At 42.2% G+C, this 72,089-nt stretch overlaps 3 protein-coding genes across 6 annotated transcripts in view; all 3 read right to left on the bottom strand.

Annotated features, from left to right (window-relative positions):
- Positions 1-1,333, bottom strand: part of crlf2 (cytokine receptor like factor 2) — a 9,780-nt gene extending 8,447 nt beyond the window's left edge. Inside the window, exon 1 of the mRNA XM_045707669.2 lies at positions 896-1,333. Coding sequence (XP_045563625.1) covers positions 896-1,025 — 130 coding nt within the window. The 5' untranslated portion in view covers positions 1,026-1,333. The remainder of the gene's footprint in view (positions 1-895) is intronic.
- Positions 1,334-17,951: 16,618 nt separating this feature from the next.
- asmtl (acetylserotonin O-methyltransferase like) lies at positions 17,952-28,313 on the bottom strand. The gene is made up of 15 exons (XM_014172806.3): positions 28,196-28,313; positions 26,730-26,835; positions 26,348-26,479; positions 26,170-26,217; positions 26,012-26,076; positions 25,837-25,901; positions 25,537-25,645; positions 24,664-24,961; positions 24,242-24,481; positions 22,263-22,431; positions 21,920-22,104; positions 20,941-21,073; positions 20,573-20,713; positions 20,263-20,385; positions 17,952-19,412 (listed from the first exon to the last, which is right to left on the bottom strand). Exons 1-15 carry the CDS (start codon positions 28,255-28,257, stop codon positions 19,207-19,209), a joined length of 2,082 nt encoding a protein of 693 aa, XP_014028281.1. The 5' UTR covers positions 28,258-28,313; the 3' UTR covers positions 17,952-19,206.
- Positions 28,314-28,706: 393 nt separating this feature from the next.
- LOC106586023 (regulator of nonsense transcripts 3A) lies at positions 28,707-55,418 on the bottom strand. Of its 4 annotated transcripts, none has more exons than XM_045707405.2 (11): positions 55,197-55,418; positions 53,576-53,682; positions 53,108-53,190; positions 48,917-49,015; positions 48,370-48,477; positions 48,236-48,291; positions 45,108-45,266; positions 41,384-41,517; positions 38,087-38,384; positions 33,086-33,163; positions 28,707-30,505 (listed from the first exon to the last, which is right to left on the bottom strand). In XM_045707405.2, exons 1-11 carry the CDS (start codon positions 55,335-55,337, stop codon positions 30,338-30,340), a joined length of 1,431 nt encoding a protein of 476 aa, XP_045563361.1. In that variant the 5' UTR covers positions 55,338-55,418; the 3' UTR covers positions 28,707-30,337. The 4 variants fall into 4 exon arrangements, with proteins under 4 accessions (XP_045563361.1, XP_014028284.1, XP_014028285.1 ...); XM_014172809.3 differs by having other exon boundaries at positions 53,108-53,214; positions 55,197-55,416; XM_014172810.3 differs by having other exon boundaries at positions 33,086-33,178; positions 38,159-38,384; positions 53,108-53,214; positions 55,197-55,415.
- Positions 55,419-72,089: the final 16,671 nt, after the last annotated feature.

Genomic DNA, 72,089 nt, shown 5'->3' with positions numbered 1-72,089 from the left:
TATTTTTCAGAAGGATAATGCCCCATGCCAAAAGGCTAGGATTGTCCAGGAATAGTTCCACGAACATGACAGTGAATTCAGCTTACTGCAGTGGCCTGCCAGGTCACCAGATCTCAATCTAATTTATCATCTGTGGGATGAGATGGAACAAGCTATTCAGAGTAGAGCCACAACCACTAACGTAAGGGAATTGGGGATTTTTTTCACCCAACTTTTAACCAAAATCTAAAGACATGGTGACATTGTTTTGTTGATTTCATATTGAATTCATGTTAGTTGACAACTCAACCAAATGTAAATCAAAACTAGACATTGAAATGATGTCTGTGCCCAGTGGGTTGTCACTTTGTAATCATGAACGTTTAATAAATAACCTTTTTCATTGTACATACCTGTCTTTTGGCTGTGTTTGACGTGGGATCCTAGCTATCTGCTTTTGACATACATTTCCGATAAGTGCAAATATTATTTGTTTTCTTTCAAATACTTTGAGTGTTTTGAGCCTTGCACTTTTGGGACTATTACATTGATTCTATTGCACCAGGCAAGCTCAATCAAACACAGCAAAGATACAGTATTTCAAAGAAAATATATGCTATTTGAGCCCAGGTATGCAATCTGCGATCATTTACGAGAGGGGGAAAGGAACGCGTGAAGAGTTTTGGAAAACAGACTCATGTATTTTGTTTGGAGATGGTTTGCTGTGGCAACCTGATATATTTTGCAGTTAACTAATTTTGTGTTAACTACTGTGCACCAAATTCCTAAAGACCATAGTTGATTCTTACCATGGCACAGTATAGAGTGGCACCAATGTGTGAATATTTACATGTAATTACATCAAAATGCTATTCATGAATGGTAACCTGATCATTTACAGTAAAGCCCCTCTTACCTTCTCTAATGGACTTTTGATGATCTAATGGTATTCTTATTTCTTTGGTCTTCTTTGGATGGTCTTTCCTGGCTTCGGAGCAGAGCACCAGTATAGACAAGAGCCAAGCGAAGAGAGCACTGGTACACATGGCATACTACCCTAAAACATCTCCCTACACATACACAACACTCCACACACACACCTGCCCCCCTTACTCTGCAGATACACACTCCTGACCCCTCTGTAAGCAGGCACAAACACGTGAACGCACCTGCCCTCTACTCCTAGAAAAACTCTCTGTATCCTAACCGTTAGATTCACAAACACACACTCTCATAATCTGAGCTACTGTCACTAGCCACCACAGAAGGACACAGTTTCAGCTACTGAAGTCAGTGTCAACCACATCAAGACACCTCCACCTTACTCAGAGGTGGCTCATATTCTGACGTGTGATGCCTCACCAGGCAAGTGTCATATTTCATCTTTCCTCATGCCTCCCACTGCCTTCCTGCAGTACCCATGATGCTACAGTGTATTCCTGCTCTTCTGCCTATAAAAGGGCATCCGTACCCACACACAGGGGACTCCCCAGATACTAGATGCCCACCTTGTTACCCCCCACCAAAGGCTGGTAGTAGGGGGGAAAAATGTGTTAGAGGTAAACAAAGGCACAATAACCTTGCAGTGATTCGATGTGTGACGAGGCTCTCTTCTTCGATCACAAATACCAGTATTAGGGGAAAAATGTCCCCTCAAAATTAGGGGTCAACGGGATAGGACACAAACCATTTTGATTTTATATTGAAGCTTTGTTGTATCAAAGCTCCCCTAACTTCTGCTCTCAAGATTTTCAATCACATAGCTGAATGGCGAAGGTGTAGATACTTTCTGAGTTTGGTGTACAGAATATTATAATAAATGTATCTGCTCCCATTAATGTGATTCTTGGGTCGTCTTGCGTAAATTCAACTCAATATGAATTTTCTTGACAAAAATGTATGCTTGTATTCTTATCTCGTATGAGACAGTGTGGTGTGTGTGTGTGTGTGTGTGTGTGTGTGTATCTTTATCTGTTAGATGTGGTCCAGTAATCTGCCTGACCGGAACAGACTGGACAGTCTGCGAGTGAAAAGTTTGCTCTCCATCGCAGCACCACTGATATGAGAGATACCGCTCCATAGCTCTAAACCACACATATGCTAACCTCGTTTCTAGGCTATTGCGCACAGGGCATATTAGCCTGGTACATCAACCATTCTAAGTTGGCCTCAGTGGGAGTGACCATAGAATGTTATGGGAGGGAACCTACTGAGTAAAGTATTTGTTATCATTTACTTTTGCGAATCAAACGACTGCAAGGCTTGGTTCAGAAACCAATTCCTATTATGGCAGGAGTTTCACACGTCTTTCTTATTGGCTAACAAAGGCCAAATCTGACGCATTGGTCCATCAGTTTCTCCTCGCAATTGGGGCGGAAGTGAGTCTGGGAACAAGATTACAGATATGCTAAGATTACATTTTTGTACAACCTCATATACATACAGTTTGAGTAAATCTTGTTTTTTGGGGGTATTTCAGATAGATGTTAACACAAGCTGATAGTGTGATTTAAAAAAAATCTGGTTAGACAAAATACTGAGACCGCAGAAACAAACATTAGCCGTGTCTGAATACCCATACTTGAGTCCTAAATAGTAGGCCGTTTGAGGAAAAAAATATAGTTTTATAGTATGTGAAATTTAGAAAAGCAAGTATACATGAAATGAAATGCCAGGATGTCATACTAAATTAGTTTTTTCATCTAATAGAATTCGATGCACACTATTGAGGAAGAGAATTGTTCTTTCTTTATGTCCGACAACAGCTGATAATTAGAATAGGGGATGCACTCTACAGAAATGTATGAATGGTGGGGAACAACAGTGTTTCTATCACCGTCCTGACCATAGAGAGCTCTTATTTTCTATGGTAGAGTAGGTCAGGGTGTGACTGGGGGGGGGGGGGGGGGGAGTTATCTAGTTCATTTTCTCTATGTTGTTTGGTTCTAGTTTCTGTTTTTCTATGTTGGGGTTTTTGGATGATCCCCAATTAGAGGCAGCTGGTCATCGTTGTCTCTAATTGGGGATCATATTTAAGTAGTTGTTTTTCCCACCTTTGTTTGTGGGAGATTATTTTGAGTTAGTGCATGTTGCACCTCTTTGTCACGGTTTGTTGTTTTGTATTAGTTTATTGTATGTCTTGCACAGTTTCACATATAAATATAGATGTGGAACGATACGCACGCTGCGCCTTGGTCTCCTTCATACGACGAACATGACAGCTTCATTTTGTAAATTGGGAGGTGTCGGATCAGAAAGTGAGCGCAAGAGAGGGGTGACCTGGGGAACGCTGAGGTACCGGAACACATGAAGGGGAAAGAAATCACTTTTATAATAAGGCATTGCATGCATATCAACGCATTGGCATAGTCCGGGAAAAATGTGGCTTTTTATGAATGCATTTCATGCAATTGTATGTAATTTGACATAACTGGAGACTTTGGCAGAATCTTTTTAAAACCACACAAATGATCGAATTCACAGCTAGGCAATTTTTTAAGAAGCTATTGATCCTCTGTGGCTAATTAGAGGCATTTTCATGGAGTAGGCTATTCTAAATTATTTCATTTGTTTCTGAACAGACAGCAGTAGCTCTATAACTTTAGCAAATTTATTTCAATTTATCACGGGTGCTGCAGCTCCAGAACCCTTCACGCGGCTATGATTCTATAAGGAAATAAATGATGAAGTGCAATGCTGTAGAGATGAGTTGTAGGCTCACGTCTATCACAGCATAGAGAGATCATAAAAAGTGAATCTCAAATAGGTTCTGGAAAGAAACAGTCCAAAATGGAGAGGTGCAGGATCCAGCTCAAATTAAGCACTGGGAACAAGTGCGATTGCACATTCAGGTGACACCTTCTCAGTATGGATGACTAGTATGTTAGTATTTGTTGCTCATTGCATACGTTTTTACTAAGCAGTATGTTCTAAATAGTATGTAGTACGATTAGTATACAGTATGCAGTTTAAATAAGTAGTAGGCAAGACAGATTTCGGACACCACCACTGTGATATGGCTGCACAAGCAGATGCTACCTACAATTGTGCTCAAAGCTGTAAAATCACTAAGGCATTTTTATCCTAATGAGTATGATACTAATCATACATCGAGATAAAAATCATCCTTATCCTCTTCAAAAAGTCCTTCTTAAATGTTTTCAATTATGATTTTTTGTTCGATGACTGATAACACAATGCATGTTCACCCTGGCCATCCCATTCTCAATCAAACCATCAACACACTGATGGAAACCAAACCATTCCAAAGGCGCTCGTGATCAAATCAACAACAGGACAACAATGGAAATACCTTTTTAAATGTTTTTGTGTTATCCTCAAGGATTTTTAAATGCATTGCATGTGTTTTAATTTTTTTGTCAAATAAAAACATTTCCCCACAGTTTCCACAGCCACTAACTACAGTCGACTCTGTGACATGCTGGAGGCTGAGTGTGAACCGTTTATCTCCACGGCCCATCAGACAGTTCTGTGAACATCTCACCTCAGCCAGACAACAACATTACTTAGAAGCTGTCCCCAGTATTAGGAGGAGGAAGAGGGGGGAAGACAGAGATGATAGCCAAGCTCTCTTTCTCTCTCTCTCTCTCTCTCTCTGTAGGATGGGGGCTAGAGGTCTGTCGCAGTGCTCTAGTCATATCAATCGTGATATTTTAATTTGGTCTGGAAATGTGGCAGTTGTGTTAATGCATGTACGTAGCATTTGACTTCTGTGCATTTGACTTCTGTTTGGTAGTGTTGAGGATATGTTGATCTGTGTTGCTGTAACAGAAACCACTACATGGTATTGCGAATTTTCTAATTTGACTTCTCTGGGGTCATCTATGGGAATTGCCTTTTTGGGCTAGACAGCTAAACTGCAATACTGGAGCTAGCCTGTAGATGCAGTGGAAAGCGTGCTTCAAGACCGGAACCCTGGGGCCTTCCTTGCACGCTGCACTTTCTATTACACACTCACTGGCTACTCTTAGTTTCCACACTGGACTGTGAATCCAAACCAAAACTAAAACAGTAGCCTATACAAACAATTGTGACAATTTAAAATACCAAACTTTTTTTTCCAGTTCAGCACACCTGTCTTAAATAATAAACTAATCATAATCGTCCAAAAAGATCTCAATCAAGTTGAAAACAATTAAGAGCTAGGCTGGAACAAAAGCCTGCACACCAGGGCTGCAGTTCCTCAGCCTTGATTCTCTACTCATGGTACTCCTGGGCTGGGCTGTGGTTTCGGGATGAGAGGTGTCAGACACTCACAGACAGAACAGGTCAATGTGGGGAGGGGGAAGGAAAGCAAAGAGTCAAAGAAAGAAACCGGAGAGGATAGGCAAAGTCTTTGAATCCCGCAGAATTCCTCTCCTCCTCCACTGCATGCATCCTCTGGGAAGAGATTGGAGCCTGTGGTGAGAGCAAGGTAAGACAGGGCCTGTCAGGAACAAAGCTCCAAATTCACATGATATGTTTAGCTAAAAGGGTGAAAGATAAAATGAATCAAAGCTTTGGCAGGATAAGTGACAACGGAACAATAAAGTCAAGGCATTTGCCGTGGGACCAGCAGGAGACAAACATCATTTATAAGTTGTTCTCTGGGTGGGGTGGGGGTTAAGAATAGTATGAGGGTTAAGAGCAGGGGTCAGCGTTTCACAGCGAGAGAGAGCTACTGCCTCGTCTGTTTTAACCAGCAACAATCTGTTATCAGTGGCTGAGGGCCACCAACTTCAATTGCACTTGCACAAAAATAGATTCATGGTGCACTTCGTAGCCAACATAAATATCTACTCAACACAAACCACACAGGCTAAGTTGTCTATTTGTTTTGTGGTATAAAGTGACACAGGGTTACGAATGTTCTCGTGAACTGTTTGAAAATGAAATCACATCCTGCCAGATGTAGTAAAACAATGCTGTTTATACATGTAACTATAGATTTGAAAAGCAGAATATTGTTGCCTATTGATGTAGTTCTCTGCATACACAGTAAAATTCACCATCTTTGATAGAGATCAGATTATACTCATTGTCATGGGAACAGTGACGTCATGACAACTTGTGTTTAGTGTAATAGTTCCCCAGGTGTCAACCACAACCCAGACCACAGGTTCCTCTCAGCAGACAAGACGGAGCTCGAGTTACAATACACGTCAAAAAAAAAAAAAAAAAAGGCCTAGAGCAAGTATAAAAACAAGTCATATCTGTTGCTGTGTTTCCTTCCGTTATTGGGGGAGGACTTACATTTTTGGCAAAATATTCAGAAAAAAGACTAATGATACAGTGCCTTCAGAAAGTATTCATACCGCTTAACATTTCTGACCAATCTCCACACAATATTGCATAATGACAAAGTGAAAACATGTTTTCAGAAAGGTTAACAAATGAATTGAAAATTAAATACAGAAATATCTCATTTACATAAGTATTCTTTGTGGGCAATACTCGGCCTTGTCTCAGGATGGTAAGTTGGTGGTTGAAGATATCCCTCTAGTGGTGTGGGGGCTTTGGCAAATTGGGTGGGGTTATATCCTGCCTGTTTGGCCCTGTCCGGGGGTATCATCAGATGGGGCCACAGTGTCTCCTGAGCCCTCCTGTCTCAGCCTCCAGTATTTATGCTGCAGTAGTTTTTGTGTCGGGGGGCTAGGGTCAGTCTGTCATATCTGGAGTATTTCTCCTGTCTTATCTGGTGTCCTGTGTGAATTTAAGTATGCTCTCTCCAATTCTCTCTTTCTCTCTTTCTTTCTCTCTCTCGGAGGACCTGAGCCTAGGACCATGCCTCAGGACTACCTGGCATGATGACTCCTTGTTGTCCCCAGTACACCTGGCCATGCTGCTGCTCCAGTTTCAACTGTTCTGCTATGGAACCCTGACCTGTTCACTATGATTACTATTATTTGACCATGCTGGTCATTTATGAACATTTGAACATCTTGGCCATGTTCTGTTATAATCTCCACTCGGCACAGCCAGAAGAGGACTGGCCACCCCTCATAGCCTGGTTCCTCTCTAGGTTTCTTCCTAGGTTTTGGCCTTTCTAGGGAGTTCTTCCTAGCCACCGTGCTTCGACACCTGCATTGCTTGCTGTTTGTGGTTTTAGGCTGGGTTTCTGTACAGCACTTTGATATATCAGCTGATGAAAGAAGGGCTATATAAATACATTTGATTTGATATTCACACTGCATTGCTATTGATCCTTCTTGAGATGTCACTACAACATGATTGGAGTCAACCTGTGGCCAATTCAATTGTTTGGACATGATTTACAGTATAATTGGCTCATTCATCCCCCTCCGCTCCCCTGTAACTGTTCCCCAGGTCGTTGCTGTAAATGAGAATGTGTTCTCAGTCAACTTACCTGATAAAATAACGGTACAATAAAATAAAAATACAATTTGGAAAGAAACACACCTGTCTATATAAGGTCCCACAGTTGACAGTGCATGTCAGAGCAGAAACTATACTATGACGTCCAAGGAACTGTCCGTAGATCTCCAAGACAGAATTGAGATAAGGCATATATCTGGGGAAGGGTATGAAACCATTTCAAGTGGGTTGAAAGTTTCCAAGAACACAGTGGTCTCATCATTTAAAAAATATGAAACTACCCAGACTGCCTAGAGCGGACCATCTGACCAAACTGAACAACTGGGCAAGAAGGACCTTGGTCAGGGTGACCAAGAACCCAATTAACTCTCTGACAGAACTACAGAGTTCCTTGGTGAGATTGGAGAACAGAAGGACAACAATCTCTACAGCACTTTACCAATCTGGCCTTTATGGGAGAGTGGCCAGACGGAAGCCACTCCTGAGAAGGCAAAATGTTCTGTGATCTGATGAGACAAACACTTTACTGTAAAGCGCTATGTCTGGGGGAAAAAAACAGGTACAGCTCATCACCCGTCTAACACCATCCCTACCATGAAGCATGGTGGGGGTAGCATCAGTGCAGCAGGGACTGGAAGACTGGTAAGGATAGAGGGAACAATGAATGGAGCTAAATACAGGCAAATCCTTGATGAGAACCTGCTCAGAGTGAAAACGACATTAGAATGGGGCAAAGATTTATATTCCAACAGGACAATGGCCCCAAGGATACAGCCAAAGCAACACAGAACAAGAATGTGAAAGTCCTTAAGGGGCCCAGCCAAAGCCCAGACTTGAATCCCATTGAAAATCTGTGGAATGACTTGAAGATTGCTGTTCACTGCCACTCCTCATCTAACTTAACAGAACTTGAGAAAATCTGCAAAGAAGAATGGGAGAAAATCACCAAATCCCGATGTGCAAAGCTGATACAGACATACCCATGATGACTCAAAGCTGTAATCGCCACCAAAGGTGCTTCTACAAAGTATTGACTCAGGTTTGACTACTTATGTAAATGAGATATTTCTGTATTCCATTTTCAAAAAATGCAATTGTGATGTATGGGTAATTAATGTTACTATTAGGCTACATAAATAACTTAGCAGTTTCTAAGTCAATTGATGTAGGTTAGTTGAGCGTTCAATATGTTTATTGTGTGGTTAAGGCAAAGGGGGTATGTTAAGCGGTATGAAAACGATAAAACATGTTCCAATTAAAGCTCTGAAAATATAAACCAATTGGCCCAAATACTAAAATGCAACTATTTTCATTTTCCATCCTACAGTGGAAGTGACAGCAATGAATCAATGCCCAAAATAATGAGGGGTAAAATAGGTGATTATATTGAACGCACAAAATTAAGAAATACAGTGCCTTCAGAAAGCAGTCACACCCCTTGACTTTTTCCACATATTGTTGTGTTACAGCCTGAATTTAAGATATTTTGTCACTGACCTTTGTTACACAATACCACAATGTCAAAGTGGAATTATGTTTTTTGAAATTTTACAAATGAATAAAAAATGAAAAGCTGAACATTTGGACTTTGTGTGCAATAATAGTGTTTAACATAATTTTTTTGAATGACTACCTCATCTCTGTACCCCACACACAAAATTGTCTGTAAGGTCCCTCAGTCGAGCAGTGAATTTCAAACACAGGTTCAACCACAAAGACCACAGCGGTTTTCCAATGCCTCGCAAAGGGCACTTATTGGTAGAAGTTATTTTTTTAAGCAGACACTGAAAATCCCTTTGAGCATGGTGAATTTATTAATTACACTTTGGATAGGGTATCATAAACCCATTCACTACAAAGATACAGGGGTCTTTCCTAACTCAGTTGCCGAAAACACACACACACAAACACACACTCCGCTCCACCACAACATGCAAGCTTGTATGATTGACAGTCACAGTAAACATGTTGCAGCGTATTGTGTGTGCGTGTGTGAATGAGTGGAGATGAGACCAAGTCTGTCTGCTGCTAGCTGAGATTGCCCCCATGAGAGATCCAAAATAACAAGAAAGGGGCCCTCAGTGGGTCGGATGAAAGCCCGTCTCCAACCATTTCAGCACGGAAAGAAACGGAAAGTCCCCTCCCCTACTGTAGGTCTGACTAACTGACATCACACTCATCTTTTAGGAAAGGAAAGAGATAATCTCTAGTTGTCTGTTTGACTATGATGAGGTTTTCCACATACAATGTTACCTAATGAGATAATGTCAAAATGAACACTCAATTCTCTCCATTTACTCTATTCAATTTTTCACATATTCCATCTTACATGGGTGAGTGAGTGAGTGAGTGAGTGAGCGAGAAGGGCTCTGAGCATTTTACACAAAGTAAGTTGTGATACTGTACATGGAACATAATTATTTACATCATTTGCACACACTGTATAGATTTTTCTATTGTGTAATTGACTGTACGTTTGTTTATCCCATGTGTAACTCTGTACTGTTGTTTTTGTTGCACTGCTTTGCTTTATCTTGGCCAGGTCGCAGTTGTAAATGAAAACTTGTTCTCAACTGGCCTATCTGGTTAAATAAATAAAATAAAATAAAATAATTCACAAAAACATTTCACTAATTAGAAATCTTGGCATATTTCAGACATTTTGTCTTATTAGTTATTATGATACATGTAATTGTTGTCGAAAGTTGATACATCATCTTTGGTGACAGACAGGATCCAGCCAAGTTGTGAAAATTGTCATCTGTCCCCTTAAACCTGCTGATATACGTTCATGATCACACGGTCCACACATACAGTTCTTTCCTTGAATATTCCTCCTCTGTCACACCTGAGAGATACACATTAACAAGACTCCAGCAAGTCTCCATTGTTATTTCAAACTGGTAGAAGCACTCCTGTTATTTTTTCTTCTATCTTTGAAACAAATTAATGAAACTCTTCCTAATTTGAACAATTGTGCAAATCAAATGTTAGTTGAGGAGCTAGCTATCATCTCACTAATAATCTGAAGTAGTGGTCTGGTCAGTAATTATTTACAGTTGAAGTCAGAAGATTACATACACTTAGGTTGGAGTCATTAAAACTCGTTTTTCAACCACTCCACAAATTTCTTGTTAACAATCTATAGTTTTGTCAAGTCGGTTAGGACATCTACTTTGTGCATGACACAAGTAATTTTTCCAACAATTGTTTACAGACAGATTATTTCACTTATAATTCACTGTATCACAATTCCAGTGGGTCAGAAGTGTACATACATTAAGTTGACTGTGCCTTTAAACCGCTTGGAAAATTCCAGAAAATTATGTAATGGCTTTAGAAGCTTCTGATAGGCTAATTCACATCATTTAAATCAATTGGAGGTGTACCTGTGGATGTATTTCAAGGCCTACCTTCAAACTCAGTGCCTCTTTGCTTGACATCATGGTAAAAATCAAAAGAAATCAGCCAAGACCTCTGAAAAAGAAATGTAGACCTCCACAAGTCTGGTTCATCCTTGGGAGCAATTTTCAAATGCCTGAAGATACCACGTTCATCTGTACAAACAATAAAACGCAAGTATAAATACCATGGGACCACGCAGACGTCATACCGCTCAGGAAGGAGACGCGTTCTGTCTCCTAGAGATTAACGTACGTTGGTGCGAAAAGTGCAAATCAATCCCAGAACAACAGCAAAGGACCTATGGGTCGTCCCTGTGGCTCAGTTGGTAGAGCATGGTGTTTGCAACGCCAGGGTTGTGGGTTCAATTCCCACGGGGGGCCAGTACAAAAAAAAAGCAAAAATGCATGAAATGTATGCATTGACTACTGTAAGTTGCTCTGGATAAGAGCGTCTGCTAAATGACACATTTTTTTTTAAATGAATGCTGGAGGAAACAGGTACAAAAGTATCTATATCCACAGTAAAACAAATCCTATATCAACATAACCTGAAAAGCCGCTCAGCAAGGAAAAAGCCACTGCTCCAAAACCAAAATAAAAAAGGCAGACTGGTTTGCATCTGCACATGGGGACAAAGATTGTACTTTTGGAGAAATGTCCTCTGGTCTGATGAAATAGAACTGTTTGGCCATAATGACCATCGTTATGTTTGGAGGAAAAAGGGGGAGGCTTGCAAGCCGACGAACACCATCCCAACTGTGAAGCACGGTGGTGGCAGCATCATGTTGTGGGGGTGCTTTACTGCAGGAGAGATTGGTGCACTTCACAAAACAGATGGCATCATGAGGGAGGAAAATTATGTGGATATATTGAAGCAACATCTCAAGACATCAGTCAGGAAGTTAAAGCTTGGTCGCAAATGGGTCTTCCAAATGAACAATGACCCCAAGCATACTTCCAAAGTTGTGGCAAAATGGCTTAAGGACAACAAAGTCAAGGTATTGGAGTGGATCATCACAAAGCCCTGACCTCAATCCTATAGAAAATGTGTGGGCAGAACTGAAAAATCATGTGCGAGCAAGGAGGCCTCCAAACCTGACACAGTTACACCAGCTCTGTCAGGAGGAATGGGCCAAAATTAATCCAACTTATTGTGGGAAGCTTGTGGAAGGCTACCCAAAACATTTGAGTTAAACAAGTTAAACAATTTAAAGGCAATGCTACCAAATACTAATTGAGTGTATGTAAACTTCTGACCCACTGGGAATGTGATGAAAGAAATAAAAGCTCAAATAAATCACTCTTTACTATTATTCTGACATTTCACATTCTTAAAATAAAGTGTTGATCGTAACTGAGCTAAAACAGGGAATTTTTACTAGGATTAAATGTCAGGAATTGTGAAAAACTGAGTTTAAATATATTTGGCTAAGGTGTATGTAAACTTCCGACTTCAACTGTAGGTGCCTTTTAGTTCCATTTTAAAGAATGATTAGACAATTAACAAATGGATTGTCTAAAAGCACACATGAATAGCAGTGATACTGTACTTAACAAATTATTGTAAAAATTGTTGATCATCACACATTTATTTGAATTGATAGTTTTGTCAACTCTGAAAAATAGCACAATATAGTACGATATGATATCACTCTACAGCATAGACTTTCTTTCAGAATAGCAATTTCTTAGTTGCACAACAATTAAACAAAATGGGAGTAGACAGACAATCTCAAAATGTCACTACAGACACCCTGGTTCAAATCCAGACTGTATCACAACTGGCTGTGATTGGGAGTCCCATAGGGCGGCGCACAATTGGTCCAGCGTTGTCCAGGATTGGCTGGTGTAGGCCGCCATTGTAAATAAGAACTTGTTCTTAACTGACATGCTAGTTTAAAGAAATAAAAGGCTCTGTCGCAGCTGGATGCAACCAGGAGACGGCACACAACTGGCCCAGAGTCATCCAGGTTAGGGGAGGGTTTGGCCGGCAGGGATACCTTGTCCCATCGTGCTTTAGCAAATCCTGTGGTGGGCCAGGCGCATGCATGCTGGCTCGGTTGCCAGGTGTACCGCGTTTCCTCTGACACATTGGTTCAGCTGGCTTCTGGGTTAAGCGGGCATTGTGTCAAGAAGCAGTGTGGCTTGGCTGGGTTGTGTTTCAGAGGACGCACAGCTCTCGACCTTTGCCTCTCCCGAGTCCGTACGGGAGCTGCAGCGATGGGACAAGACTGTAACTACCAATTGGATACCGCAAAATGGGATACAAATGATTTGTTAACCATACTTGTGTAAGAACTTGCTCCTGCAGTTCCTTTCGAGGTTTACATTTTTTGCAGAGAAAAACAAGACAATTTTGGTGAAGACATACTGTATATTGGTGTAGCTTCACTTTAACTCTAAAATATTCATGTTGCTGTTTTCTTGGCCAACATTGCCCTCATGTGGGTAAAATATGGGGTGCACTAAATACCTCACTACTCAGCAACAAAGCAGGTCCATGGGTCTATATACCTTTGGGATCCCATACTTGGTATGGTTATGCTGTAGGTATTTAAGTACACATCAAGTAAGTATCAGAAAACAAAGAGTGAAGTGTCATTAATGTCCACACAGAAGTAAGCTCATATACAGTACCAGTCAAAAGTTTGGACACACCTACTCATTCAAGAGATTTTCTTTATTTTATACATTGTAGAATAATAGTGAAGACATAAAAGCTATGAAATAACACGTTGAATCATGTAGTTACCAAAAAGTGTTAAACAAATCAAAATATATTTTATATTTTAGGTTCTTCAAAGTAACCACCCTTTGCCTTGATGACAGTTTTGCACACTCCTGGCATTCTCTCAACCAGCTTCACCTGGAATGCTTTTCCAACAGTCTTGAAGGAGTTCCCACATATGCTGTCACTTGTTGGCTGCATTTCCTTCACTCTGTGGTCCAACTCATCCCAAGTGATCTCAATTGGGTTGAGGTCGGGTGATTGTGGAGGCCAGGTCATCTGATGTAGCACTCCATCACTCTCCTTCTTGGTCAAATACCCCTTACCCAAAACACACCTCCAGGCTGTGTCATTGTCCTGTTAAAAAACAAATGCTAGTCCCACTAAGTGCAAACCAGATGGGAATGAGTATCACTGCAGAATGCTGTGGTAGCCATGCTGGTTAAGTGTGCCTTGAATACTAAATAAATCACTGACAGTGTCACCAGCAAAGCACCCCCACACCATCACACCTCCTCCTCCATGCTTCACGGTGGGAACCACACATCTGGAGATCATTCGTTCACCGACTCTGCGTCTCACAAAGACACGGTGGTTGGAAACAAAAATCTCAAATTTGGACTCATCTGACCAAAGGATAGATTTCCACCGGTCTAATGTCAATTGCTCATGTTTCTTGGCCCAAGCAAGTCTCTTCTTATTAGTGATGTCCTTTAGTAGTGGTTTCTTTGCAGCAATTTGATCATGAAGGCGTGATTCATGCAGTCTCCTCTGAACAGTTGATGTTGAGATGTGTCTGTTACTTGAACTCTGAAGCATTTATTTGGGCTGCAATTTCTGAGACTGGTAACTCTAATGAACTTATCCTATGCAGCAGAGGAAACTCTGGGTCTTCCATTCTTGTGGCGGTCCTCATGAGATCCAGTTTCATCATAGCGCCTGATGGTTTTTGCTACTGCACTTGAAGAAACATTCAAAGTTCCTGACATTTTCTGGATTGAGTGACCTTCATGTCTTAAAGTAATGATGGACTGTCATTTCTCTTTGCTTATTTGAGTTGTTCTTGCCATAATATGGTCTTGGTCTTTTACCAAATAGGGCTAGCTTCTTGTCCGCTTCTTCTCCGCTACCTTGTCACAACACAACTGATTGGCCCAAACGCATTAAGGAAAGAAATTCCACAAATTAACTTTTAACAAGGCACACCTGTTAATTGAAATGCATTCCATGTGTGTTATTTCATAGTTTACAATGTAGAAAATAGTCAAAATAATGAAAAACCTTTGAACGAGTTGGTGTGTCCAAACCTTTGACTGGTACTGTATGCATGTACAGTAAGTACACACATATATACACACACAGATACACACTGATCAAAAATATAAACGCAACATCTAAAGTGTGGGTCCCATGTTTCATGAGCTGAAATAAAAGATCCCAGAAATGTTCTATAGGCACAAAAAGCTTATTTCGCTCAATATTTGTGCACAAATTTGGTTACATCCCTCTTAGTGAGCATTTCTCCTTTGCCAAGATAATCCATCCACCTGACAGGTGTGGCATATCAAGAAGCTGATTAAACAGCCCGTGCTAGGGACAATAAAAGGCCACACTAAAATGTGCAGTTTTGTCACACAACTCAATTGGCATGATGACTGCAAGAATGTCCATCAGAGCTGTTGCCAGATAATTGAATTTATCATATCAGTTTTTAGAGAATTTGGCAATAATTCCAACCGGCCTCACAATCGTAGACCATCTGCAACCAAGCCAGCCCAGGATCTACACTTCTTTACCTGCGGGATCGTCTGCGACCAGCCACCTGATAAAACTGGGTTTGCACAACCAAATAATTTCTGCACAAACTGTCAGAAACCGCCTCAGGGAAGCGCATCTGCATGAAGTTTTGAACAGACTGCAGTTCGGCATCGTAACCGACTTCAGTGGGCAAATGCTCACCTTCGATTGCCACTGGCACGCTGGAGAAGTGTGCTCTTCATGGATGAATACCGGTTTGAACTGTACCAGGCAGATGATAGACCGCGTGTATGGCATTGTGTGGGCGAATGGTTTGCTGATGTCAACGTTGTAAACAGAGTGCCTCATGGAGGCGGTGAGGTTATGGTATGGGCAGGCATAAGCTACGGACAATGCGCACAATTGCATTTTATCGATGGCAATTTAAATGCACAGAGATACCGTGACAAGATCCTGTGGCCCTTTGTTGTGCTATTCATCTGCCACCATAACCTCATGTTTTTGCATAATGCACAGCCCCATGTCGCAAGGATCTGTACACAATTCCTGGAAGCTGAAAAAGTCCCAGTTCTTTCATGGCCTGCACACTCACCAGACATGTCACCCATTGAGAAAGTTTGGGATACTCTGAATCGACGTATGACAGTGGGTTCCAGTTCCTGCCAATATTCAGCAACCCATTCATCCTGCAGGCTTTCCAACTCAACACTGAAATGAAAGTTTCAAACAATAAACCTATTTCAAATCAAATTTTATTGGTCACATACAAGTGTTTAGCAGATGTTATTGCGGGTGTAGCGAAATGCTTGCGTTTCTAGCTCCGACAGTGCAGCAATATTTAACAATTTCACATATACCCAATACACACAAATCTAAGTAAACGAATGGAATTAAGAATATATAAATATATGGATTAGCAATGTCAGAGCAGCATAGACTAAGATACAGTAGAATAGAATACAGTATATACATATGAGATGAGTAATGCAAAATATGTAAACATTATTAAAGTGACTAGTATTCCATTTATTAAAGTGGCCAGTGATTTCGGGTCCATGTAGTTAGGCAGCAGCCTCTAATGTGCTAATGATGGCCTTGAGAAAGAAGCTGTTTTTCAGTCTCTCGGTCCCAGCTTTGATGCACCTGTAATGACCTCACCTTCTGGATGATAGCGGTGTGAACAGGCAGTGGCTCGGGTGGTTGCGGTCCTTGATCTTTTTGGCCTTCCTGTGACATCGGGTGCTGTAGGTGTCCTGGAAGGCAGGTAGTTTACCCCCGGTGATGCGTTGGGCAGACCGCACCACCCTCTGGAGAGCCCTGCGGTTGCGGGCAGTGCAGTTGCCATACCAGGCACTGATACAGCCCGACAGGATACTCTCAATTGTGCATCTGTAAAAGTTTGAGGGTTTTTAAGGTACCAAGCAAAATTTCTTCAGCCTCCTGAGGTTTAAAAGGGGCTGTTGCGCCTTCTTCACCACACTGTCTGTGTGGGTGAACCATTTCAGTTTGTCAGTATGCCGAGGAACTTCAAGCTTTCCACCTTCTCCAATGCGGTCCTGTCGATGTGGATGGGGGGGTGCTCCCTCTGCTGCTTCCTGAAGTCCATAATCATCTTTGTTTTGTTGACATTGAGTGAGATTATTTTCCTGGCACCACACTTCGAGCCCTCACCTCTTCCCTGTAGGCTGTTTCGCCATTGTTGGTAATCAAACCTACCACTGTTGTGTCATCTGCAAATTGATGATTGAGTTGGAGGCGTGCGTGGCCACAGTCATGAATGAACAGGGAGTACAGGAGTGGGGCTGAGCACACACACTTGTGGGGCCCCAGTGTTGAGGATCAACGAAGTGGAAGTGTTTCCTACCTTCACCACCTGGGGGCAGCCCGTCAGGAAGTCAAGACCCAGTTGCACAGGGCGGGGTTCAGACCCAGGGCTTCGAGCTTAATGATGAGCTTGGAGGGTACTATGGTGTTGAATGCTGAGCTATAGTCAATGAACAGCATTCTTACATAGGTATTCCTCTTGTCCAGATGAGATAGGACAGTGTGACGGCAATTGCATCGTCTGTGGATCTATTGGGGCGGTAAGCAAATTGAAGTGGGTTTAGGGTGACAGGTAGAGGTGATATGATCCTTGACTAGTCTCTCAAAGCACTTCATGATGACAGAAGTGAGCTCTATGGGGCGATAGTCATTTAGTTCAGTTACCTTTGCTTTCTTGGGTACAGGAACAACGGTGGGCATCTTGTAGCACGTGGGGACAGCAGACTGTGATAGGGAGAGATTGAATATGTCTGTAAACACACTAGCCAGCTGGTCTGCCCATGCTCTGAGGATGCGGCTAGGGGTGCCGTCTGGGCCGGTATCCTTGCGAAGGTTAACAAGCTTAAATGTCTTACTCACGTCGGTCACGGAGAAGGAGAGTCCACAGTCCTTGGTAGCGGGCCGCGTCGGTGGCACTGGGTGAAGAAGGTGTTTAGCTTGTCTTAGCTCATCTTAGTTTAAATCAGGTGTTACAGTGCTGAGCTGGAGTTAAATCCTGCACACCATAGCTTTCTGAGACCAGGATTAGGTGACCACTGCTCTACACAGTTGCATTAACATTTAATGAAATGTTAACATTACAACATTGTTATTCAAAACACAGGGACAAATCTGATTTAAGACAAGCCCCGCCAAAGCAGAAAGACTGCAAACACATGGTTACAAATAGTGTACACAGAGAGGAAAAGAACACAACAGCTGAATTATTTCAGACAAAATATTTATTTCATTATTGAAACAATTCAGACAGGACAATTGTCAAACGGCAAACAACGAAGTGTTGTGGTGGTCTCAAGTCTAACAATGTTGGGAAAGTGGTCAGTTAAACCATGTTGGTTGTCTTTGCTGTCATCAGCTGTCATGACAGTTTTATGCTACCAGTTCTCAGTCTCAGAATTAGAAGTTCATCCATGTTTCTCAAACGTCAAATTTAGAAGTTGTTCCAACCATCACATTTTGAAGTGTTTAAGGTTAAGTTTAGGCATTAACTCTGAATTGTTGTGGTTAAGTTCAGGCATTATCTCAATGGTTAAGGTTCGGGATAGGCTTACGCTCATCCATCATCTCCAACACCCTTAGCACAGCGTTTCCCAAACTTGGTCCTCGTGACAGCAAATTAAAATGAGCAAAGCTTGATGATTAGTTTATTATTTGAGTCAGCTGTGTAGTGCTAGGGAAAAAAACTAAACATGCACCCCTTGGGGTCCCGAGGACCGAGTTTGGGAAACCCTGCCCTAGCAAAACCAAAACCAACTTGAAGGTAACGGCACTCACTGTTGCCACTAGTGGCCGGTTTCCACGTCATCTCCCTACATCCTCAAAAATGGATGGACGTCGAATACTGACTTATATCACGGGTGACCTGGCTGGCTTAATGACAAAGATTTCAAGGATTACTGTGAGATCCAAGTCAGCTGCATAGACATACCTCTGGTAGTGTCTATATTGCAGTGTTTGAAAGAAATGTCTTCACTGTGGTCCATTGAAATTCACAACATTGTGGTCCATTTTTATAATGAATTAAAAGTCAAATTAAACTGTCTTGGTCATTGTGGGGAACGGTAACATGTCTCAAAGCCAAGGGAGGTGGCGGCTCCGCAGTCACAGAATCTATCATCCAAAATAAACCCCCAGCCCCATTTCCCTAACACTTCCTGACCCCTTTGAAGATCAACATGAAATGGATGGGTAAAAGTAATATGGAGTGAGGCCCTGTCTGAATACCTCTAAGAGTCCTTCCTTCCTACCTTTCTTGAAGTAATCGTTGATCTGATATGACAGGATGGCTGTAAGCACAGTTTGCAATCACCCATCCCTGCGTCATGTCAGATCAATGAACCTTTAGTATTTAAACAGGACCTCAGTGTCTAGTGGTTGGGGCAAGAGTTTGATTCTAGACTGGGGAGGTATTTCATTGATTTATTTTCTTTATTGGTTTCAAGGTTGTTTGTCTCCAAGTCACTCAGCGACACACAGGATGGCATCCAGGAGGTTGTGTGTGTGTTTGACTTGCGCTGTGGTGAAGCCGTGGCTCTTCAGTAGGAGGCTGTATTCAGAGGCGCTCCTTTGTCTCCCCTCGGTCATACTGAGGGCCTGAAGTAGGCCTCTGCTCGGCCCCTTCCTGTCCTCATCCAAAAAGATCTCACTCACCAGCACGCAGCAGCCTGGGACGGGTATGGCATACACAGGATGTATGCATACATATTTAACGTTGTGTATACAATCAGTATTAACATTAGCATGTGAAAGTCACATTCATAATATGCAATAAAGGCATTTTGAACTATGATACACATAAATTGGACTAGTCAATTGGTAGTTTTTTTTAATAAGGCAATCATGTAGTATTTCTTAAAAGCAGAAACAGTCAGGTACCTAGGCTAGTCAATGATGTGTGCCCTCTGCTTTTCACTTTTGATTTGCAGAGTTTAACATGCAACTTGCACACTGTTAAAACACTACGCTGTTATAGCCTTGTGGTTCATTCCGTTTAGGCTTGAGCCAACTCCTCTGTTCATTAGAACTTATTTAATCTGCCTAATAAACTTATGCTTTTTACACCCTTTGGTGGGTGGGCAACAGAACATATCATCGCATGACTCAAAGTTTACTTTGATATGATGGTTGTTATTATCAATATTTGCGTATAAAAGCGTTTACACTGCAAATGTCACTATCCATTTCACCGACTAAAATGTCAACACTAGGACATTTTACCGAAAGATTTTCTGTTTTTATCAGGCCTGTCGTGAGTTTTTTTTTTTTATGGGTCAGGTAATTCATCCACATAAAATTGTTGGATGGAAATGTTAATTCTGTTGCTAAATGTATGAGTAATGTATGGCATGACAACAACAGATGAGTTGGCTTTGGCACATACACCATGGGACAAGGCTAACTCTTTACACAAGCACAAGTGATACACAAAAAAATGTCTAGCCAATGTGTGAATCATTATCCTTATCAGGGTCAGAAATCAGAATCCAAAAAGAATATATTGTTTTTCACTCTTACCAGGATTGCATGCTTTCGCAATTTTACTCAGCAAGATGTGTACTTTCTCATCCGACCAGTCGTGGAGAATTCTTGCCAAGATGTATACGTCTGCCTTGGGAAGCTCATCTTTGAAGAAATCTCCTGTTCAGACATTACAAAGAAAAAACATTCATTACTTTTTACATGTAGCCTGACAGAAAACAAATTCATGATCAAAATGACACGTATTGCTAAATGTAAATGTTATTGTGCATCTACAGAACACATTACCCATGATGATAACAGTATTCTAAAATCCATTCCACCCTCTGCACGTCATTAAACAAACCTGCTACAAAAGATACTCTGTCGTCTGCGTCATGTGGCCGGAAGTGACCGCTCATCTCAATGACTTCAGGTAAGTCGAACATGGTCACAGACAACCCCGGGTGTGCTTTGGCAAACTCATACGCCATGGCCCCAGTGCATCCTGGATGAAGGAAAAAACACTGATGATTGGTATGGATTGATTCCGATAGGGAATCAGGTGTAGCCTATTTAAGGGCATACTTCTAGCCAGAGGCTTTCTAATGTAAATCACATTGCACACTGAAGATGATAACAGAAGGGCCATTTGAGATTTTACTACAATATTGTAGCAACACAATGTGATGGCCATTTTAAATGGAATTGAGGTTTAGGTTACTATGACCACACCTCCCAGGTCACAGGCCGTCTTATATTTGGAGAGGTCAAAGGCCGTTGCCACGTCTCTACCAGAAACCTTTGCGATGCTGTGCATGGCCTTCATGAATCGCAGCTTCACTTCATGTCTGCTGTAGTAGGCATCCTATAACAATGAACAAAAAAGGACGAAAACAAAAACAGTTACCGCTCCAATACTCAGTTCTACAGTGAGAAAACAAAACATTAGGAACACTTTCCTAATATTGAGTTGCACATCCTTTTGCCCTCAGAACAGCCTCAATTCATCAGGGCATGGACTCTACAAGGTGTTGAAAGCATTCCATAGGGATGCTGGCCCATGTTCACTCCAATGCTTCCCACAGTTGGCTGGATGTCCTTTGGGTGGTGGACCATTCTTGATACACACAGAAAACTGTTGAGCGTGAAAATCCCAGCAGCGTTACAGTTCTTGATACAAACCGGTGCACCTGGCACCTACTACCATACCCCATTCAAAGGCACTTAAATATTTTGTCTTGCCCATTCACCCTCTGATGGCACACATACACAATCCATGTCTCAATTGTCTCAAGGCTTAAAAATCCTTCCTTAAACTGTCTCCTCCCCTTCATCTACAAGGACTGAAGTGGATTCAACAAATGACATCAGTAAGGGATCATAGCTTTCACCTGGATTCACCTGGTCAGTCTATGTCATGGAAAGAGTAGGTGTTAATGTTTGTATATTCAAATGTTTACTTATAAACAATAATACAAAACCATTCTATCTGGTGTTAACTGGAGAGCTGCATGGACTGTACATTTTAATCCCAGCTGAGTGCCTTCACACCTGATACAACTAATCAACGCATCTCCCACACCTTGACTAGCTGATTCTGCTAAGCTTGAACAAAAAGCTGCCGTACTGTGGCTCTCCAGGAACAAGACTGATCTGCTGGATAATTACCAAGGTAACTGGAATGTGACATGAAACTTGAGATTGTTATTACCTGGAAAAGGTTATCAGAGGATTTTCCGAAGGCCTTCTCGTGCTGGTTGGTCCCCTCCCTCACAGCGGTCTCCAGGTGGGTGAAGAGAGGCCACACCAGTTCGTTACAGTGCTGGATGTACCCCTGCAGAGAGAGGGGACCGTCCGACAGCAGGAAATGCCTGGACATCGCTGTGTTTGCGTACTCTAGGGAGAAATTGGCATGTCAGAAGACATGTCATAAATCACTCCGTGACACACACAGCTAGACGCCATGAACAATGTCTATGAAAAAAGAAAGAATATGTCTAACAGAAGGAAGCAAATTATAGAGGAAGACAATGTGAGAAATTGAGACAGTATACCTTTTCCCGTTCTTTGCAGGAGTCCCAGAGAGACGCAGGCCTCCAGCAGGCGTTCGGTCCCCTTCATAGAAGCTTTGATCTCCTGGGCCACATCCTCAGCCTGCAGCTCCCCTGTCTTACTGCTCCTTAACACGTCAAACACATGCAGCTTGGATGCTGTGAACAACACCTAGGAGACAAAACAAAGGGAAAACGTTCAATGCGAGAATAGAGAAAGAAGAGGAGTAATAGAAAATTCCAATTCATGTTTTAACCTACCTCAAGCAAAAGTAGTTTGATTAATAAGCCTAAAATTAAACTTCATGCAACCTCAGCTTGAACATGAATAACATAAAACCTAGCAGTATGGGGAACTAAAACACAATAGCAAGGAACTCAATGTTTTATTACAGTACATACAGTTCAAGATGGAAGTTTACATACACCTTAGCCAAATACATTTAAACTCCTGACATTTATTCCTAGTAAAAAGTCCTTGTTTTAGGTCAGTTAGGATCACCACTTTATTTTAAGAATGTGAAGTGTCAGAATAATAGTAGAGAGAATGATTTATTTCAGCTTGTATTTCTTTCATCACATTCCCAGTGGGCCAGAAGTTTACATACACTCAATTAGTATTTGGTAGCGTCGCCTTTAAATTGTTTAACTTGGGTCAAGCATTTTGTGTAGCCTTCCACAAGCTTTCCACAATAAGTTGGGTGAATTTTGGCCCATTCCTCCTAACAGAGCTAGTGTAACTGAGTCAGGTTTGTAGGCCTCCTTGCTCGCACATGCTTTTTCAGGTCTGCCCACAAATTTTCCATGGGATTGAGGTTAGGGCTTTGTGATGGCCACTCCAATACCTTGATTTTGTTGTCCTCAAGCCATTTTGTCACAACTTTGGAAGTATGCTTGGGGTCATTGTCCATTTGGAAGACCCATTTGCGACCAAGCTTTAACTTCCTGACTGATTTCTTGAAATGTTGCTTAAATATTTCCATGTAATTTTCCTCCTCCTCAGGCCATCTATTTTGTGAAGTGCACCAGTCCCTCACTACATGATGCTGCCACCCCCGTGCTTCACGGTTGGGATGGTGTTCTTCGGCTTGCAAGCCTCGCCCTTTTTCCTCCAAACAAAACGATGGTCATTATGGCCAAACAGTTCTATTTTTGTTTCATCAGACCAGAGGACATTTCTCCAAAAAGTATGATCTTTGTCCCCATGTGCAGTTGCAAACCATAGTCTGCTTTTTTTAATGGTGGTTTTGGAGCAGTGGCTTCTTCCTTGCTGAGCAGCCTTTCAGGTTATGTCGATATAGGACTCGTTTTACTGTGGATATAGATACTTTTGTACCTGTTTCCTCAAGCATCTTCACAAGGTCCTTTGCTATTGTTCTGGGACTGAAGTACGTTCATCTCTAGGAGACAGAATGCGTCTCCTTCCTGAGCGGTATGACGGCTGCGTGGTCCCATGGTGTTTATACTTGCGTACTATTGTTTGTACAGATGAACGTGGTACCTTCAGGCATTTGGAAATTGATCCTAAGAATGAACCAGACTTGTGGAGGTCTACAATTTTTTGTCCTGAGGTCTTGGCTGATTTCTTTAGATTTTCCCATGATGTCAAGCAACAAAGGCACTGAGTTTGAAGGTAGGCCTTGAAATACATCCACGGGTACACCTCCAATAGACTCAAATTAAAGCCATGACATAATTTTCTGGAATTTTCCAAGCTGTTTAAAGGCACAGTCAACTTAGTGTATGTAAACTTCTGACCCACTGGAATTGTGATACAGTGAATTATAAGTGAAATAATCTGTTTGTAAACAATTGTTGGAAAAATTATGATGAAAAATTAGATGTCCTAACCGACTTGCCAAAACTATAGTTTGTTAACAAGAAATTTGTGGAGTGGTTGAAAAACGAGTTTTAATGACTCCAACCTAAGTGTATGTAAACTTCCGACTTCAACTGTAAATACATATCCATCCACAGGATACCTTTGAGGCTTTAAATCCATCCATGAGCTCAATCATCTTGCTCAACTTTTCCTTGCCGTCTTCCGTCTCGTTCTCCCTCACATTCTGCATCTGCATGGTGCCCCTGCTGGTCAAGTTTGGTGCTGCAGGGTCGCTGGTGCCCTGGGGCTCATCCTCCCCGTTCTCAGAGCACTTAGACAGGTTGTTGACCAACGTCCAGGGCACCTCGCCCTCTCCACAACCTCTCTCCTCCTGTTTCCCCTTGATGGATGGATGAATGGGATAAATTATAAATGGATTCAATTCAATAAACTTTATTGTCCATGTAACACATTAAAAACAATTAATTCAAAACACCAACACTGACATATGACAAATGAAGTGTTGTGCAATAATTGCTAAGGGTAAAAGACGTATTTCAATGCATTGACATGTGTACTGACGTGGGCTGTGCTGGCTGAAGGGATGTTTTGTCCTTGGCTGTCCGGAGGGCCATTATGGATTGGGCTGCCTGGGGGGCTGCTGGCGGCTGGCTCGGCTGGAGGGACAGTGTCGACAGGGCTGCCTTGGGGGCTGGTCTGGGCGCTGTTGTGTGTCAGGCTGCCTGGGGGGCTGAAGATGAGACCCAGCTTCTTGCAGAACTGGTTGAGCGGGAAGCCCACCACATTCAGGAAGTCTCCGTGTACATACTCCACCAGCATACCACCCAGAGCCTGGATACCATAGCCGCCAGCCTTGTCCCTGTCACACACACACACATACAGAGAGACCCAGACCCATGCACACACACAAACAGAGAAACATACACACACACACACACACACACAGAGACACAACACACACACAGGTCTCACACAAATTGAGAGACAGTGAGACACACAGAGAAAGAGAGCGATAGAGAGAGAGGGGCCACATAGAAAGACATGACACCAAGAAACAGGGAACGAACACACACACACACCACAGGGGGCAATCATGTGACGTGTCAGGCAATACTGTGTCAGAACTGGCCACGGTATTCGAGACCACACAGCAGAACATGCTTCTATGATTGAACTAAGGCTCATTGACCCTCACTTATTTGTTTCAGGCTGAAATTATATAACAAAATCCATACCTTATCTCAATAAAGTGACGCAAGCATGGACTGGTGGGCGTGTATCAAAGTCCACAAATCCATGGGTTCACAAGGTTTGAATTCAGTGAAGTGACCCCAATTGCCTCTGTGAGGTGAGGTTGGGTTCTAAACTTAGAAAAATCTATTGGCATTACACCATAGCCAGTAATGCAAACAGAAGAAGAGAGGTGAAACTCACATGGGTTCTCCGCTATTGATGTACTCCCAGAGTAAATCATCAGACAGATCTGCAAACTTCACCTTGGTCTCCTCATAGAAGTCAATCACTTGATAATCAATCTCTTCATCTGGAAAGAACGGGACCTAGTCAGTTGTAAAACTGAATGCATTCAACTGAAATGTGTCTTCGCATTTAACCCAACCCCTCAGAATCAGATAGGGAACCATTGAATATTCCATGACAAAAATAAACATGTACAACTTTAAAGCAGACAACTTCCCAACCTACCCTTTTACCTATTTTATGTTTAAGGCATACCTTCTTTCTCATGGCAGAGAATGATCGCCACTCCGGTAAAAACACTGTGTTCTTTACCACTCAACCTGTTCAGAAACACAAAAACAAAGATAAAATGGGATAACTACATTTTCCTATTGTTATTATTATTTTGAAATGTACACAGAATTAGCCAGAGGCAAAATTCTCTCAAAACCTTGAAAGCATTCGGTAGGCATCTTGCTTGTCCACTGGCTTCTCAAGAATCAGTCCATCCACTGTCTGAGAAAAGAAGACAACCAATACAGTGTAAAGGAGATAATAACCACTATGATATGAAGGATAGAAGACATTGATATTGCTGTCTTTGCTTACAACAACAGTGTCTGCTCCGATCACAATGTCTGGAGTTTTCAGGTGTTTCTAGAACAAATTAAGAAACCACAGACATTCAAAAGTATATATTTGTTTGTTCAGTGAGGTAAGCATATTAACAGACAAATATGGTAATGATATTGTAATAATAATAACAGTAAGCAAAGGCTTCACTGACAAATGGCATCCTCTTGGCCACCTCCAGGGCCTTCTGCTTGGCAGTCTCCACAGCATACTCATGGGGCGTTTTGAACAGCCTCTTGTCTAACGTTTCCTTGAACCAGGATGGGACAACCTCAAATCGTAAACCCTGTGACATAAACGGAATAACAAGGCATCATCACCATCAGATACTACATGTCATTACTGTACCTTAGAGGCTCAGTTTGAATAGGCTTTAAAAAAAAAATGTTTGCTTTCTTACTCCCTTAACGGAAGTAATCATTTCACTTTCATGACATGGATAGGTGATTGCAAATGTCCAATATTGTAGAAACCTTGCTTTCACTTATTTATCCTATCAAAGAGGAAGAGGGTAAGGAAGGAGGCCTCGGTCTTACCACATTGGTGAGTATCTCCAGCCTCCTTGGAGATGCACTAGCCAGGACGACCAGCTTACCGGTCAGCTTGGAAATGACAGGATTCATCAACACCATGGTGACCTCACTGCAGCATATACAAGTTAAACATTAGGCTACTAGTTCGTCTCTGTCTGTTTGGTGTCAGATGCCTGTGACTTTGCCTTGAAGTAGCCTTGTACATACCATTGTACACATGCCTTGTACATACCATTTGCGGTCACACTTTACTGCGTACATACAATGCACGTGTTCCATGTTAATGGTATGCAGAGAAAGACAATGAACTACAGTGTGTACTGTGGCAGGCTCTGTAGCCCTGTGGTAATGCCATGTGGTAACTGGTGCAAAAGGCACACATGTGGCCTCTACATTCATTTCATCAGGTCAATATGCTTTTGTAGGCTACACCTCATTGTTCTCTTGTATCAAAAATACACTGACGTGGAATTTGTGGCAATGGATCAAAGGGCTATCCTAGAACGAACCTATTCATTGACGCTAAATACCTTTCGCACCTATTGGCAATATTATCTTCTGCCTGGTGTAGTTTTGTTGAGAGCCCCGACGATCGTTCTGAACGTTAAAACACATTGCATGCGGTACGGTTTTGGAAACACAAGGAACATACCTTTCATATCAGCTATACATTTTTTTTTTTTTACTAAAAGGTTAAATTACTTCACACCTTTATAGGGTTATGGTTAAGTTTCCCACACGATCATTTTTCCACGTTACTACACTTGTTTAGGGAAAACAGATAGAAGACAGAGGCATGCCTGTGCTAATTAGCTAACTGCGTCTCTGAACACGTATGTAGACAGAAGACACACACCACGAATGTGTTGACGCTGAAAAATACTGCTGCAAATGTATATTTAAATATACAATAACTGTATATTTAACATTTGTGAAAAGATTTTTATTGCGTTTGTGAAATTATGTAGAGCGTTTTATGTTTAAAGAACCAGCCCGCAATTAAGAATCGATTCAAGTTTAGATGGAGTGTTTGAGTGTTTTAGCTGCCAGAGCCAATTCCCATTTAAAAAGAAAATGTAAGGTCACTGGACAATAAGGTCGGAGTAACGTTAGGCTCCATTTAGTCCTTTATTGGGCTATCCTAGAATATGCTATGAATAGACCGAATTATTATGTTAGCTGGCTTAGAAGTTAGTTGACAACTTGAAAGGTCTGGTTAGTGTTTGTATGGATCAGTGATAATTACTGACATGGAAACAAGTAACGTTAACGTTACCATGTTCCACATTTCACTGCTTAGCTTGAGAAACTCTTCCTCGGACCATGCAAGTTCAGCTATTCAGTTAAGACATCTCAATCCTCAAGAAAGGTTTACAACATGCAGCATACAACCTTGGGCAATGCTGCTTAAGTGTAATTCAATAAATTACACTTTGAAATCTACGGCCGCTAAATGAAAAAAACATTACCTGCAGATCTTCCATACGAATGAATTCCTTGTTGCGCTACAAGAGAACGCATGCGCAAGCATAGCGGAAGAAGAATCGAGAGGTTCAGCCAATCCTATGACATCTTTTTGCGTGTCATCATAAAACGTACAGTAGCCTACCAGCCAACAGAGGGCGTACATCAAGTAAGAGCAGAATGAATGGAGATTCATGGGAATTAATCCTCATTGCAAACAATGCGTCAGAATATGGATTATATCATTTAGCTTTCTGAAACATTGTGCAGTCTTTGTCGGCTTGTAATGCTTTATTAATAGAACAGCTATGCACCTATGTTGAGCACCATAATGCCAGTATGCATAGCCCATGAGGTGTTAAAATGTACTCATCATGAAGAGGGTATTCATAGAAAGTGGAATGGAAATATTAAGATATTTCTGAGTGGATATTATACGTGTACTCCTAGCCATAAAGAAGTGGACATCCTTTTTTTTCCAAATAGAAAAATTATTAATTCAAACGAGAAACAGGAAACCTCTATTGGATAGTTTTATTTAACTTTTTTTTCAAATCTCTTCATGAAAACTAACAAAACAGAAGGAAAGTGTCTTAACAAGAATGTGATTTTACTGTCATGTGCAAAAAATATCTAAGGCATGTTACACATATCTATAGCATAACATACTGCAGTTCAGGCATCAGCTGAATCCAACAGTTCACAATTTGGTAGAAAACCGTGCAAACAGTTTAGAAAATGTAGAGACTTTCAACAGCATCAAACTCAGCACCTTTAATGTTATTTTGCCTCCTTTTCATCATGACATTTAAGTGGCAGGAGTTTTTGTTGATCATGTAACCTGACCAGGAAAAACTCTGGGCCCTAAATCCATGATGAATAATTATGTTCTTCTTGGCTCAAGTGTGAAATACTGCTTTATAAGACAGTTCACGTCACCTTATGTTTCCTAACACAAAAAGCTACTGTCTATGACAACTAGAAACACGATGTAAGGATTTTCATAAGTCACATTACACAAGGGAACAATTGACAAAGCATATTGTTGACAACCTAAACATTTTCCTCATCTCCTATCACACACTCAAACGCTGAAACACACATGCACATACGCACACACAATTATTTGCTTAATATATTCTAAAGGTTCTACATCCAACACTGCAAATACATTTTGAATATCTTAAATATAATTCTCACTACTTCATATAATTTATTTGTGATAAAATCTATAGACTTTCTTTGAAAAACATCCCAGTCAAATGGAATCACTAAAAAGGCTTATAAATATGATCTCACTTGATGAGGTATTCCTTAGTAGAGACAGACACATAAGGGAAGATTACATTACACAGATACATTTTAGCCCTGGACTAAAAAGCTTCTCCCTTGACCATGCTTTTTATTCCAGGACTAGGCGTAATCTGTGTCCGGGAAACTGGCTTATAATGTGCTGCCTCAGGTACACTCTCATTAAAACAATGACACAATGTCTCATGTGGAATATACAAAATATAACTATAATATATATGTATATATAACTGTTATCAGGCAGTGGTTTCTGAAATGAGTGAATGTACCAGACGTGTAAACACCACGGATGAAGTATCCTGTCATGAAACAACTGTACATATAGTGTAAAAAAAAAAAAGCATCATGAATGGAGGTCATTACCCAAGGGTGACACAACATGGGAATAACACACAGGTAAGAAACAAACATCTTCCACTGGATATCATAAGGTGAATGCACCAAGTTGTAAGTCGCTCTGGATAAGAGCATCTGCTAAATGACGTAAATGTAAATGTCTATAACTTCGGTCCCATCATGCTTAGAGAACATTCTCTTGTGATGTACAGTATACAACCAAAAGGGAACACAATGAAAATGTTTCCATTATGTTCTGGGAATGTTTGATTTTTGTTACCCTCTTCCTCCTGTCGGGGCGGGCCAATCTTAAAAGCCTTTCACATTATTTGCGCAAAGGTTTTGATGCAGAAGTGTCGGAAAGTTCAAATGATGTGACCTGTGAGTGCAGCTCCATCAACCCCAAAGCCGTGTTGTTTAGTAATGCACAAACCTACAATCTGGCAGCCCAATACGCATCAAGAATGTGAAAGGAATATCAGAGCGGACTACGGACTGGACTAATCTTCACTACTCTTTTCCGAGCCTGTTCCCATGGCGATGGCCTCATAGCAGTGATCTGCCGCAACGTGTTCTGGCGACTGGCCGCTGGGGAGCTCGTAACCTTTGCTCGCTGAGCCCATGCATTTGCGAGTGCCAGGTTGGTAGAGCTGCATGGCCGGTCGGTCCTGTATGGAGAGGAGGTAGGAACACGGGAGAGAAAAGCGACAATCTGGTTCACAACGCAAAATGGCTGCTAAACAATCAGTTGTTTTCCTGGACACACATTGAGCCTAGTTCTGGACAAAAAAAAGCTATTTCAATGGAGATTCTACATTGAGAGCGCTTTTAATCCTGGACTAGGCTTAATCTTTGTCCGGGAAATCATCCCTAAGAGGGCTATTTACAGTAAGTGAATAATGTTCATTCTGACAGAGGACAGAAAATGAAACCTGTCTAATAGATGTTTACTGTAAGATTCTGATAATGTCAGAGTTTTGTGCCTAGATCTGGGGGGGGGGGGGGGGGGGGGCAAAAATCAACAGTCAGTATCTGGTGTTTCCACCAGCTTCATTAAGTACTGCAGTGCAACTCCTCCTCATGGACTGCACCAGATTTGCCAGTACTTGATGTGAGATGTCACCCCACTCTTCCACCAAGGCACCTGCAAGTTCCCGGACATTTCTGGGGGGAATGGCCCTAGCCCTCACCCTCCGATCCAACAGGTCCCAGACATGCTCAATGGGATTGAGATCCGGGCTCTTCGCTGGCCACGGCAGAACACTGACATTCCTATCTTGCAGGAAATCACGCACAGAACGAGCAGTATGGCTGGTGGCATTGTCATAATGGAGGGTCATGTCAGGATCAGCCTGCAGGAAGGGTACCACATGAGGGAGGAGGATGTCTTCCCTGTAACGCACAGCGTTGAGATTGCCTGCAATAACAACAAGCTCAGTCCGATGATACTGTGACACACCACCCAAGACCATGACGGACCCTGCACCTCCAAATTGATCCCGCTCCAGAGTACAGGCCTCGGTGTAACGCTCATTCCTTCGAAAATAAACGCGAATCCGACCACCACCCCTGGTGACACAAAACCGTGACTCGTCAGTGAAGAGCACTTTTTCCCAGTCCTGTCTGATCCAGCAACAGTGGGTTTGCACCCATAGGCGACATTGTTGCCGTGATGTCTGGTGAGGACCTGCCTTACAACAGGCCTACAAGCCCTCAGTCCAGCCTCTCTCAGCCTATTGCGGACAGTCAAAGCTAATGGAGGGATTGTGCATTCCTGATGTAACTCGGGCAGTTGTTGTTGCCATCCTGTACCGGTCCCGCAGGGGTGATGTTCGGTTGTACCAATCCTGTGCAGGTGTTGTTACAGTCTGCCACTGCGAGGACGATCAGCTGTCCGTCCTGTCTCCCTGTAGCGCTGTTTTAGGCGTCTCACAGTACGGACATTGCAATTTATTGCCCTAGCCACATCTGCAGTCCTCATGCCTCCTTGCAGCATGCCTAAGGCACGTTCACGCAGATGAGCAGGGACCCTGGGCATCTTTCTTTTGGCGTTTTTCAGAGTCAGTAGAAAGGCCTCTTTAGTGTCCTAAGTTTTCATAACTGTGACCTTAATTGCCTACCGTCTGTAAGCTGTTAGTGTCTTAATGAACATGCACCTGTGGAAAGGTCATTAATTGTTTATGATTCATTGAACAAGCATGAGAAAGTGTTTAAACCATTAACAATGAAGATCTATTTGGATTTTTACCTATTATCTTTTTAAGACAGGGTCGTGTCTTTTTTTGCTGAGTTTATTATTATTATTATTATTATTATTATGGGTTCAGCACCTAAGCTGGTGAAATCCTATTGTATTTGTTGCCGTTGATTATTACGGGTTCAAGCAGTGAAGCTGGTGAAACCATTTTTGTATTTCTTCTCGTCATTATTATTATACCAATTCTGCAAATTTGGTGAAAAAAAAACCAACAAATTCCCATGAGATAAGGCCTAGGAAGAAAGAAAGTTGCATGATGGTAAATGGCCATGGGCCACTCCCGCTGATGCAATGCCATTAGCCACATGGTGACGCTACAACAAGCAATTGAAAATGCAACCTTTAAAAAGGTCACGCCCTTCACTCCATAATTTGGTACATAGGTCCCTCTCCTCATAAGGAACAAATTTGCCTCATGAACCTGTAAGGTCCACCATAATGGATTTTCTGCCATTTAGAATTTTGTGAAAAACACTTAAATGACATCTACTCCGGAACCACTGGACTGATCTAGACTAAATGTAATATATAGCATCTATGGATAAAGGTCTCAACACAATATGTTCCAGGTCAAGACTCAAAATATGCAAGCACATTGAGAGCGACCACACGGTGGTGCTATAATGGGCACGTTTATCTCTCTTGATCTGTTTGACTCAGTGATACAATTTGGCATAAATGCTCAGGGATATGAATCTAGCTAACCTGTAAAGTATGGTTCAGTTCGGCAGCATGGTACTTTTTTGCTCCAAATTACATCAAAAGCATATTGTTAGATGTTAGATGCTGTACACGCAGATGCCCCAGATGACCTGGGTTTAAAAAGTATTTTGTCTTTCTTTATGGGCTTTTAATTGAGCTTGCCTGGTGCAATAAATTACTCCCAAAAGTGCAACCCCCCCCCCCCCCCCCTCATCCCACATGTAGAAAGCCTAGCTGTAGCTGTACCTTGGTAGTGGAAGCTGGTAGTAGAAAGGATAGCTGACTGTACCTTGTTTGGCAGAGCCCCTCCTATCTGGTGTGGCCCCTCTGACTGGGACGTCCCTCTGTCCTGATGGGCTAACACAGACTGAGAGACACGAGCCTGGATCAATAGGAGTAACGTGTAGATATGTAATGTTCTTATGTGTAGTGCATATGTACTGTAATTTTCACTGTTTTCAACACGATGTAGGATGACAGTACATACGATCATCTTATGATGTAAATCATCTCATGCACAATAAAGTTGTATTGAAATAAAAATGTCTCCACTGCACTGTAACAGTATAACACTGTCTTCACAGCTGACGAAACACAGACTTGGGTATACATGCTGCATGACAAACAGCTGGAAATGTGTTCAGTGGTTCCTCCTTTAAAAGTCACGTCATACTGTGGCACACTTTGCGTGCTGCCGCAGCATTCTGTGGCACGTCATTTAATTCTCAGCCATTTTTTCTGTTACTGCAAGTTATTGCTAGTTTGACCACCAGAGGGCATCTTTGAGAAGCATTTGATAGTATTCCGTATTGGCATTACCAGAGATTTTAAAACCTTTCCTGTAATAACATAGAATATGGGATTCATTTGATTAATATTATGGTGTTTCTATTCAGAGAAAAACGAAACCCTCAGGGTTTCCGTTAGGATGGAAAATACGGCGATGTACAACATGATGGTTGGGAGTAGGCTACAGGATTGGAGGATTCTAAATTGTTTGCCTTCATTAGACAACTTATGTAAATATTTATGTAAATAGGTGATATTTATTCCTATAGTAATTCGTTATGGATCCATAACTAAATCAACATCTGCATTTTGAAAGAGTCCCATGTTAACTACAGTATGTATTGTAGACTGCACAGTAGCCTAATAAACAAACACATTTCGTTAATAAAATAATTATTTAAAAAAACTTTCAAAATGCAGATGTTGATTTAGTTATGGATCCATAACGAATTACTAAGGGGAAAAAATATCACTGATTTACAGAAATATTGGAACAAAGTTGTAACCACAGCGGCTATGTATTCTGTGCCCACTCGTGGTATCTCTCTTCGGTTACACATCCTTGGAATAGCAGAAAAGCATAATGGCGGCCCTTGCTGTGCCTGGTGAGCAGTTGGTCAAGTTCTGTTGTCAGAAGAGGAATGGAAATGTCAGGGTGAACCGAAAACCTGACGAATCCGCCACGTAATATATGTTGACTCTGCCTGTCAGAGGTCACAGGTGTGCCTGGCATGGATTGTGACGCCATATATATATGGGATTAATTTGATTAAAATTATATATATATATATATATAATTTTTTTAATTCTCAGAACATTAACCATGTGTGTTTGCTTGTTTTGTAGTTGACCCAATGATTCGTCTGACAAACAAAGAACTTTGCGTCCTGCAGGCCCAGGCATGGATCAAAGCTGGCAAGACATTCAATAATGTCAGCTTCACAGAAGAATCAACCGTGGCCCTTCAGCAATTTGCTCAAAATTGCTACAGAAAAAGGAAGAAGATCAAGAAGATTAACGAAAGCATAAAGATGTTGATGAAGAAATGCTGTTTTGAGTTAGAAATGTAACACTTTAGAGTACTTAAGCATCGAATACATTGCAAGTTGAGGGACTTTCACAGCAGTAGTCGGGCTATAAAAAGTATATTGTCCTGCTAATAGGAATCATTTGCATGATGGGCTACATTCTTTATTGTAACCACAATGTCATACATAATTTGTATCTACCTTTTCAATTACTTTTAGAGTTTGGGAATTACAAATGTGCGCTTTATTTTTAGTTACATTGTTTGTTCGAACGTGCAGAGTTTTTCTTTTATGTTTCTGTTCAAACGTGCAGACTTTTTCCTTTTGATGATTGTTCTATGTAGGATGCTACATTTTTGACCAGTTGCAATTGTAAGTAGGCCTAATAAAGCCTATAACTGGCTGAGGTAGGCTAAATTATTTTATATAGGTCTAGGCTCCAAAGAAATAGACTCCAATTAAGCCCTCTTGTTGTTTGGCACTCGCACATCTGAGCTATCTTTTTTGCAGGTGCACAGCCGGATAAGATGAGGAAAAAGAAGAAGGAACCCGCACACTGCCTTTGACCGTATCACTGATCTTTAATAAGCTTTACGTATCGGCCTCAAAGCCTTCGTCAGAGCTTTTATGAGTTTTTTTAAATTAGCACCCTTATGTAGACCTAGCCACACCACATCATAAATATTCAAATAAAGTGTGTACATAAAACGTATTAAACACGTCTGTAAAACCACAATGAGGACATCGACCTACCAAGCAAGTTTTCATAAATCATTGGGTCCAGTGTAAGTAAAACGTCAGAGTAATCTGAAATAGGGGCATAATTCATGTTGAAATTTACAACATAACATACATAGGCATTGCATAATTAAGACCTTTAGGAAATAATGTCTGGAGGGTGAAAATCCCAAAACATTCTGGCTGATTTTCTTTTGTGGCTGGCAGTTGGCATGGACCAATTTATCGTGTAAATAAAACATGCCAGTGTTTCTTGACCGCATCTCCCACTTTTTGCGTGTTCAAAGTATATGTAGTTGTGAACATTAGAGTGTTCTTTAGCGGGTCTTTTTTGTAGCAGTTCATTGTCGTGGTTTCCCCAATGCCAAATTAAGAGTTTCATGCACATTGTGGAGAATAGCCTCCTCTTAGAAACCTTTTGCGCATCTCCGCTGCTTTTTCTAGATAGTCCTGAAAATGTGAACCCCCCCCCCCCCCCAACTTGAGCTTGGTTTGAAACACCCTCCTCCCTAGCTCGGCTATTAGACAATTCTTTAGTAAAGGTTGAATAGTCTATTGTTCAGCTAATAGGCCATCCTGCTATGCTTGTGAAAAACTAATAATAATACTTTTCCCTTACCAAGTTAAAGATTCCAATTGACAGTGTTTTTAGCCACAATCAGCCCCAACCCCAATTAATACATTTGGGCACAGTCGATAGCGTGCTGGTCTTCGGGCTAGAATGTTGAGGGTTCGAAACCTGCAACAAATTATTCCTGTATGTACACCGTAAAAAGTATTGTTGCAAGGTTGGATTCTTTTGGACTTTAAGTATTTAAGTAAAAAAAAAAAAAAAAAAAAGGTTGTTTTACATTCTTGTGATATGTTCTGTTTTTTACGATATAACCACGATATGATTGGTCATATAAAAATCTAGGGACCCAAATGCATAATGAGTGCTCTAACTACCCCTTGTGGTGGTCTGGAGCAATGAAGCCGTGACGCTGGGTACCTCTAAGTCCCGCGGTGTAAGCTCGCAACTTTTAAAAGAGGAATCACTATACGGTGGTGTCGTGTCTTCGGCTATGCCGGATAAAGTGATATGACATGCTATTCTATAAAATCATTTCTCTGTAATTAATATTACCTGATTAAGCTAATCAGGTAAATGTAATTAACTACAAAGTCAGGGCACCACGAAATAATGTTTATAGAGCTGTTATCTTCCGAATAAACTCTTAAAGACCTAGTAATCTTTTACATCAGTAGCAGTCAATATATTCAGTCACATCTGAAAGTTGTACATCTTCACGAACCCTGGCTAACAAGTTGAATCAGCAATACAAAATTTGGTTTAATTATTTATTTACTAAATACCTAAATAAAATCACACAAAATGACATCTACACAGAATGGATCATACAATGATTACAAATTATGTCATAAAGGAAAACGTCCCGAGCGGACGGGACAGATATTACAGCTGGTTACACAAAGAGAGGGGGGTTGGGTTTTGAATGAAAGAGCGGGAAGACTGAGTAGCAAAGGGAGAAGCTATGCTATCGTAAATACAGAATCTTATGCATTCTAAATAACCGCCCATTTGGAAAAAGAAAATGCAAGGAATATTAACTCTGAGCTGCGCTTCAATAGGTTGGTCATAGATGGAATGCCGGTTTGCCCAGCAGGGATCCCTTGTCCTCTGAAGAATGTCTCTGGTGGTAAATTGGATACGTTGTAGTATCGTTGTGTGTGTTAGACTGGATACGTTGTCCGTCCTTTCCTAGCCCACGTTTACAGCGGCTGCTGCTAACTCAACGGCTAGGAGGTATCACTTCTGGAGTGAATAAGAGTTCAAAGTTCATACCAAGTTGCCATACTTTTAAGCTCGTGCTATATTCTGGCTGGTATAGTCGAAATTCATCCTTTCGGTGTGTCGATCGTCACCTTCACATTGAACACGATACTAATTTCGTTACGTTATTATCTGAGCCCTTTTAACGTAGGACCGTGATCGGAACAGAAAGTTGCATTTTCGGCAACGGGTTTATATAGTGGTGAAAGAAGGACATGTTTCATAGTTTACAACCAAAGTCTGTTCACTTGGGCGGGGACTCTGAGTGAGAAGAGTTTCTCTATGACAAACCGTTCTCTCATTTAAGAAGCTAAAATTACATTTCATCTTCTCACAAATAGTTTCATATTTAAACATTTAAATTGCACAACAATTCCATGTGAATCTGATAACTAGAATGTGTCGACTTTCCAAGATACAGTTTATGTCATCCTGTCATTAGTAGTAATGTCTCAGACAACAACTGATCTGAGATCATATTCATTAAGTACCAATGCATATTTTCAACTGGTTGGATTACCGTTTCCCACCTTTCGACGTTACCAGACTCTCTATGTTACAAAGGCTTTACAAGAGTCAACTCTATAAAGTAGAGAGAGAGAAAAGGGGAAAGGTATTTATGGGGGTCATAAACCTCCCCCAACAGGCCAACATCATGACAGTGGGGTTATATCGTAAAAAACAGAACATATCACAAGAAAGTAAAAAAACCTTTGTTAACTTAAAAATACTTAAGTCCAAACGAATCCAACCTTGCAACAATACTTTTTACAGTGTACGTACAGGAATAGGGGCACTGTAATGTAAAACGTAACCTACTGTACATTACCAATGTTCTTTCAATAAAAATGAACCACAAAAAAAAAAAACCTACCCCAACACCAGACCCTCTCTTGCTCACCTTGTCGCTCACCTTGTTCCAGGTGCAGTCCTTCCTGCTAGCGCCAATGCCCTCCCTGTCCTCCTTACCCACCTTGTCGCCCGTACTGGGGCAGTAGGAGTAGGAGCCGTGGTGGTGGCCATCTTTCTTGGCCCGGTCCTGGCAGTAGCCTTTGCCCCACTTGGTCTCCTCCTTGCGCCGTATGAACTTGTCAAACTCATAGTGGTGGCGCTGTCGTTTCCTCTCCTCGTCTCTTCCTCTGTGGTCTTTGTCTCTCTGCCTGCGGCCATGTTCTCCCTTATCGCCATCTATCTGACCCCTAGTTGCAGGAAAGGGAAGAACAGTTAGAATGGTTATCACACTGGAGGGTTGTGGTATCAGTTTAAGACCTTGGCCCTGAATAGAAACATTTGTTTTGTAAAAGGTAAGGTTGTAGGTGGGTCATGCCAAAGTCGGCATCCCACTGTGATAAGGAAGTTTCGCTCAAAGTAAAAAGGCCCTTTCTCACCAAGTCTGTGATTCGGACGAAAAAAGAATTATACGAGCATGTCTTGTTTTTTTTTATCTGTATTGTTGTCTATCACTTGTTTTCTTTGGTGCAATTAAATAAAACAAGAACAATAAAACAAAAGTATTGTCCTACTGCAATCCGTCAATTATTTATTCAGAACTGGATAGATTTTTGCTTACAACTATGGGGCAAAACAGACAGTTGGCTTAGATTGTTGACAATATGTAAACTATATTTAATCTCCAAATGTTTATGGAAAACATAAATACATTTGCACAATGAGCACTTGTCTCTCAAATAGATCGTTACAGTTGTTGGTTAGCTAGCTAGCGAATTTTAGCAATGACGTGAAATCAGTCAAAACAAGACATGGTGTCAAGAACAAGATAAAACTAGCTGAAATGAGCCACCATTGATTCCCGACATGGCAGACCTTTTCATTTTTGATAGCTATCTGACTGTTCCGGCCACATTGATGCGCACAAATCATTTGCGTGAACTTGTCAGCCAACCTAAGCTGAAATTGTTATCTGGGACACTGACACTGACAGGTCTGTGGGTTTCGTTCTGTGAATGAATGAATGAATGAATAAATAAATACATTTCCCTGCCTGTTTTTTGACATTAACATTGCTGCACTGATGCAATGTATCAATAGCCAATGTGATCACATCACACTAGCTACACGTTCCTCTCGCCATTCAAACTTCCCTGCCAGTTCATTGCCAATGCTGTAGCCAAGAGGATCGATCTATGCTTGTCTCCTCGAATAGGCCTAGGCTTGAAATAAGTTTCAAACTATATTGCTGTTCATTGTCAATATAGGTTGCCCATTCAAGCGCTAGAGAGAGGGGGAAGAGAAAGTCGAGTTGCCAGCAGAGATGCATGAATTGCGCATGAAGGGAATAGTAAGGAAGACCGAGAGATGTGTAACATGCTGACCACACCGCTCACGTCGCAAAATAAATGTACACATACATGTTATTCAATCATTGCACCCACACCGCTCGCTGACATGGCCAGGCGCTAAAATAGAAATGGGTTATATTTGTGACGCTCAACGTCCTGCAAGTCCGGCGTCTCCCATCTCCTCATTGGTTTTTAGGAGCATATACCCACATGGGTGATTGAAAGATGAACTTAGGTGCACACTCCAGTAGGTTGCTGTAAAGTTGGTTGCCAACTGCCATATAAAGTAAAATAAGCCGTAAGGAAGGAGGAGAGGTGACGAGAAACAAATTCGGTTTACCGTTTTATCTGTGGATTAATTGTCGGAGTTGAGGACCTTGTGGATTTCAGGTAAAATAACAACCCCATGTTTATATAGGGGTTGGGTTAAATGCGGAAGACACATTTCAGTTGAATACATTCATACCAGGACAAATTAGCTAGCAACAGCAAGTAAATGTTTAATGATTTTTGACCTGTCCCCAAATAAATATAATTGGTTCAGAGTTTGTTTTGATATTTCAACCTGTGTGTCCTGATCGCTTCTGGTGTGGGTGAACAAAATCAACGTGTCCAGTTTGGTCAGCATGTAAGTTAGACATTAATTAAATGCTTACTTACAGGCCCTTCCCAACAATTCAGAGAGAAAAGATAGAGAGAGATAGAGAGAGATATGGCACCAGTACCGAGTCTATGTGCAAGGGCATAATAATATATTATTGAATCATTCGTATAGCATATATTTCTTTTTTTAATTGACCTACTAAAGTGAATCTGGGCGATCACCTGTTCTAAAAGCAAAGACAGACAAAATCCGTCGGAGTTTAACCTAATCAATAAGTGGTTGCACAGATTTAGATAAAGCACTCAAGTTAAAACGAAGTGTCAAAATAACCACACATTGCTTAAAAAAAAATGGCTGATCATTAGGCTATGGAAAGGTTGCGTGCATGTGTATTTTCTAATGGTTGTCAATGTTATCTTCATACAGCCTATATCACCGCTGTCTCTACATCAATTTTAATGATAGGCTTCATTGATTGAGCACTATTCTATAATGTAGACTAGTTTTTGATATCCAACAGAAATTATATTGTTTGTTAATGGAGAAATTTGATTTGCTTGTGTCTGAGTGAGATGCTCTGCAGGAGGCTTTGATTGGTGGGTCCTTTTAGGTGGGTTAGTGGGTGTGAGTGTAGGCTATGAGTTCATTCATTCTTTATCTCCATTCAGATTATTTTATTAAACTGACCTAGCCTGTCTGGACTTCATCTCTTTAATCAGATAGAAAGAAAACTGTAGGCAGCAAGCATCATGATGGTCAGCATACTGTATGTGTGAGGAATGATGACAGGTGCCAGTTTTGCGTTTCCTCGCTTATTAAAATGTGCCACTGAATGAAACGTAGCCAATAATATCATATTTAGTCATGATCCATCCTATAGATGAATAGCCTATCCTAATATTTTCAGTCGCATATTGTTTTTCCAGTAGTGTATTATTTCTCATTACTGCATCCTCCGTAACTACTATGAATAGCATATTGCTACTGAGAATGGCCACAGCAGCGTTGGTGATATTATACGAATTGTTTGGGAAAAGTGGAAGGAAATATGCATCACATTTTGTGTGAATGGTTTTAGTGCGTCAAAATCTGAATCTGTATTTTTGGTAAATTCGGATGAAAAGATTGCAATGCAGTTGTTGAGAAAAGGGCTTAAGGCATAGAAAACATCCCACCACTAGCTAACTCCAATTTTGGTTTGTCATAACCGAGAAAAACAAAGCATCGGAGACTAGAATCAAAAATATATTTAAAAAAAATCTACATGAATAGTGCACTTAAAAAAGGTACTTACTTGTCCTTGGCTTCCTTGAACTTCATTTGTCCACTGGGTTTGTCCCACTTGGCCCTCTCCGTATCCCCACTGTCCCCTTTGTCCTTGAGCCTGTCAGAGTCCATGTCATCGTCCCGGTCACTCTTCTTTAGGAGCTGAGGCAAGCCCAAAACACACTTACTACCCAAAAACTACTAACAGTTATTAGCAAAACACAGTCACTAACTATCTATTCTTTCGTCAAAGCCTTAAATGGCCAGTTGCTACATACCTTTTTTGACTTATAATTTATAATTGATTCTTGAAGAATCCCTTAAAAATGCCTCATGAGCTTAATTCAACTCTCCTACACAATCAGAACCCAAACTGCAGTTGAAGTCAGAACTTTACATACACCCTAGCCAAATACATTTAAACTCCGTTTTTCACAATTCCTGACATTTAATCCTAGTAAAAAGTCCCTGTTTTACGTCAGTTACTATCACCACTTTATTTTAATAATGTGAAATGTCAGAATAGTAGAGAGAATTATTTATTTCAGCTATTATTTCTTTCATCACATTCCCAGTGGGTCAGAAGTTTACATACACTCAATTAGTATTTGGTAGCATTGCCTTTAAATTGTTTAACTTGGGTCAAACTTTTCGGGTAGCCTTCCACAAGCTTCCCACAATAAGTTGGGTGAATTTTGGCCCATTCCTCCTGACAGAGCTGGTGTAACTGAGTCAGGTTTGTAGGCTTCCTTGCTCGCACACACTTTCAGTTCTGCCAATACATTTTCTATATGATTGAGGTTAGGGCTTTGTGATGGCCACTCCAATACCTTGACTTTGTTGTCATTATGCCATTTTGCCACAACTTTGGTGGTATGCTTGGGGTCATTGTTCATTTGGAAGACCCATTTGCGACCAAGCTTTAACCTCTATGGGCTAGGTGGGACGCTAGCGTGCCACCCGTGGTGCACTCCATCAACAGCAGGTGCATTTCAAGAGCGGCAAATTTGAATCCGAATAAATGTCAAAATTCAAATTTTTCAAACATACAACTATTTTACACCCTTTGAAAGATAAACATCTCCTTAATCTAACCACGTTTTACGATTTCAAAAAGGTTTTACGGCGAAAGCATAAATTTAGAGTATGTTAGGACAGTACATTTACAAGAGTTGTGTGTAATGTTTTGTCAATTCAAAGACAGGGTCACCAAAACCATAAAACCAGCTAAAATGATGCACTAACCTTTTACAATCTCCATCAGATGACACTCCTAGGACATTATGTTAGACAATGCATGCATTTTTAGTTCTATCAAGTTCATATTTATATCCAAAAACAGCGTTTTACTATGGCATTGATGTTGAGGAAATCGTTTCCCTCCAATAACCGGCAGTCAAGTCAGCGTCACAAATTAAATAATTAAAATTAGAAAACATTGGTAAAATATTATATTGTCATTTAAAGAATTATAGATTTACATCTCTTGAAGGCAATCAACTTGCCAGATTTAAAAATAACCTTACTGGGAAATCACACTTTACAATAATCTGAGCACTGCGCCCAGAAAAATACGCGTTGCGATACAGACTAGACGTCATGTTGGGGAGATCTAAAATCGAAAATACTATGTAAATAATCCATTACCTTTGATTCTCTTCATCAGATGTCACTTCCAGGTATCACAGGTCCATAACGAATGTAGTTTTGTTCAAAAAAGCTCATCATTTATGTCCAAAAATCTCCGTCTTGTTAGCACATGATCTAAGCCAGCCGGACTTCTCGTCATGAACGAGGGGAAAAAATATATTTACGTTCGTTCAAACATGTCAAACGTTGTATAGCATAAATCATTAGGGCCTTTTTTAACCAGAACATGAATAATATTCAAGGTGGACGAATGCATACTCTTTTATAACGTATTGGAACGAGGGTACCCAACATGAACTCGCGCGCCAGGTGTCTAATGGGCCATCATCGTTCCATAGCTCTTGTTCGGTCAGATCTCCCTCCAGAAGACTCAAAACACTTTGTAAAGGCTGGTGACATCTAGTGGAAGCAATAGGAAGTGCCAAAATATTCCTCAGCCCCTGTGTTTTTCAATGGGATAGGTTTAAAGGTAATACAACACATCAGGTATCCACTTCCTGTCAGAAAATGTCTCAGGGTTTTGCCTGCCAAATGAGTTCTGTTATACTCACAGACACCATTCAAACAGTTTTAGAAAATTTAGGGTGTTTTCTATCCATATGTAATAAGTATATGCATATTCTAGTTACTGGGTAGGAGTGGTAACCAGATTAAATCGGGTATGTTTTTTTATCCAGCCGTGTCAATACTGCCCCCTAGCCCTAACAGGTTAACTTCCTGACTGATGTCTTGAGATGCTGCTTCAATATATCCACATAATTTTCCTCCCTCATGATGCCATCTATTTCGAAGTGCACCAGTTCCTCCTGCAGCAAAGCACCCCCACAACATGATGTGGCCACCCCCGTGCTTCATGGTTGGGATGGTGTTCTTTGGCTTGCAAGCCTCCCCCTTTTTCTTCCAAGCATAACGATGGTCATTATAGCCAAACAGTTGTATTTTTGTTTCATCAGACCAGAGGACAATTCTCCAAAAAGTATGATCTTTGTCCCCATGTGCAGTTGCAAACCGTAGTCTGCCTTTTTTATGGCGGTTTTGGAGCAGTGGCTTCTTCCTTGCTGAGCGGCCTTTCAGGTTATGTCGATTTAGGACTTGTTTTACTGTGGATATAGATACTTTTGTACCTGTTTCCTCCAGCATCTTCACAAGGTCCTTTGCTGTTGTTCTGGGATTGACTTGCACTTTTCGCACCAAAGTACGTTCATCTCTAGGAGACAACTCGTCTCCTTCCTGAGCGGTATGACAGCTGCGTGGTCCCATGGTGTTTATACTTGCGTACTATTGTTTGTACAGATGAACGTGGTACCTTCAGGCATTTGGGAATTGCTCTCAAGGATGAACCAGACTTGTGGACGTCTACAATTTTTTTTCTGAGGTCTGGGCTGATTTCTTTTGATTTTCCCATGATGTCAAGCAAAGAGGCACTGAATTTGAAGGTAGGCCTTGAAATACATCCACAGGTACACCTCCAATTGACTCAAATGATGTCAATTAGCTTATCAGAAGCTTCTAAAGCCATGACATAATTTTCTGGAATTTTCCAAGCTGTTTAAAGGCACAGTCAACTTAGTATATGTAAACTTCTAACCCACTGGAATTGTGATACAGTGAATTATAAGTGAAATTATCTGTCTGTAAACAATTGTTGGAAAAATTGGTAGATGTCCTAATTTGTGGAGTGGTTGAAGAACAAGATTCAATGACTCCAACCTAAGTGTATGTAAACTTCCGAATTCAACTGTATATGTTTGTTTTACTCCAATGTTTGTAAACAAAGTAAATGTACACAAACACTATATAGCCTCAAAATATGGCTAAAACTCAAATTTTGGTCATCCTTAGCACTATAAATTTGAGAGTAATTACATTTCTCCAGCCCCATCCCTCAGTTTTTTACCTAAACGGGCTGGGAGGGAGATTTGTTATTATTTTTCCTGCTGATTCCAGATTTAACTCTGGGTCCCAAGTTTACTAACTAATACTTAAGACTAACAAAACCCAGCACACAGAGGGCTTCCTAAACGCTTGAATTTAGTGAATGTGCATATACTACTCAAAATGTTCTTTGATTTGAACTTAGTTTCAACAGAACCAGTGACCACCTTTATCTTGATCTCCTTCTCCGACAGCTTCTTCAGTTTATCCGCCTCCTTGCGTTTGCGTCTCTCCTCCTCCCTCCGCTTCCTTTTCTCCTCCTCCCTCTGGCGTTTCTTCTCCATCTCCCTGCGTCGGCGCTCCTCTCTCTTTTCCTCTCTTATCCTCTGCAGAAAAATGGCATCTCATAGTGAGAGTTAATCTACAGTGGTTCCTAAATTAAAAGTTTTGAGTTTATGCTGTAGAGCACTGCGGTAGATGGTGGCACTTTGCATCACCGCAAGGGGGAGCTAGAACACTGATTATGCTTTTGGGTTCGGAGTAAAGCGCTGGTACCAAGGTGCTAATGTGTCTCTCTTCTCACTGAATGATGTGCATTGATGAATGGGTGATAGAAACTGATAATTGCCTCTTGAATTCAAATAAAGTGAATGATGAGGATGAAGAAGAAGAGGGTGATTGCATTTAGGGTGGCAGGTAGCCTAGTGGTTAGAGCGTTGGGCCAGTAACTGAAAGGTTGCTGGATCAAATCCCGAGCTGACAAGGTAAAAATCTGTAGTTCTGCCCCTGAACAAGGCAGTTAACCCACAGCTCCCTGGTAGGCAGTTAAATAAAGGTTAAATAGAAATGTATAAGAATTGCTCTTCCTCTGTCCCACGTGCACACCCAGAAAAAGATACCTATTTTTTTGTTTCTACTTTGTCAGAAGAAGCTGTAAGTGGACTGTAGCCTATTACTTACTATAACTGTTGTTACACTAATGCTTTTATTGTAAGACCAACAAAAATGTAATGTTATATTCCATTATAGTCTTAAAATATCTGTTGCTGTGTTTGACTGAAAATACGTGAGTGATGACTCCTAAATTAATAAATTGATGGTGCAGCCATATAGCCTCGGCTACTAAGCATGGGTAAATAAAACTCAAAACATGATATTCTGTTATTTTGAAATACATTGTCATGGCGTCAAGGGTCTATTGATATGATACCGAGTTAATTTCTATTTTTAGGGACTTGTATCAAACAGGTGAACAATCTTTTTTTTTTTACTATTTGGAACAGTGTAAACACAACAAATACAAAAATAATGTTTTATCTGTTTTAAGATTAAAAACATTTGCATTTATTCTTGAATGCAATTCCTTTAGCCAACATGTTGCAGTTTATGTATTGTTTACTTAGTCAAGGCTCCCTTTGATTTTATGAATTAAGGTCACTAATTAGTAAAGAATTCCCCTCACCTGGTTGTCTAGGTCTTAATTGAAAGGAAAAACCCAAAACCAGCAGACACTAGGTCCTCCATGGAATGAGTTTAACACCCCTGATCTACAGTATTTGTTCATCAACATCTTAATGTCAATGTTTTAAAATACTGAAGTTTATTTCAACTGCATTTGAACTAAGTTTGAGTTGCACTTCCACTCCATGACCATGGGTAAAAGGTTGCTGAGATGATCAATGTATTTACTGCATTGTTGTATTGTAAGTTGAGCCAAAACTTCTTCTCGAGCCAAAACGCTTGTAGGCTTGGTAGAATTATGGATGAATGTTTTCAGTTGATAATAAATAAATAAAATATATAAGATATACTGTAGGCCTATCCAGCTGTAGGTGACACTTTGCCCTTTGGAACCACACAATTACCAGGTGAAGAGTAGGCTGTTTGCCTGCCTCAACGGCGAGTGTGGCCTCTTTGAAGCGATAGAGGAAATCAACAACATCCTTCTTTCACAATAGCTGTTATCTGCAGTTTTGTGCTGGGAACTGTCCCACTCTGTGATCAATAGCTCCCGCTCCACAAGCACCCACTCTTTGTTTATATAATGGGCTGTAAGGCACAAGTATCCTTTTTATTTTCTTCTTTTCTCGCTCAACTCCAGGACCACCCGCCAACTGATTTTTGGGCTGACGAGACAGTTCTTTATTTTTATTCATGGTAATTCACTACGAAGCTGTATTTTTGCAAGACTCTATAGTGCTAGAGGAGAGACTCTCGGACAGAAACATTCACACGACCAATAACTCGGCAAGGTGTTAAAACCCCAATTTGTGCCACAGTTTAGGCTACCGTTAAATGCTGCGGTCAGTCATCTGAGCGAGGATAGGAGCGAGCGAAGTGTGCCTATTGATTTTGACCTTCTGAATGAATAGGTTTATGGAATGTTACCGAATAGATAACAATAGAAATAAACATTTGGTGGCATCTCGATTTACAGAATATCCCTCCCTCATTTACACAACAAATATACAAAAGTATCCTAATTAGCGGGAGAGATAGGAGCATCTTCTTGTCACACAGTGCTGAAGTTTATAATGGCTGTCAGTCAAAACGCATACAGTGCTGTGAATAGGAGAACCGGCTACAACTAAAATGTTCGTAAATAAAGGCCAGGATATAATGGAACGAGTCACATTTGAATAGAAACAAATCAGATTTCGGCCTATAACCATCCAAATATTTCATACAAAATTCTGTCCATATCGGGACTCAGCTTGCTTGATCTTCCTTTTTTTCTTCCTATCGGTCTACAATGAAATATATAATTCAATTTTAATCATGAAGTGTATTCCTAAATTGCATGTCATGGTGATCTAAAAAGGAGCATTAACGGCAAGCACTGTAAAAGGCGCTGCATGGTCAATCCGACGTCTGCATTGGCCACACAGCATTTACTCTGATGTGGCCTCCGCAGAAGTCAGAGCAAACATACTTTTGGAAGTTTTGGAATTGATTAGGCTCCCCATTAGCCGCTGCAAAAGCATCAGCTACTCTTCCTGAGGTCCACATGAAACATAACATAATACATAGTACAGAACATTATTAATTGTCAAGGAAGTGAGTTTGTAGTTTGTACAGGACCTCCGGCCCTCACCTACCGTCAACCAATTATGTCAATGCGGAGCTATATAGAGCCCTCCGTATTGTTACAAAATTTGAGAGGTGCACAGCGATGTGGTACGGAGCTCAATTTGGCCTCTCTATGACTCCGTAATTGCGTCATACCATCCATACGGCGCCTCCGACCACATTTTCGGATCAAGCATAAATTGGCTTTACCGTGGTATGACGCAACTTTTAATTGAGGAAGCACTGTATATAAACACATTATTTTTCACTGTTACATTGCTCTTACCTGCTTCTCAAGTTTCTTATTCTTGATGTACTCCAGAAGAGGTGTTGTTCTTTTGGCTGAAATTAAATCACATATAATGCAAAGTCAGATTGATTGAATGCCTGACTTATTGGTTGATTGATTGATCCTAGTACCTATGAGTTCCCTTGTCTTGGCCTCGATCTCTCCGAGCAGGGTTTCAGGGTTGGCCATGGACTTCTCATCACAGGAGTAGTTCTCCAGAAACCGACAGTACTCTGGGTCTGCGGGGGGAGAAGGATTAGGATGAGTCAAGAAGAGGGATGAGGTCCATCAGTCACACTGTTACCAAGGATGTAGTGGTAAAGAAAAAGGGGGGTAAAATATAGGGTTAAAGCTTCAGATGACAGGCGGTAATGTTGTCATAGCTAAATACGCTAATTTGGTGTGTATCTCTATTCAGAAAATAGAAAGGTTATCTGCATTTGTGTGCGTTTATCCTTCACTACATCCCAGATTTTTTTTATATTTGTGTTATTTATCAGATGCTGAATAAATGCATAAAGTACAATGAGGGGGCTGAAAACCCATATACTAGAAATGTAAAGGGTAGCATGGGTTCCAGTCTGTGTTTGCCAGTCCCAACATGTTGACATTAAATGCAGAAACAATCAGGCTATATGTCTGGATAGTTTCTAAAAGATACACAGGTCCAGCACCCACCTTCTTCAATGCTTCCAGCTTTGGCATCTTTCTTTTTGAGTTTCTTCTTGGATACTTTCTGAAAGGGCGCAAACTCTACCACAGCTGGGTACTCCTGGCCTGAGCAAATATTGACATGGAAACAGATCATCACTAGACAACACCTGACACAATGATCAAACCATTACCATGGCATCTGGGGTTGTGACACCCTCCTGTCTCATGACAGATTAGAGCCTACACACACACACACACACACACACACACACAGGCAATAAAGCACCACAAAAAAAAAAAAAAGCATCACAAGAAAACACTGAACGTTGACCATTGAAGATGTGTTTTATTGCATTATATATATCCAGCAGCATTATACTTCGACCCACTGTTTACAGTGCCTTCGGAAAGTATTCAGACCGCTTGACTTTTTCCACATTTTGTTAGGTTACAGCCTTATTCTAAAATTGATACGTTTTTTTTTTACCCCACTCTCAATCTACACACAAAACCCCATAATGACAAAGCAAAACCAGGTTTAGAAATGTTTGCCAATTTGTAAAACAACAACAAAAAACTGAAATATCACATTTACATAAGTATTCAGACCCTTTTACTCAGCACTTTGTTGAAGCACCTTTGGCAGTGATTACAGTCTTGAGTCTTCTTGGGTATGACACTACAAGCTTGTCACACCTGTATTTGGAGAGTTTCTCCCATTTTTCTCTGCAGAACCTCTCAAGCTCTGTCAGGTTAGATGGGGAGTGTTGCTGCACAGCTATTTTCAGGTCTCTCCAGAGATGTTCGATCGGGTTCAAGTCCGGGCTCTGGCTGGGCCACTCAAGGACATTCAGAGACTTGTTCCGAAGCCACTCCTGCATTGTCTTGGCTGTGTACTTAGGGTTGTTGTCCTGTTGGAAGGTGAACCTTCGCCCCCAGTCTGATAACATGAGCGCTCTTGAGCATGTTTTCATCAAGGATCTCTCTGTACTTTGCTCTGTTCATCTTTGCCTCGATCCTGACTTGTCTCCCTGTCCCTGCCCCTGCAAAACATCTCCAAAGCATGGTGCTGCCACCGCCATGCTTCACCATAGGGATGGTGCCAGGTTTCCTCCAGATGTGATGCTTGGCATTCAGGCCAAAGAGTTCAAGCTTGGTTTCATCAGACCAGAGAATTTTGTTTCTCATGGTCTGAGAGTCTTTAGGTGCTTTTTGGAAAACTCCAAGTGGCTGTCATGTGCCATTTACTGAGGAGTGGCTTCCGTCTGGCCACTCTACCATAAAGGACAGATTTGTGGAGTGCTGCAGAGATGGCTGTCCTTCTGGAAGGTTCTCCCATCTCCACAGATGAACTCTAGAGCTCTGTCAGAGTGACCATCGGGTTCTTGTACACCTCCCTGACCAAGGCCTTTCTCCCCCGATTGTTCAGTTTGGGGCAGCCAGTCCTGGTGGTTCCAAACTTCTTTATTTTAAGAATGTTGGAGGCCACTGTGTTCTTGGGAACTTTCAATGCTGCAGAAATGTTTGGTACCCTTTCTCAGATCTGTGCCTCGACACAATCCTATCTTGGTTTTTTCTCTGACATGCACAACATGTCCAATCAATTGAATTTACGACAGGTGGAGTCCAATAAAGTCATAGAAACATCTAAAGGATGATCAATGGAAACAGGATTGACCTGAGCTCAATTTCAAGTCTTACAGCAAATGGTCTGAATACTTATGTAAATAAGGTATCTGTTTTTTATTTTACATACATTAGCAAAACATTCTAAAAACCTGTTTTCACTTTGTCATTATGGGTTATTGTGCGTAGATTGCTAAGGAATTGTTTTTGTTTAATACATTTTAGAATACGGCTGTAAACATAACAAAATGTGGAAAAGTCAAGGGTTCTGAATACTTTCTGAAGGCACCATACTTCTACCCACAGGACTATCTGCTCAAAAACATTGTGTAAACACTAACTACTAAGCACTAACACATTGGTAATAGGAAATATTTAGGATAGGTTTCCCTGACACAGATTAAGCCTAGTCCTGCACTAAAAAGCAAGATCGATGGAGAATCTCCAGAATAGGAAGAAGAGTGGCAGGCCCCGATGCACAACTGAGCAAGAGGACAAGTACATTAGAGTGTCTAGTTTGAGAAACAGACGCCTCACAAGTCCTCAACTGGCAGCTTCATTAAATAGTACCCGCAAAAAACACCAGTCTCAATGTCAACAGTGAAGAGGCGTCTCCGGGATGCTGGCCTTCTAGGCAGAGTTCCTCTGTCCAGTGTCTGTGTTCTTTTGCCCATCTTAACCTTTTCTTTTTATTGGTCAGTCTGAGATATGGCTTTTTCTTTGCAACTCTGCCTAGAAGGCCAGCATCCCGGAGTCGCCATTTCTCAGAACAAGAATAGAATGACGAGTTTCAATAGAAAGTTCTTAGTTTCTGGACATTTTGAGCCTGTAATCGAACCCACAAATGCTGATGCTCCAGATACTCAACTAGTCTAAAAAAGGCCAGTTTTATTGCTTCTTTAAATCAGGACAACATTTTTCAACTGTGCTAACATATTTGCATAAGGGTTTTGTAATGATCAATTAGCCTGTTAAAAATTATAAACTTGGATTAGCTAACACAACATGCCATTGGAACACAGGAGTGATGGTTGCTGATAATGGGCCTCTGTACGCCTATGTAGATATTCCATTAAAAATCAGCCATTTCCAGCTACAATAGTCATTTACAACATTAACCTGTTGGGGGTAGGGGGCAGTATTGACACGGCCGGATAAAAAACGTACCCGATTTAATCTGGTTACTACTCCTGCCCAGTAACTAGAATATGCATAGAATTATTGGCTTTGGATAGAAAACACCCTAAAGTTTCTAAAAACTGTTTGAATGGTGTCTGTGAGTATAACAGAACTCATATGGCAGGCAAAAACCTGAGAAGATTCCTTACAGGAAGTGCCCTCTCTGACAAGATCTTGTTCTTCTTGTCTCTGTTTATTGAAGACTGAGGATCTTTGCTGTAACGTGACACTTCCTACGGCTCCCATAGGCTCTCAGAGCCCGGGAAAAAGCTGAATGATATCGAGGCAGTCTCTGGCTGAAACACATTTGCGCTTTTGGCAAGTGGCCGATCAGAGGACAATGGGCTTAGGCGCGTGCACGAGTCGACCCCATGCTTTATTTTCTTTCGTCTTTTTACCTAAACGCAGATTCCCGGTCGGAATATTATCGCTTTTTTACGAGAAAAATTGCATAAAAATTGATTTTAAAGCGGTTGACATGCTTCGAAGTACGGTAATGGAATATTTAGATTTTTTTTTGTCACGAAATGCGTCGTGCTCATCACCCTTCTTTACCCTTTCGGATAGGTAATAACATTTTTCTTATAGTAAATCTGACTTTGGTGAGTGCTAAACTTGCTGGGTGTCTAAATAGCTAGCCCTGTGATGCCGGGCTATCTACTTAGAATATTGCAAAATGTGCTTTCACCGAAAAGCTATTTTAAATTCGGACATATCGAATGCATAGAGGAGTTCTGTATCTATAATTCTTAAAATAATTGTTATGCTTTTTGTGAACGTTTATCTTGAGTAATTTAGTACATTTTTTGTAAATTCACCGGAAGTTTGCGGGGGTATGCTAGTTCTGAACGTCACATGCTAATGTCAAAAGCTGGTTTTTGATATAAATATGAACAAAACATGCATGTATTGTATAACATAATGTCCTAGGTGTGTCATCTGATGAAGATCATCAAAGGTTAGTGCTGCATTTAGCTGTCTTCTGGGTTTTTGTGACATTATATGCTAGCTTGAAAAATGGGTGTCTGATTATTTCTGGCAGGGTACTCTGCTGACATAATCTAATGTTTTTCTTTCGTTGTAAAGCCTTTTTGAAATCGGACAGTGTGCTTAGATTAACGAGAGTCGTGTCTTTAAAATGGTGTAAAATAGTCATATGTTTGAGAAATTGAAGTAATATCATTTCTAAGGTATTTGAATAACGCGCCACGGGATTCCACTGGCTGTTACGTAGGTGGGACGAAATCGTCCCACTGGCCCTGGAGAAGTTAATAACAATGTCTACACTGTATTTCTGATCAATTTGTTGTTATTTTAATGGACAAAAATGTTTTGCTTTTCTTTCAAAAAACAAAGATATTTGTAAGTGACTCCAAACTTTTGAACGGTAGTGTACATAAAAAAATATACCTTTGTTATCAATGAAAACATAGCCATCAAAGCGGTCTCTGAAGAGCAGGATGTCCTCTGGGTTTTTGAAGTTGATGTAAGCTCTGGAGAACAAGTGTGGGTAGAGGCTGCATGGAATTAACAGGTTATTTTAGAAAGCTATTCCATCAAGAGCAGCATATCTAAAATGTGGAGTTAAAAGGTTGATGACATATTCTCTGATACACTCTGATTTTAGGTGGTAACCTAAAAGCTTTGTTAGCTTTGTTTTGGCAAGATCATTTAGAATTCATCCACTCAGGCTGAATCGGCCTTAACAGCAAATGTGGTATGGACTTTACAAACCGAGGTTTGGTGAAGCCAATTGTTTAATATTTGTGGGTAATGTCAATATCATGATGTTGGCATCACACGATGCAGATCTGAGAAAAACACTGATCTGTGCAGGCACCCTGTCCCAACACATGGAGTAGCCTACTAAATATACACCTTTGATCTGCAGGGAAGAACTCAAAGTAGTCAAAGGATGGAAGAGGACTGAGCTGTTCTTCCAGCTGGTCCTTGGATAGGTTGGGTGGAAGTCGCCTTATTACTACCTGGAACCGAGAAGGACATACATGCACAAACACAAAATAGTGGGTTGAAATTACACTAGAATTGGCAAGACACCAAAGACTCCTAATCATTGAATTCGTACTGTGTGTCTTGGTTGTTTGATTACATAATGACGATGTTTTCATATCTAGTTATAGACAAATTCCATTGCCTTGACAGGTAGACCTAAATATAGTCTACAACACACAAGCATGTGCTTGTTTACAGGTGGGTATTTTTGTTCATTGAATTGAGCAATGTGTTGTAAGCATTCTTTGGGCCACCTTATCAACATAGCATAAGCTACAGTAGCGTTACATGCATACGATAGTACAGCAAACAGACATATTACTTTGTTCAAACATAGGCCTATAACATCAGATACACTATATTTCACCTTTATTTAACCAGATAGGCAAGTTGAGAACAAGTTCTCATTTACAAAAAAGTATATGGACACCTCTTGAAATTAGTGGAATCGGCTATTTCAGCCACACTCGTTGCTGACAGGTGGATAAAATCAAGCACACAGCCATGCAATCGCCATAGACAAACATTGGCAGGATTATGGCCTTACTAAAGAGCTCTGTGACTTTCAACGTGGCACTGTCATCAGATGGCACCTTTCCAGTAAATCAGTTAGTCAAATTTCTGCCCTGGAAACTGGAAATGACTTCTATGGTTTGGCAGATACCAGGAGAACGCTACCTGCCCAAACGCATAGTGCCAACTGTAAAGTCTGGTGGAGGAGGAAAAATGGTCTGGGGCTGTATTTCATGGTTGGGCTAGGCCCCTTACTTCCAGTTACATTCTAGATGATTCTGTGCTTCCAACTTTGTGGCAACAGTTTGGGGAAGGCCCTTTCCTGGTTCAGCATGACAATGTCCCCCATGCACAAAGTGAGGTCCATACAGAAACGGTGTGTTGAGATCGGTGAGGAAGAACTTGACTGGCCTGCACAGAGCCCTGACCTCAACCCCATCAAACACTTTTGTGATTAATTGGTAAGCCGACTGCGAGCCAGGCCTAATCGCCCAACATCAGTGCCCGACTTCACTAATGTTCTTGTGGCTAAATGGAAGCAAGTCCCCGCAGCAATGTTCCAACATCTAGTGGAAAGCCTTCCCAGAAGAGTGGAGGCTGTTATAACAGCAAAGGGGAGGAACAACTCGATTTTGGAATGAACTGTTCAACAGCAGGTGTCAACATACTTTTGGTCATGTAGTGTATGTTGTTGTTGACATATATTGCATGCGCCTAATGCAGATCGTTAGAAAATTTGGTAGGAGCATTGCGATGCAGTACAGATAGCTCAATTTGGCATCTGCGTGCCTTCCGGGGGCTCCGTAAATGCGTCACACCCTCCATAAAGAGAACCGACAACATTTTCGGATCAAGCATAAATTGTATCTTAGCATACCTCTCGCGTTCGCTGCCTGTGGTGCCGATTATGTTGCCTCGTCCATATCTGCGGCCGACTACAATAACAAACACGCCATCACAGCGCTCTGCCTACCTTAGTAAATACCTCCTTCTTCTCTTCTTTCTGCTTCGAGTTGACAAAGACGGCGTCATGTTCCCTCGGAATATCTCTAAATTGTATCTCGACGACACTTCTCTCCCTGCCTCTGGGCATTTGGTCCTTTTCAGACCTCATCTCTCTCCATCTCTCTTCCTCTCCAGTGGAAGTCACGTTGTCCCCTCGCGAGAGTTCTAAACCAAGTACCGCGATTCTTGTGTCGCTGTGTTGTTCATGTCGTGCGCTCTTCACATTTATCAGTTTGAGAAAATATCTATAAAAAAAATACGTTGTTAATATACAATAAGTGCGACTTCGATTTTTTTTATTTAACTAGTCAAGTCAGTTAAGAACAAATTCTTATTTACAATGACGGTCTAGGAACAGTGGGTTAACGACAGTGTTTTACCTTGTCAGCTCAGGAATTCGATCTAGCAACCTTTCGGGTTACTGGCCCAACGCTCTAACAACTAGGCTTCCTGCCTTGACATAATTAGTGGAAGTTGAACTTTGTTGCACACATATCGACAAAAATGTTTACATGATGAAAAAGTTTGACTGCAGAATTTATTACTCAGCATTGATGCAAAACACTGTCTGTGTTATCAAGGCGTTAAGCCTCATCACACCTACAGCTCATTGCGTACACCAGAAGTACATTTATTTTCAGTGGAACGTTTGCCTTGCAGCATTGCACTGCAGGGGCAGTGTGTTGGATTTATCAAACGTATGCCTCGATCACACAGATAGCGTTAGCGCAAAATGGTATGCAGCATAATCTGGATGTGTGTGCAACAAAAATTCAACATTCACCTTCTGCTACCATTTCTATCGAGCTGTCTACGCATAGTCAATCTATTCATACAGTTTGACGCATACATTCGATAAATCCAATGTCAGAAGTTTACATACACCTTATTCAAATACATTTAGAACTCAGTTTTCACATTTCCTGACATTTAATCATTGAAAAAATTCACCTGTCTTAGGTCAGTTAGAATCACCATTTTATTTTAAGAATGTGAAATGTCCGAATAAGAGTAGAGAGACAAAGCCCTGACCTCAATCCCATAGAAAAGTTGTGGGCAGAACTGAAAAAGCGTGTGCAAACAAGGAGGCCTACAAACCTCACTCAGTTACACCAGCTCTGTCAGGTGGAATGGGCCAAAATTCACCCAACTTATTGTGGGAAGCTTGTGGAAGGCTACCCGAAAAGTTTGACCCACGTTAATCAATTTAAAGGCAATGCTACCAAATACTCATTGAGTGTATGTAAACTTCTGACCCACTGGGAATGTGATGAAAGAAATAAAAGCTGGAATAAATCACTCTCTACTATTATTCTGACATTTCACATTCTTAAAATAAAGGGGTGATCCTAACTGACCTAAGACAAGGGATTTTTACAAGGATTAAATGTCAGGAATTGTGAAAAACTGAGTTTAAATGTATTTGGCTAAGGTGTATGTAAACTTCCGACTTCAACTATCGAACCGAACAGGTGGCGCTGCAAGCAGGGTTCACCACAATTTACAGTCGAACTAGAGATTCCGAATCAGTGAACAGGAGCCGCCACCAGAAACAAGATAGGCACAATTCCTTCACCTGTTATCACTCATTCTGAAATATTGGGGAGATGAGAGTCGTAGGCTGAACCAATTATAGGATACGGACCTCGAAAACCTGAGCTTATTCAGTAGTCCCATTGTATTATGACCGGTCGTAGCTTTGTGGTATATGGTGAGTCTCGGAAGTTAAGTCCAAGGAGGTTGGTACCTGTAGAGGGTAAGTCCTAGGGGGTAAAACCCGAGTGGTTTAGTTATTGTGACTACTATAAAATATAGGGTAAGTTCCGGAAGGTAAGCCCGAGCAGGTTAGTACCTGCAATGGGTAAGTCCTAGGGGGTAAGACCGGGTGGGGTCCCCGCTAAACCTGTAACGAGAGGGTGAAAGTCTCAGCCATATATTAGCAGTAGCAATATAGAGACTATTATGACATTAAATTTAACGTTACACATTCCCAGATCATGGTGAGAGTAGCAAAGATAGTGTTGGCACCTCAAGACATTATTGTCAACTTTCAAGAAACCTGTGACTCAAAGTTTTGTTAGGCTGGATACTATTCCAACATCATTATTAAACTCTTACCTATTTCTAACAGCCAGCAAACACTTGACATATCTACCAGAAGATTGGGACTGATCTAACCTAAGCACAAGATAGTATTATCCACAGGTATAGACTGTAGCAGAACACAGAAGGTAATTGGAGATAGGTGGCTAGGGGACCGGGTATGAGTTGGGAGTTAGGTAAGGGAGTATATGAAAGGGTCAGTCCTAGATCTATCTGTGAACCACAAACAGTAGAAGAGCAGGATACAGATTCCATGCAGTAGCTATTCTCACGGCAGTTGCTGTAGGGACAGTAACTGAAGGAGCAGTAGTAGTAGCGAAGGAGGATATAGTAACAGCATGGAACTGGACTACGGCTCAAATGAGGGGTATTGTGAAGTATGCATCATGGGCAGTGTTAGCAGTAGCAGGGGTTACTTTGGTAGCATTGTTGGGATATCATATGCTGAGGGCATTGATGTCGAAACGTTTATACAGTACTGAGTTACCTCAAGAAGAGGTAAAGATGATTAAGGCCACTGCACGTGTATATCGGATGGCTATGGAGGAAGGAGATGGGGAGCAAAGTGAGAATGACATGGCTTGGGAACATCTCTCGGAACCTGTGGTCTGACGGGGAAACCTGGGTGAAAGCATAAGGAGTTTTTTTAGGGCCTTCATTTTTGCCAAACCCAGCAGAAAAGTATCCTTAATGCACAGGCAGGCGAATAGAGAGCGTGGAATTGTCATGTTATCAAACTTTGGTTTTTCTTTGCATGTATAATTATGCATAGTTTAACACATTATTCATACTGCTATGTCTTGTGTTTCTTTTTTATTTTCAAGTCTCGTGCTATCACACTCTTAGAAACCAGAAGGAGAAAGTTGAAATGGAAGAATTCAACAGCTCCAGCAGACACGTTATTATCAGTGTTCTATGAGAAATGGAAGTAAGAGTGTGCATAGTGTGACTATAGAACAGAGGCCATAAGTTTGTAAACCTCAATGTGAATGTTAATCATGTTTTATTTTTTGTTAGTGTTTTATTATCATTGTTTGTTCATTACTTGTTCCAAGTCATTTCCAAGTTTATGTAAGTTGAACATTAGGAAGTTAATGTTCAAGAGGAGAGACTGTTGGGTTCTGAAAATATGAAATGTACTTATTACTGAGGGAAAGAGGGGAATGTATAACGTTTACATTCTGTCCGGATATGTTATTGTTCGCCATCAGGGATCCTATGGGAGGAAAAAGACACAATCTGGTACGAGTCAACATGACAGCCGTGAGTTGGGGAGGAGTGAGCACTTTGGGGCAGAGGTCAGGTCAGATGACGTGACGAAAAACAGATATCACTAAGGTTCTGTCTAGCAACAGAGATGCATTGGCTGTTCAGATGTGTAGGATCATCAAAAGTCGTCCTATAAATTCTCAGACAACCCAAAGATTCCTTGATGCCTTCCCAGACTCCCTCTGTCTACACAAGGATGTCAGAGGACATAAATCAGTTAACCACCTAACAGAGGAACTCAATGTAACCTCGCACAATACCCTAGATGCAGTTGCACCCCTAAAAACATTTGTCATAAGAAACTAGCTCCCTGGTATACAGAAAATACCCGAGCTCTGTAGCAAGCTTCCAGAAAATTGGAACGGAAATGGCGCCACACCAAACTGGAAGTCTTCCGACTAGCTTGGAAAGACAGTACCGTGCAGTATCGAAGAGCCCTCACTGCTGCTCGATCATCCTATTTTTCAAACTTAATTGAGGAAAATAAGAACAATCCCACATTTATTTTTGATACTGTCGCAAAGCTAACTAAAAAGCAGCATTCCCCAAGAAAGGATGGCTTTCACTTACATTTACATTTACATTTAAGTCATTTAGCAGACGCTCTTATCCAGAGCGACTTACAAAATGGTGCATTCACCTTATGATATCCAGTGGAACAACCACTTTACAATAGTGCATCTAAATATTTTAAGGGGGGGGGGGAGGGGGGGTGGTTAGAAGGATTACTTTATCCTATCCTAGGTATTCCTTAAAGAGGTGGGGTTTCAGGTGTCTCCGGAAGGTGGTGATTGACTCTGCTGTCCTGGCGTCGTGAGGGAGCTTGTTCCACCATTGGGGTGCCAGAGCAGCGAACAGTTTTGACTGGGCTGAGCGGGAACTGTGCTTCCTCAGAGGTAGGGGGGCCAGCAGGCCAGTGGTGGATGAACGCAGTGCCCTTGTTTGGGTGTAGGGCCTGATCAGAGCCTGAAGGTATGGAGGTGCCGTTCCCTTCACAGCTCCGTAGGCAATCACCATGGTCTTGTAGCGGATGCGAGCTTCAACTGGAAGCCAGTGGAGAGAGCGGAGGAGCGGGGTGACGTGAGAGAACTTGGGAAGGTTGAACACCAGACGGGCTGCGGCGTTCTGGATGAGTTGTAGGGGTTTAATGGCACAGGCAGGGAGCCCAGCCAACAGCGAGTTGCAGTAATCCAGACGGGAGATGACAAGTGCCTGGATTAGGACCTGCGCCGCTTCCTGTGTGAGGCAGGGTCGTACTCTGCGAATGTTGTAGAGCATGAACCTACAGGATCGGGTCACCGCCTTGATGTTAGTGGAGAACGACAGGGTGTTGTCCAGGATCACGCCAAGGTTCTTAGCACTCTGGGAGGAGGACACAAGGGAGTTGTCAACCGTGATGGCGAGATCATGGAACGGGCAGTCCTTCCCCAGGAGGAAGAGCAGCTCCGTCTTGCTGAGGTTCAGCTTGAGCTGGTGATCCGTCATCCACACTGATATGTCTGACAGACATGCAGAGATGCGATTCGCCGCCTGGTTATCAGAAGGGGGAAAGGAGAAGATTAATTGTGTGTCGTCTGCATAGCAATGATAGGAGAGACCATGTGAGGATATGACAGAGCCAAGTGACTTGGTGTATAGCGAGAATAGGAGAGGGCCTAGAACAGAGCCCTGGGGGACACCAGTGGTGAGAGCGCATGGTGCGGAGACAGATTCTCGCCATGCCACCTGGTAGGAGCGACCTGTCAGGTAGGACGCAATCCAAGCGTGGGCCGCGCCAGAGATGCCCAACTCGGAGAGAGGGTGGAGAGGAGGATCTGATGGTTCACAGTATCAAAGGCAGCAGATAGGTCTAGAAGTATGAGAGCAGAGGAGAGAGAGTTAGCTTTAGCAGTGCGGAGAGCCTCCGTGACACAGAGAAGAGCAGTCTCAGTTGAATGCCCAGTCTTGAAACCTGACTGATTAGGATCAAGAAGGTCATTCTGAGAGAGATAGCAGGAGAGCTGGCCAAGGACGGCACGTTCAAGAGTTTGAGAGAAAAGAAAGAAGGGATACTGGTCTGTAGTTGTTGACATCGGAGGGATCGAGTGTAGGTTTTTTCAGAAGGGGTGCAACTCTCGCTCTCTTGAAGACGGAAGGGACGTAGCCAGCGGTCAAGGATGAGTTGATGAGCGAGGTGAGGAAGGGGAGAAGGTCTCCGGAAATGGTCTGGAGAAGAGAGGAGGGGATAGGGTCAAGTGGGCAGGTTGTTGGGCGGCCGGCCGTCACAAGACGCGAGATTTCATCTGGAGAGAGAGGGGAGAAAGAGGTCAAAGCACAGGGTAGGGCAGTGTGAGCAGGACCAGCGGTGTCGTTTGACTTAGCAAACGAGGATCGGATATTGTCAACCTTCTTTTCAAAATGGTTGACGAAGTCATCCGCAGAGAGGGAGGAGGGGGGGGGGGAGGGGGAGGAGGATTCAGGAGGGAGGAGAAGGTAGCAAAGAGCTTCCTAGGGTTAGAGGCAGATGCTTGGAATTTAGAGTGGTAGAAAGTGGCTTTAGCAGCAGAGACAGAAGAGGAGAATGTAGAGAGGAGGGAGTGAAAGGATGCCAGGTCCGCAGGGTGGCGAGTTTTCCTCCATTTCCGCTCGGCTGCCCGGAGCCCTGTTCTGTGAGCTCGTAGTGAGTCGTCGAGCCACGGAGCAGGAGGGGAGGACCGAGCCGGCCTGGAGGATAGGGGACAGAGAAAATCAAAGGATGCAGAAAGGGAGGAGAGGAGGGTTGAGGAGGCAGAATCAGGAGATAGGTTGGAGAAGGTTTGAGCAGAGGGAAGAGATGATAGGGTGGAAGAGGAGAGAGTAGCGGGAGAGAGAGAGCGAAGGTTGGGACGGCGCAATACCATCCGAGTAGGGGCAGAGTGAGAAGTGTTGGATGAGAGCAAGAGGGAAAAGGATACAAGGTAGTGGTCGGAGATTTGGAGGGGAGTTGCAATGAGATTAGTGGAAGAACAGCATCTAGTAAAGATGAGGTCAAGCGTATTGCCTGCCTTGTGAGTAGGGGGGGAAGGTGAGAGGGTGAGGTCAAAAGAGGAGAGGAGTGGAAAGAAGGAGGCAGAGAGGAATGAGTCAAAGGTAGACGTGGGGAGGTTAAAGTCACCCAGAACTGTGAGAGGTGAGCCATCCTCAGGAAAGGAACTTATCAAGGCGTCAAGCTCATTGATGAACTCTCCAAGGGAACCTGGAGGGCGATAAATGATAAGGATGTTAAGCTTGAAAGGGCTGGTAACTGTGACAGCATGGAATTCAAATGAGGAGATAGACAGATGGGTCAGGGGAGAAAGAGAGAATGTCCACTTGGGAGAGATGAGGATTCCAGTGCCACCACCCCGCTGGCTCGATGCTCTAGGGGTATGCGAGAACACGTGGGCAGACGAAGAGAGAGCAGTAGGAGTAGCAGTGTTATCTGTGGTAATCCATGTTTCCGTCAGCGCCAGGAAGTCTAGGGACTGGAGGGTAGCATAGGCTGAGATGAACTCAGCCTTGTTGGCTGCAGACCGGCAGTTCCAGAGGCTGCCGGAGACCTGGAACTCCACGTGGGTCGTGCGCGCTGGGACCACCAGGTTGGAGTGGCAGCGGCCACGCGGTGTGAAGCGTTTGTATGGCCTGTGCAGAGAGGAGAGAACAGGGATAGACAGACACATAGTTGACAAGCTACAGAAGTGTTGTTTCTTGTATTATTGTCTCCTGTGTCTTTAGAGAACTGTTTCACTTTGATATCCTTTTTCTTCTGTCCTGATTTTCTCTTTCTTTTCTTCTGTTAACTAGATATTCTTCGTTGTTCTTCGTTAGCTAGCTAGCTTCTTCCAAAAGAGTCCCTAGCAACTGCTTAGCAACTGGTAAACAATTCAGCTAGCTAACTACAATTTTATGAAAAATAGTTATTTTTCAAAAGCCTATCTTCTTTGTTTGTTGCTTGTTTTTTCTCCTATTCAGTCTTGCAGTTTTCTTTTGCTTTTTTCCGATGTACTTCACTCTAAAAACCATGTAAATTTCAATATTTGTAGGAGCTCATTTTTCAGCTGCTGCTGCTCAAATTGGAGTTCCGGAACACAGTTCACTTCAGCAGTACTAAATTCATGAACTTCTTTGAGGAAAAGATCATGATCATTAGAAAGCAAATTACGGACTCCTCTTTAAGTCTGCGTATTCCTCCAAACCTCAGTCGTCCTGAGTCTGCACAACTCTGCCAGGACCTAGGATCAAGGGAGACACAAGTGTTTTAGTACTATATCTCTTGACACAATGATGAAAATAATCATGGTCTCTAAACCTTCAAGCTTCATACTGGACCCTATTCCAACTAAACTACTGAAAGAGCTGCTTCCTGTGCTTGGCCCTCCTATGTTGAACATAATAAATGGCTCTCTATCCACTGGATGTGTACCAAACTCACTAAAAGTGGCAGTAATAAAGCCTCTCTTGAAAAAGCCAAACCTTGACCCAGAAAATATAAAAAACTATCGGCCTATATCGAATCTCCCATTCCTCTCAAAAAAAATTAAAAAGCTGTTGCAACTCGCGGCCTTCCTGAAGACAAACAATGTATACGAAATGCTTCAGTCTGGTTTTAGACCCCATCATAGCACTGAGACTGCACTTGTGAAGGTGGTAAATTACCTTTTTTTTAATCATATTACTCCAATGCTAGCCTCCCTACACTGGCTTCCTGTTAAGGCAAGGGCTGATTTCAAGGTTTTACTGCTAACCTACAAAGCATTACATGGGCTTGCTCCTACCTATCTTTCTGATTTGGTCCTGCCGTACATACCTACACGTACGCTACGGTCACAAGACGCAGGCCTCCTAATTGTCCCTAGAATTTCTAAGCAAACAGCTGGAGGCAGGGCTTTCTCCTATAGAGCTCAATTTTTATGGGATGGTCTGCCTACCCATGTGAGAGACGCAGACTCAGTCTCAACCTTTAAGTCTTTATTGAAGACTCATCTCTTCAGTAGGTCCTATGATTGAGTGTAGTCTAGCCCAGGGGTGTAAAGGTGAACGGAAAGGCACTGGAGCAACGAACCGCCCTTGCGGTCTCTGCCTGGCCGGTTCCCCTCTCTCCACTGGGATTCTCTGCCTCTAACCCTATTACAGGGGCTGAGTCACTGGCTTACTGGTGCTCTTCCATGGCGTCACTTGAGTGGGTTGAGTCACCCCCCCCCCCCCTTGGGTTGTGTCGTGGCGGAGATCTTTGTGGGCTATACTCGGCCTTTTCTCAGGATGGTAAGTTGGTGGTTGAAGTTATCCCTCTAGTGCTGTGGGGGCTGTGCTTTGGCAAAGTGGGTGGGGTTATATCCTGCCTGTTTGGCCCTGTCTGGGGGTATCATCGGATGGGGCCACAGTGTCTCCTGGCCCCTCCTGTCTCAGCCTCCAGTATTTATGCTGCAGTAGTTTATGTGTCGGGGGTGTAGGGTCAGTCTGTTAAATCTGGAGAATTTCTCCTGTCTTATCCAGTGTCCTGTGTGAATTTAAGTATGCTCTCTCTAATTCTCTCTTTCTCTTTTTCTTTCTCTCTCTCGGAGGACCTGAGCCCTACGACCATGCCTCAGGACTACCTGGCATGATGACTCCTTCCTGTCCCCAGTCCACCTGGCCGTGCTGCTGCTCCAGTTTCAACTGTTCTGCCTGCGGCTATGGAACCCTGAACCCTGACCTGTTCACCGGACATCCTACCTGTCCCACACCTGCTGTTTTCAACTCTCTAGAGACAGCAGGAGCGGTAGAGATACTCTCAATGATCGGCTATGAAAGGCCAACAGACATTTACTCCTGAGGTGCTGACCTGTTGCACCCTCAACAACTACTGTGATTATTATTATTTAACCATGCTGGTCATTAATGAACATTTGAACATCTTGGCCATGTTCTGTTATAATCTCCACCCGGCACAGCCAGAAGAGAACTGGCCAATCCTCATAGCCTGGTTCCTCTCTAGGTTTCTTCTTAGGTTTTGGCCTTTCTAGGGAGTTTTTCCTAGCCACCGTGCTTCTACACCTGCATTGCTTGCTGTTTGGGGTTTTAGGCTGGGTTTCTGTACAGCACTTTGAGATATCAGCTGATGTAAGAAGGGCTATATAAAATTGATATGAATTTGATTTGATTAGGAGGAAACTCAGTATAGGAAAAAGGGTTAAATATCAGTGCTTGTGTGAATATGTCTTGTCTTATTCAGCTCTATGACCCAATGGGGGAATAAACTTGGTTTGAGCTTTATTAAGCGTCCGTTAAATTTCATAAGGTTCATTTAGAACCTAACACATGGATGGGGGCCAACAACATAGCACTGGAGGCAATCCGTGTGCGGGAAGGCTTCACCGCCTACTTCTTTGCGCCCGAGTGGCGCAGCGGTCTAAGGCACTGAATCTCAGTGCTAGAGGTGTCACTACAGACCAGAGGTGTGGACTCGAGTCACATTACTTGTGGTTAATTAAATAAAGGTGGGAAAAAAGAGCACATTATGACTTGTTTAGGACTCGAAACTCAAAGTTAAAGACTTGAGACTTGAAAGGTCTTGACTTGAGACTTGACTCGGACTTGCCTGTCTTGACTTGGGACTTGACTTAAGAATTGAGACATACTTGTGACTTGTAAAACAATGACTTCCCACCTCTGCTACAGACACTCTGGTTCGAATCCAGGCTGTATCACGACCGGCCGTGATTGGGAGAGGCCCATAGGGCGGCACAAAATTGGCCCAGCGTCGTCCGGCTTTGGCCGGTGTAGACTGTCATTGTAAATAAGAATTTGTTCTTAACTGACTTGCCTAGTTAAATAAATAAATAAAAGAAATAAAAATTAAAACTGGCGGGGACAAAAATGCAATTTCAGAATGTGGGGGGGACATGTCCCTCATCCCCAGTGAAAGTTGTGCTCCTGCTCAGTACACACAAATATATACTGGATAACGAGCCACAGTGTGCGGTGGTCGGCCCGGTCAGGTCTTTGACATATTCGCCCTGCTGAAAGATCAGCCACAAAATGTTGGCACCATTGTAACAGGTAGTAATCAAGCCCTGTTCTCCAGTATGGGAATAGAAGAGGAATAGGTTGGACAACTCCAAATAATCTTGGCTCTGACACACAAACACAAGCTTTGCAGGTCCATCAACCCATTACCTCTCACACCCAACAGGAACCTGTGGATAATGAGAGAACCTTCATAAAATCTGCAGAATGTTAATAACCTATTTATTGACACTTTATGTTGTGTCCTGTATTACTTAGTTTGAAGTGAGACACCTTCGGTTATTCATAACACATCCATAAAGACTCTATATCGCATGATGTTGTACTTTAAAGTCAGACCATTTTGGTCAATTTAACACATATATACATTTCTTGTATCATATGACGCTGTACTTACTATAAAGTTAGACACCTTTGGTCATTCATAACACGTACATAATGGCTTAATGATGTAAACACAAATGTATTAACTCTCTTTCGCGCTCTCCTTCTGTCTGAAAGGGTTTTTCACTATCACTTTCTCCCTTTGCCTGAGAGGGAAAAGGGGGCATCTCCTTTTCTTCTTTTATTTCTACTTCACCTCTTATTTCCATGGTTCCAGTTATTATCGGAAACTGTCCATTGGTGTACGGTGGAGGGTTGGTGATCCACTCTGATTTTTTTTTGTCTGGTTTTTCATCATTTTTTTCAAAGTTTATCTTGCCGTTTTCATGCTTTTCAGCAGTTCTTCGCCTTCTGCTTTAAAAAATTTTTGCGCTTCGTTCTCCTTTTCTCTTTTGTTTCTCCTTTTCTTTCCCTTGTCGCTTTTTATCAAGATCTCCATTTCTTCACACAATGAGACGTCCAACGTTCCTTCTGCTGGCCATTTGGTGCTCATTTTCCTTGTGCGTTCTTTCCATTTCTTAGACATTTTTGTTATTTCTTCTTTGCATAAGGGATGCCTAGCCCCCAGAATTTCTACTGGTGTTTTACTCATTTTGCCGTCTGTCATTCTGTTCTTTTATTTATTAAAACCAGTCTCTTTCTCTTGTTCTCTGATATATCCCTATTCTTCCTGGGCTAAATATTCCTAATGGTCTGTTAAGCCACGGATAGCTTGACCACACCCTGTTTCCTCCCACTGTTATCCACGTTACTTTAACGTCTCTAGTAAATGTGCTTGGTTGGTATATTATTACTCCTGTCTCCCCGTGTCTATAATCGTTCTCTCTTTGTATGTATAGTTTTACTTCAAATGTTATTATAACTATGTTTCCCTGTACTGTATATTATTCTGTCTGGCATCTCAGTACACAGGTCTTATAAATCTTACCGAGCAATCGCTGATAATTTTTCTACACTTGCACGTGACATGCCTTTGCCAAATCGGGTCAAATTGTTATTGCAGGCCATACACTCACCCAGACCTCGATCGAGTTGGAGCGGTATCGTGAGTGACCTACCCGTTCAGACCGCTAAATCAAGTCAGAGCGGTATCCGTAGGATTTTACTATTTATTTGTGCTGACAGTGCGGACAGACAGTTGCCACCCCAAACCGAACCAAGCAGACCAGCCAGTCAGGGAAAACAGATGCACCGCACCAGAGTGAACAAAATCTCAAGATGAGCGGTCCGGCAAGCGGGATGAACTGAATTAGACAAAACAATCCCAACTCAAACAGGTCAATCATGCGGTTCAAATTAATCACCTGAACAGAGCAAGTGAACGGCCCCACCCAACTGAGCCACCTGACACCAATGAAGCACACAACTCCCAATCCACAATGCCCACACAAGTATTTCTACATATTCTTTAATTATTGTAATCCCCAAAGCTTTTTCCTTAACATTCATGTATGCATTTTTCGAATTCAAAAGCTCCCAGTATCTTTTAGTTTGTTTAAAATGTAGAGAGACCTACTTGGTGCTTCTATTGCTGTGGCAGGACTCCCGAAGCAAATCACACAAACATTAACTATAAGTAAGTACTGAGCTTACCAGATTTAGGTTGGCCACCCGTTTGTGAGACTCGCCCAGAAGACCCGTCATCAGCCACAGAGGTTTCACCGTTCACTGGTCCCTTGTAGCCAATCCCATTTGTGACGCCATTTACGTTGTGGAAATATTGAATAAAATATTTCTCAGGTACCAGAACTTGTAGATTCAATTAGATTTTATTACAAAAGTAACAGAAGCCGAGCAATTCTGATTTCTCTGGTCTAAACACTCAGCTTTTTTTCCACTCCCGTGCATGTCTAATGGTGTCTAATGACACAGATGCAGATATAGTGTGCACTATTCTTGCTGGCTCCTCTGAAATGTATAATGGCCATACATGCTCTGGAAAATACCCAACAATGCCTATTTGGTAGGCCCACCATGGGCCTATTTGGTAGGCCCACCGTTTGTAAAAACAGGCCGTTGCATTGGCTTTATTAGTCCTGTTTCCTGTGACTAATTAATTTGGCTATTTAAGCTATAATTATCAGCTACCCAACTTTATCAGGAGTTATCCTGAGCCTATCTGCAATGTGTTTACTCAACGGTATTTTCTTTTTCACTATGATCAGCTTGTAAAACATTGACGGATACAAACTTGAAACCACTGATCATGACAATTTAGCCCATGGGGAAACTCCTGGACAGCAGTTGTGAGTAGCCTGATTGTCCATTCCATATTGTCCATTTTACTGTGACATGTCCTGTTTTTAGTATATGTTGTTTGTGAACATGCCAGCGCATTTTCAGTTTGATTGGGCACGATTTAGGTTAAGCTATTTGATCGGAGAAACCTGCATGATGTAGCCTAAAAAGTTTGTCTCATTACATTGCCATACATGTCATCTCCAGGCTGTAGGCTACAGAAAAGGCCACATACTCTTTCTACCAAATGCTATATCTGCTACATGATTCATGTTAGATTCTCTGATGAAGCACATTGTTTGCTTAGCTAGCTAGCTACATGACAAATAGGAATGTACCTGAAATTGCATGACATGCAGTTACTTGCTGTATAACCCTGACGATAGAGCTAAATGTGGAAGAAACTGAAATTTGTAGTTCTGACTATGCTCTTCAAGAGGTGATGATATTAAAACCAAATACAGTAGTGCAAACATTTATTTAACAATCCCTTGAAAATGGCACATAGTTGTCAATCGTTTTAGCAGAGCTGGAGGTCTCCTTGTCACCCAGCAGCCAAATTGAACGCTCTGCACCGGTATTGTGACGTTTTATTGATAACGACCTACAGAACAATCTACCTTTGCTTGACATCATGGGAAAATCAAAATAATCCCAGAACAACAGCAAAGGACCTTGTGAAGATGCTGGAGGAAACAGGTACAAAAGTATCTATATCCACAGTAAAACGAGTCCTATATCGACACAACCTGAAAGGCCGCTCAGCAAGGAAGAAGCCACTGCTCCAAAACCGCCATAAAAAAGGCAGACTACGGTTTGCAACTGCACATGGGGACAAAGATCGTACTTTATGGAGAAATGTCCTCTGGTCTGATGAAACAAAAATGTGTTTGGCCATAATGACCACCGTTATTTTTGGAGGAAAAAGGGGGAGGCTTGCAAGCCGAAGAACACCATCGCAACCGTGAAGCATGAGGGTGGCAGCATCATGTTGTGGGGGTGATTTGCTGCAGGAGGGACTGGTGCACTTCACAAAATAGATGGCATCATGAGGGAGGAAAATTATGTGGCTATATTGAAGCAATATCTCAAGACATCAGTCAGGAAGTTAAAGCTTGGTCGCAAATGGGTCTTCCAAATGGACAATGACCCCAAGCTTACTTCCAAAGTTGTGGCAAAATGGCTTAAGGACAACAAAGTCAAGGTATTGGAGTGGCCATCACAAAGCCCTGACCTCAATCCTATAGAAAATTTGTGGGAAGAACTGAAAAAGCATGTGCGAGCAAGGAGGCCTACAAACCTGATGTCACGTTCTGACCAGTATGAGGGTTATTTTGTTAGTGTAGGCTGGTCAGGACGTGGCAGAGGGTATTTGGTTTATGTGGTTCGGGGTGTGTGTATTATGTAGAGGGTAGTTGATTTATGTATTCCGTTTTTTTTTTGGTCACTGCTCTATGTTAGTCTATTTCTATGTTCTTTCTAGTTAGTCTGTTTCTATGTTTAGTTAATTGGGGTGTGGACTCTCAATTGAAGGCAGGTGTTGTCTGGTTGCCTTTGATTGAGAGTCCTATATATTAGGGTGTGTTTGTAAATTGTGGGAGGTTCTTTCTTGAATTGCTGTCTGTGCCTTCAAGTCTGTATTCGTCGTCCATCGGTTTGTTTTGTTTAATGAGAAAAACACTAAAGTTAATTATGAGCACTCAACCCGCTGCGCCTTGGTCCTCCATTCCAGACGACAACCGTTACAGAACCTCCCACCAAATCCGGACTAAGCAGCGGAGGAAGGAGCAACAGGTGGACTTTGAGGAGCAAAGGGAATTTGAGTTGGACCAACGGGAGAAATGGACATGGGAACAGATTATGGCCGGAGAGGGCCCATGGAGAAAATGGAGCGAAGACCGGGAACGCTACAAGGGAACACAACTTGCGTTTAAGCCGGAGAGGCAGCCCCAATAATTTTTTTTGGGGGGGGCACACGGGTAGTTTGGCAGGGCCAGGATTGAGCCGCAAGCCAAATCCCCGTGCTTATTGGGGCAGCCTATTATTAGTCAGGTCCCGTGCGTTGGAGTGATGTGCACGGCGTCGAGGCCTAGTATTCACAGGCCGGTGTGCACAGTACCTGCGCCCCGCATTTGTCAGGGGAAAGCGGGCATCCAGCCAGGAAGGGTGGAGCCAGTACTGCGCTCGAGACCGCCAGTGCACCTTAACGGTCCAATATATCCTGTTCCCGCTCCTCGCACTAGCCGTGAGGTGTGTGTTTCCAGGCTGGCATATCCAGTACCAGCACCATGCACCAGGCTTCCAGTGCGTCAGCCCAGTCCGACTCGTCCTGTTCCCGCTCCCCGCACTAGCCCTAAGTTGTGTGTTTCCAGTCTGGCATATCCAGTACCAGCACCACGCACCAGGCTTCCAGTGTGTCAGCCCAGTCCGACTCGTCCTGTTCCTGCACTAGCCCTGAGGTGCGTGTTCCCAGGCTGATACCTCCAGTACCAGCACCACGCATCAGGCTTCCAGTGCATCAGCCCAGCCTCGAGAGTTCGGCAAGAGTGTGCAGTCCAGAGTATCCGGCAAGAGTGTGCAGTCCAGAGTATCCGGCAAGAGTGTGCAGTCCAGAGTGTCCGGCAAGAGTGTGCAGTCCAGAGTGTCCGGCAAGAGTGTGCAGTCCAGAGTGTCCGGCAAGAGTGTGCAGTCCAGAGTGTCCGGCAAGAGTGTGCAGTCCAGAGTGTCCGGCAAGAGTGTGCAGTCCAGAGTGTCCGGCAAGAGTGTGCAGTCCAGAGTGTCCGGCAAGAGTGTGCAGTCCAGAGTGTCCGGCAAGAGTGTGCAGTCCAGAGTGTCCGGCAAGAGTGTGCAGTCCAGAGTGTCCGGCAAGAGTGTGCAGTCCAGAGTGTCCGGCAAGAGTGTGCAGTCCAGAGTATCCGGCAATAGTGTCTAGTCCGGAACCGAGGGGGGTCTGCCTGCGACCCGGAACCGGGTGAGTCTGCCTGCGACCCGGAACCGGGTGAGTCTGCCTGCGACCCGGAACCGGGTGAGTCTGCCTGCGACCCGGAACCGGGTGAATCTGCCTGCGACCCGGAACCGGGTGAGTCTAGCAGCAACCCGGAACTGAGTAAGCCTGACGATTTGGAACTAAATATGATTAACTGTATAACGAATGAGTCTGCCTTCAGCATGGAACGGAAGAGGTCTGCCGATGATCCGGAACGAGGGGAGTCTGCCTACAGCCCGAAACTGATCAAGTTCTGCATTCTGGAGGACAGTAGGCCGGAGCCAAAGCCACCTCCGGTATAGGTGGGTTGGGGAGGGGGGGGGGGGGGGGTGTAGCACAGGTGCCGTCGTTGACGGCAGCCACCCTCCCTTCCCTCCCTTTAGTATAGGGGGAATTTTCTTTTGTTGTTGGGTTTTTTTTGTGTGTGAGGTGCATCCGGGGTCTGCACCTTTGGGGGGGGGGGGGGGTTATGTCACGTTCTGACCAGTATGAGGGTTATTTTGTTAGTGTAGGCTGGTCAGGACGTGGCAGAGGGTATTTGGTTTATGTGGTTCGGGGTGTGTGTATTATGTAGAGGGTAGTTGATTTATGTATTCCGGGGTTTTTTGGTCACTGCTCTGTTAGAAATAGACTGTTCTTTCTAGTTAGTCTGTTTCTATGTTTAGTTAATTGGGGTGTGGACTCTCAATTGAAGGCAGGTGTTGTCTAGTTGCCTTTGATTGAGAGTCCTATATATTAGGGTGTGTTTGTAAATTGTGGGAGGTTGTTTCTTGAATTGCTGTCTGTGCCTTCAAGTCTGTATTCGTCGTCCATCGGTTTGTTTTGTTTAGTGTTTTTCTCATTAAAGTTAATTATGAGCACTCAACCCGCTGCGCCTTG

Source organism: Salmo salar, chromosome 25 (assembly GCF_965601325.2).
Source record: "Salmo salar chromosome 25, fSalSal1, whole genome shotgun sequence".
Taxonomy (NCBI): Eukaryota; Metazoa; Chordata; class Actinopteri; order Salmoniformes; family Salmonidae; genus Salmo; species Salmo salar.
This window is presented reverse-complemented; position numbering and strand designations above follow the sequence as displayed.

What these genes read in the sequence shown, in the direction of transcription:
- LOC106586023 (XM_014172809.3), bottom strand. Translation starts at nt 55,337, where the DNA reads ATGAGGTCTGAAAAGGACCAAATGCCCAGAGGCAGGGAGAGAAGTGTC. An exon ending in TGTTTTCATTGATAACAAAG is followed by an intron (nt 49,016 to 53,107) that starts GTATATTTTTTT and finishes ATATTTGCTCAG; the next exon opens with GCCAGGAGTACCCAGCTGTG. An exon ending in GAGGGGCTCTGCCAAACAAG is followed by an intron (nt 30,506 to 33,085) that starts GTACAGTCAGCT and finishes CTCTCCATACAG; the next exon opens with GACCGACCGGCCATGCAGCT.
- asmtl (XM_014172806.3), bottom strand. Translation starts at nt 28,257, where the DNA reads ATGCTTGCGCATGCGTTCTCTTGTAGCGCAACAAGGAATTCATTCGTA. An exon ending in TCGGAGCAGACACTGTTGTT is followed by an intron (nt 26,077 to 26,169) that starts GTAAGCAAAGAC and finishes TTCTTTTCTCAG; the next exon opens with ACAGTGGATGGACTGATTCT. An exon ending in GACGGCCTGTGACCTGGGAG is followed by an intron (nt 20,714 to 20,940) that starts GTGTGGTCATAG and finishes TCCTTCATCCAG; the next exon opens with GATGCACTGGGGCCATGGCG.